This window comes from Capricornis sumatraensis, chromosome 3 (assembly GCF_032405125.1).
Source record: "Capricornis sumatraensis isolate serow.1 chromosome 3, serow.2, whole genome shotgun sequence".
Lineage (NCBI taxonomy): Eukaryota > Metazoa > Chordata > Mammalia > Artiodactyla > Bovidae > Capricornis > Capricornis sumatraensis.
The window spans coordinates 170568460-170629407 of record NC_091071.1 but is presented as its reverse complement, the minus strand read 5'-3'; the positions used below and the strand labels follow the sequence as shown (position 1 = coordinate 170629407).

The following is a 60948-nucleotide window of genomic DNA, read 5'->3' as shown; positions in this document are numbered from 1 at the left end:
GGGGTTGCAAGAGTCGGACCCGATTTAGCAACTGAACAACAACAATAAGGGGAAAAAAACTGTAAAATCCAAGTGGGGTTGTCCAGGAGCTCAGGATTGATATGGGCCAGAGGCATCATGAGATCACCTATAGAGAGAGTATAGAGAGAGAAGAAGAGAAGGTATGGACAGAGCCCCCAACATTTATGAATGTGGACACTTAGAAAGAGTGTTAGTAAGGTGGGAAGAAAAAGCAGATATGTGTGATATATGGAAGCCCTATTAGTTTTCTACATCTGCTATAATAAGCTATTACAGACTGAGTGACTTAAACAACAGAAATTTATTTTCTTATAATTCTGAAGGGTAGAAGTCCAAGATCAAGGTGTTGGCAGGTTTGTTTTCTCCAGAAGCTTCTCTCTTTGGCTTGCTGATAGCTGCCTTATACAGCCTTTCCTCGGCTTGCTTAGGAGTCTCTGTGGTGTCTTCCTCTTCCAGTAAGGACACTAGTCATATTGGATTAGGGCCCCATCCTTATGAATTCCCTTAACCTTAATTACCTCTTTAAATAGCCCTATCACTAAAAATAGTTACATTGGGAGTTAGAGTGTCAACAAAAATTTGGGGAGGGGGATGAAATTCCATCCATAAGAAAAGCCTATGGGAAAAAATTGCTTCCAGAAAGTGGAAGGGGTCAACGGTGTCAAATGCAGCTGAGAAGGTGAGTAAGATAATAGTGGTCTACTGGCTTTGGCAATAAATAGGTCATTGTAACCTTGGTCAGGGTATTAAGAAAAGACTAATTAGGGCTTCCCTGGTGGCTCAGTGGTAAAGAATCCTCTTGCCAATGCAGAAGACATGGGTTCTATCCTTGGTCCCAGAAGATCCCACATGCCATGGAGCAACTAAGTCTGGGTACCATGAATACTGAGCCTGGGTGCGAGAACCTGGCAACTGCAACTCGAGAGTGGGGAAACGCAACTACTGAGCCACAGGCTACAACTACTGAGCCCACACACCCTAGAGTCCGTGTTCTGCAAGGAGAGGCTCATGCACCGCCACTAGAGAGTGGCCCCCGCTCTCCACAGCTAGAGAAAAGCCCACTCAGCAAAGCAGATCTGGTCCAGCCAAAATTAAATAAAATAACATACAGAAAAGAAATCATCATTCATTCAGTCGCTCAGTCGTGTCTGATGGTTCGTGACCCCATGAATCGCAGCACGCCAGGCCTCCCTGTCCACCACCAACTCCCGGAGTTCACTCAGACTCACGTCCACCAAGTCAGTGATGCCATCCAGCCATCTCATCCTCGGTCGTCCCCTTCTCCTCCTGCCCCAATCCCTCCCAGCATCAGAGTCTTTTCCAATGAGTCAACTCTTCACTTGAGGTGGCCAAATTACTAGAGTTTCAGCTTTAGCATCATTCCTTCCAAAGAAATCCCAGGGTTGATCTCCTTCAGAATGGACTGGTTGGATCTCCTTGCAGTCCAAGGGACTCTCAAGAGTCTTCTCCAACACCACAGTTCAAAAGCATCAATTCTTCGGCGCTCAGCTTTCTTCACAGTCCAACTCTCATATGCATACATTACAACTGGAAAAACCATAGCCTTGACTAGACGGACCTTTGTTACCAAAGTAATGTCTCTGCTTTTCAACATGCTATCTACGTTGGTCATAACTTTTCTTCCAAGGCGTAAGCATCTTTTAATTTCATGGCTGCAGTCACCATCTGCAGTGATTCTGGAGCCCCCAAAAATAAAGTCTGACACTGTTTCCACTGTTTCCCCATCTATTTCCCATGAAGGAATGGGACCGGATGCCATGATCTTCATTTTCTGAATGTTGAGCTTTAAGCCAACTTTTTCACTCTCCACTTTCACCTTCATCAAGAGGCTTTTTAGTTCCTTTTCACTTTCTGCCATAAGGGTGGTGTCATTTGCATATCTGAGGTTATTGATATTTCTCCTGGCAATCTAGATTCCAGCTTGTGCTTCTTCCAGCCCAGCGTTTCTCATGATGTACTCTGCATATAACTTAAATAAGCAAGGGTGACAATATACAGCCTTGACAGATTCCTTTTCCTATTTGGAACAGTCTGCTGTTCCATGTCCAGTTCTAATTGTTGCCCCCTGACCTGCATACAGGTTTCTCAAGAGGCAGGTCAGGTGGTCTGGTATTCCCATCTCTTGAAGAATTTTCCACAGTTTATTGTGATCCACACAGTCAAAGGCTTTGGCATAGTCAATAAAACAGAAATAGATGTTTTTCTGGAACTCTCTTGCTTTTCCCATGATCCAGCGGATGTTGGCAATTTGATCTCTGGTTCCTCTGCCTTTTCGAAAACCAGCTTGAACATCTGGAAGTTCACGGTTCACATACTGCTGAAGCCTGGCTGGGAGAATTTTGAGCATTACTTTACTAGCGTGTGAGATGAGTGCAACTGTGCAGTAGTTTGAGCATTCTTTGGCATTGCCTTTCTTTGGGATTGGAATGAAAACTGACCTTTTCCAGTCCTGTGGCCACTGCTGAGTTTTCCAAATTTGCTGGCATATTGAGTGCAGCAGTTTCACAGCATCATCTTCCAGGATTTGAAATAGCTCAACTGGAATTCCATCACCTCCACTAGCTTTGTTCGTAGTGATGCTTTCTAAGGCCCACTTGGCTTCACATTCCAGGATGTCTGGCTCGAGGTGAGTGATCACACCATCATGATTATCTGGGTCATAAAGATCTTTTTTGTACAGCTCTTCTGTGTATTCTTGCCACCTCTTCTTAATATCTTCTGCTTCTGTTAGGCCCATATCACTTCTGTCCTTTATCGAGCCCATCTTTGCATGAAATGTACCCTTGGTATCTCTAATTTTCTTGAAGAGATCTCTAGTCTTTCCCATTCTGTTGTTTGCCTCTATTTCTTTGCATTGATCGCTGAGGAAGGCTTTCTTCTCTCTTCTTGCTATTCTTTGGAACTCTACATTCAGATGCTTATATCTTTCCTTTTCTCCTTTGCTTTTCACTTCGCTTCTTTTCACAGCTATTTGTAAGGCCTCCTCAGACAACCATTTTGCTTTTTTGCATTTCTTTTCTATGGGGATGATCTTGATCCCTGTCTCCTGTACAATGTCATGAACCTCCGTGCATAATTCATCAGGCACTCAATCTATCAGATCTAGGCCCTTAAATCTATTTCTCACTTCCACTGTATAATCATAAGGGATTTGATTTAGGTCATACCTGAATGGTCTAGTGGTTTTCCCTACTTTCTTCAATTTAAGTCTGAATTTGGCAATAAGGAGTTCATGATCTGAGCCACAGTCAGCTCCTGGTCTTGTTTTTGTTGACTGTATAGAGCTTCTCCATCTTCGGCTGCAAAGAATATAATCAATTTGATTTTGGTGTTGACCATCTGGTGATGTCCATGTGTAGAGTCTTTTCTTGTGTTGTTGGAAGAGGGTGTTTGCTATGACCAGTGCATTTTCTTGGCAAAACTCTATTAGTCTTTGCCCTACTTCATTCCGTATTCCAAGGCCAAATTTGCCTGTTACTCCAGGTGTTTCTTGACTTCCTACTTTTGCATTCTAGTCCCCTATAATGAAAAGGACATCTTTTTTGGGTGTTAGTTCTAAAAGGTCCTGTAAGTCTTCATAGACCCGTTCAACTTCAGCTTCTTCAGCGTTACTGGTTGGGGCATAGACTTGGATTACTGTGGTATTGAATGGTTTGCCTTGGAAACGAACAGAGATCATTCTGTCGTTTTTGAGATTGCATCCAAGTACTGCATTTTGGACTCTTTTGTTGACCATGATGGTTACTCCATTTCTTCTGAGGGATTCCTGCCCACAGTAGTAGATATAATGGTCATCTGAGTTAAATTCACCCATTCCAGTCCATTTTAGTTCGCTGATTTCTAGAATGTCGATGTTCACTCTTGCCATCTCCTGTTTGACCACTTCCAATTTGCCTTGATTCATGGATGTGACATTCCAGGTTCCTATGCAATATTGCTCTTTACAGCATCGGACCTTGCTTCTATCAACAGTCACATCCACAGCTGGGTATTGTTTTTGCTTTGGCTCCATCCCTTCATTCTTTCTGGAGTTATTTCTCCACTGATCTCCAGTAGCATATTGGGCACCTACTGACCTGGGGAGTACCTCTTTTAGTATCCTATCATTTTGCCTTTTCATACTGTTCATGGGGTTCTCAAGGCAAGAATACTGAAGTGGTTTGCCATTCCCTTCTCCAGTGGACCACATTCTGTCAGACCTCTCCACCATGACCTGCCCGTCTTGGGTGGCCCCATGGGCATGGCTTAGTTTCACTGAGTTAGATAAGGCTGTGGTCATAGTGTGATTAGATTGACGAGTTTTCTGTGATTATGGTTTCAGTGTGTTTGTCCTCTGATGCCCTCTTGCAACACCTACTGTCTTACTTGGGTTTCTCTTACCTTGGACGTGGGGTATCTCTTCATGGCTGCTCCAGCAAAGCGCAGCAGCTGCTGTTTACCTTGGACAAGGGGTATCTCCTCACCGCTGCCCCTCCTGACCTTGAAGGTGGAATAGCTCCTCTAGGCCCTCCTGTGCCAGAGCAGCCACCGCTCCTTGGACGTGGGGTTGCTCCTCCCGGCCACCGCCCCTGGCAAGTCATGGAAAGCGATCAAGTGGAGAAACACGTATAGCAATCTTTTCAAGTTTTGGTGTGAAAGAGAATTGAAAATTGGGGTAGCAGGAAGCGAAAGTGGGAGCATACAATAGAAGTGGAATTAAATGTAAGTTGAAGGGGATAATCCAGAAGAAAGAAAATTGTGATTCTGGAGATTTAGAAAAGAATAATAACAAGAGTAGAATCCCTGAAGAGACTAAGACGATGAAATTCAATGAAAAAGTAAAGTGGTTGGCCTTCGATGACTGGCACCTGTCCCACACATTAACAGAAGTGAGGTTGAATCATCATTCATTACATAATTTGCGGGGACCAGTGCAAAATGACAATGTGGGCTCTCTTGTTCAAAAATTTCAGACTGCAGCAGAAGAGGATTAATCCAATCACAGAGTCCTTCTAAGTCCGGGGCCCCTGCGACTGCACAATTTATACAGAGCATGTGATGATGACGGAGGTAGACCGCTCTCTGCGCGAGTCCATTCTCCTTTTTTGGGGTCTCGATTGACCCATGGGAGCGTTAGAGCAGATAACTAAGAACATTTCCCACTTCACCCTTCCACAAGCTGGGAAGTCACGGCCAAGGCGTAAGAACAAAGTCTGTGCCTTTTTTTCAGTTCCAACCTAGCCGGATTTGTGCCCAGACCTTTCTGGAAGGCTCCAAAAAGCGTCTGGTAACCATAGCAACTCACACCAAACTCTGGGGCCTTCCGTTCCGCCCACCGCTTCAGGAACGCGCTCTTTGATTGGCTCAGCAGGTCGACCAATGGCCGACAAAGCGGGCTATCTGCGCCGTGGTCAATGGCCGCAGGCTCGAAGCGGGGCGGGACGTGAGAGTGAGCGGGTGGGCCTGGGCGGCGCGGCGCCTGCGTGTTTCCGGCTCCGCTGCGGAAGGCGGAGGACTGGAGCCGTTGGACCGGACGCGATCCGAAGGGTCGGGGATCGCGGGACGCCAGTGCGGAGCTCGGGTTTCGGACCGTGGTTAGCAGCTAGCACGATGGGCGGGGAGCAGGAGGAAGATCGGTTCGACGGCATGTTGCTGGCCATGGCGCAGCAGCACGAGGGCGGCGTGCAGGAGGTAACGGCCCGCGCGGACTTGGCTGGGCCCGGCCTATCCGGGGGAAGGCCCCAGCCACGCTCTCTCCGTCCTTCTCTGCCTTCGAGAAGCCGAGATACACCCCTGGGCCTCGCGGGCTCTGGGATTCCCCTCCACATTCTTACTGCACTCGAGCTTCCGGTCTGGCCTAGTCGTACCAGGGCTTTCACTCGTACCAGGCCTGGTCCCCACTGGGACCTCTCAGTAGTTTCTGCCTTTGCAGCTCCGGCGTCGCTGCACCCGCCTCCGGAAAAGCCCCAGAGTTTGGGGATTTACCCCCCTATCCACCACCCCCCTCGCCCCCGCCACATGCTTTCGGCTCCGTTTCTTCGTTGGTGGCCGCCCCCGAAGAGCATCCCTTGGGATGCATCTTTCTAAACATTACGACTTGCCTGTACGGAGACTTGGAGCTAGCCAAAGAATGTGAGAGTGGGAGGCGATATTAACACGTGCTCTTTGAATGGGGGAACAGGAGGCCTATGTTCACGATTGTTCTACAACGCACCTACCAACTTGGGACCCTTCGACGTCTCCCAGCCTCAGTTTCTTTATTTGAGACACAGCTAGGAATCCTTATATTTCCTGAATTTGTAGGAGAGTAGTGTCTTGAAGGGAGGGACAGTGAGGAATTCTCAGTAACCAGGCTTGGGCAGTCAACACGTATTTGTTCGAATGATTGATGTGTGCAGGAACATAATTTCCTGCATAGTGACCAGACCCAGTAACACAGAGTGGATAAAGGATAAGGACCAACTTAGAAGAGGTCCTGGAATTGTTTTGAACCATGGAAAAGTTCAAAAGGTAGAAAAGCCTGTCAAGATCTGTCTTCTTATTAAAGACACTGAAGGAACTTGCCCGAGATCATCCAACAGGCTCCTGACCTGGAGGGGACCAGCATCCTTAGGCCAGTGTGTGCTTTCCACAGACCATTTCAGGTTCTGTGTCTCTCTGGGGACAAAAGTTTGGAGCTTTCCATTCTGGTTCTCATTCAGGTGGGTACCCGTGGTGACCAGGGACTCCTAAGCCCTTTGAGGTCGGAAGAGTACTATTAATTTAAGGATGTGAAAGGCTCCCTCTCCCCGCCCCTCCCCAAATTGTTGACACAACTGGATTTGGAGTGTATTCATTTTTGAGCAAACTGAAAAAAGTGTGTAGAAGCAGGAATTGAAACCATTGAGATAAAATCTAGCATCGGATTTAGAACCACTCTCTTGGGCAAATAAAAGGGCTTAGTTGTAGATGCTAACCTTAGGTCACCACTAGATCGTTTCGTTCATCAGAATGTTTACTGAGCATGTACTCGGAGTCAGGTCTGGTGCTGAGGATGTTCATGGTGCATGCAATGTGGACTTCACTCTCCCGCAGAGTGTCTGTTGCTCTGGACCAGACACTGCTAGGGACCTCACCCCCTTTACTTCCTTTGGTTCTCACCAAGGATCCTCACGTATATCCCTGGAAATAGGTCCTGCTGCTGTTTCTCTTTTGTGGAGTTAAGAAACTTTCCTAAGGTCGCAGAGCTCATGTCTATCAGTCTTGATACCCAGACTGATGTTCTTAAACCACTTGGCTACCCAGCCATAATTAGTTGGTCTGAACTTTCTTTCAAATGGCTTCATTTGTTCCCTTTCTTCCAGCTCTGCCCTAGTAACTCAGCCAGTGCCACTCTGGATGGGTTTTTTACCATGTGAAGAGGAAAGGTGGGCCCCAAGTGTTTCAAACCCTAGATGCCCACATCCTCAGGCTGCCTCTGGCACCACAAAAAAATGTGAAGTATATATACACATGCACACAGGACAGTGAGAAATCTGGGACTTCCTGGTGGTCCAGTGGTTAAGAATCGGCCTGCCAGTGCAGAGGACACGGGTTCGATCCCTTGTCTGGGAAGGCCCCACGTGTCATGGAGTGCCTAAGGTTAAGCCTGTGTGCCACAGCTGCTGAGTCCATGCCTGAGAGTCCATGCTCCCCAAGAGAAGCTGCTGCAGTGAGAAGCCTGTGCACCACAATGAAGAGCAGCCCTTGCTCACCACAGCTTGGAGAAAGCCTGTGTGTCACAACGAAGACCCTGTGCAGCCAAAAATAAAAAGAAATGAGAAATCTGCCTTTCAAGTGATCTGAGTAAAGTTAGTTTAGGCTTCCTGGCAGGAGTGACAAAGCCCGGGCCTGTAGGGGGATGTGTCCTCAGTTGAGAGGCCGGGGGTGAAACAGTCTAGTCTCAGGTTCCCTCCTAGCCTAAGAGAGTTTGCTTCTGTGCAGTTGAAGGGCCCCCAATATGGCATCTCTCCAGCCTCTGTCTTTGTCTCCTTTCAGCTGGTGAACACTTTCTTCAGCTTCCTTCGACGCAAAACAGACTTCTTTGTTGGAGGAGAAGAAGGCATGGCGGAAAAGGTGAGTGATGGGGGCCAGTGTCCTTTGGGCAGCTCTGTTTCTCCAGAAGAGCTGACCTGCCCTTCTTTGGCATACTAATAACTGTTAGCAGAAGTAAAATGCCAGGGGCAAAGAGTCGGGGAAGGGAAGCAAGCCATCCTTTATTAAAGCCCCTCACCTCGCCAACTGCATTACCTCCCCTATTCCCCATGGTCCTTTAACTGTTACTGTCCCCATTTACAAATGAGAAAATTGGTGTGAGTTAGTCTTGAGCTGAGTTATGGGAGAGCCAGGGTTGGAACCAGAGTCTCTTGTAAAACTGCTTTCTGCCCCTTACACAACGCTTCTTGGTTCCTTTTCTCCATTGAGGAAAGTGAAAGCGTTGGTCTCTCAGTTGTGTCCGACTCTTTGCGACCCCATGGACTGTAGCCCTCGGGGCTCCTCTGTCCATGAAATTCTCCAGGTGAGCATACTGGAGTGGGTAGCCATTCCCTTCTCCAGGGGATCTTCCCAACCCAGGGATTGAACCCCGGTCTCCTGCATTGCAGGCAGATTCTTTACTGTGTGAGCCACCAGGGAAGCCCAGGTTTTATCTAATTACCTCACTGAGAGATGGGAGTAGGCAAATGTTAGAAATTGAGCTTAAAAGACAGAGGTATAGGAAAACTCAAAGCCAGCCAATCCTAGTCTTCTTGGATTCTGTGACCCAAAGTTCAGGGTCATATTTGAGAATAGTGGTGGTGGTTTTTTTTTTAATTGTCTATCTCATATATATATATATATATATGTATGTATGTATCTTTTCTAGGTTCTTTTCCATTATAGGTTATTATAAGAAACTGAATATAGTCCCCTGTGCTATACAGTAGGTCCTTGTTTTTTTGTTTTTTGTATTTTGTATATAGTAGTGTGTATCTGTTAATCCCGAATTCCCAATTTACCCCCCCACCTTGGTAACCATAAGTTTATTTTCTATGTTTGTGAATCTAGTTCTGTTTTGTAAATGAATTCACTTGTATCATTTTTTTTTTAGATTCCACATATAAGTGATATCATACAATATTTGTCTTTCTCTGACTTAATTTACTTAGTATTATCATCTCCAGGTCCATCCATGTTGTTGCAAATGGTATTATTTTCATTTGTTTAAATAGCTGAGTAATATTCCTCTGTGTGTGTGTGTGTGTGTGTGTACACCACATCTTTGTGCGTTCATCTGTCGGACATTTAGATTGCTTTCATGTCTTAGCTATTGTAAGTAGTGCTGTTGTGAACATTGGAGTGCACATGTTTTTTCAAATTAGAGTTCTTGTCTTTTCTGGATACATGCCTAGGAGTGGGATGGCTGGATCATATGGTAGCTCTCCTGTTAGTTTTCTAAGGAACCCCCATACTGTTCTTCACGGTGGCTGCGCCAGTTTACGTTTGCATCAACAGTGTTGGAGGGTTCCCTTTTCTCCACATCCTCTCCAGCATTTATTATTTGTAGACTTTTTGATGGTAGCCATTCTGACTGCTGTTAGGTGATCCCTGAGGATTGTGCTTTATGGTACAGGTTCCGAGAGTCTGAATGTCTTCTGATTCCCTAGGTTGTAGTTATATTTTTGAAGATTCATAAATAATGAAGAAGATGTCATTTCACTGAACTGTGAAAACTGACAGTTGTTTTCAGTTAAACAGGAGACATAATAACCAAAAGGAGACATTTTACAAACTGCTTTCTATGGCCTCAGAGTTCTAACCAGCTGAAATGCTTGATAATATGCCTCATCTGAGGCTACTCTGTAGTAAGGACATGGTCCTGGAGTAGGAGTCCTGAGTTCTTGGTCTAGTTGTGGGGCCTGGCTGATTTCCCACCAATTCTCTGGTCCTTTTCATCTTCACACCCATCAAGCAGAAGCAGGTGGACTCACTGACCTTTAGGACCCTTTTTGGCTCAAATATGCTTTCTGTATTAGCGCTAGCACCTCCTGTTTTTCTGTGGGCCAGACTTCACCATAAAATATCAGCATTCACTCATTTAATTAATATGTATAAGACTGTGAGGAAGTGGTGGGTGTTTGGGTAGAAGTCCTAGGAGCATAAAATGGTGACTAACCTAGGTTGAGCACTCAGGGAAGACGCTGAGGAAGAGATGCCTGCAGTATGAGGGTTGAGTGAGGTAGCAGGCAGAAGGGAGAGAGATGAACAGTATTGAGCAGTGGTGTCTCGGGCGTATCACAAGGATGATGGCAGCTATTCTGTATTGGACGTCTGCTGGTCCCTCTGTTATGCTCCTTGCCTTTTTGTTCCCTTAGTCAGCTCTTTCCCAAGAGGTTGGTTGGACTCTCAGGCAGGCAGAAATCTATCCAGCCCTCCCAACTGGTCTCCAGTTGTAACACCAGTAACTCCTTTGTGTTGACCTGCTGTGCACCGGGCTACCAGAGGAATCCTTTCCAAGTGTGTTGGTTGAGAGCATGTTCTCTGGAGCTAGGCAGATGTGGCTGAATCCTGGTGTGCCCCTCTCCCTGCTTGACAGATGCTTTGGATGAATCACATTCTGAGCCTCATTCCCCTCTGCCGCCCCCGGAAGAGGGGATAATCTTTCTCTCACAAGGCTGTTGTGAGGATAAAAAGAGTTAGGGTTAAATATGCACTGTTTTGCCTCCGAAAATCCAAAAGAATTCTAATCCCAAAACACATCTGGCCCCAATAGGTTCAAAAAAGGGACTGTGAACTTGAATTCTTGGGCTTCCCTGGTGGCTCAGACGATAAATAATCTGCCTGTAATGCAGGACACCCTGGGTTGGATCCCTGGTCTGGAAGATCCCTCAGAAAAGGGAATCACTACCCACTACCTCCAGTATTCTTGCCTGGAGAATTCCATGGACAGAGGAACCTGGTGGGTTACAGTCCATGGGATTGCAAAGAGTCAGGCACCACTGAGTGACTAACACTTTCACATGCATATACTGTATATAATATACTCTACTCCAGTCCAGGGGTCAGGAGCAGCATAATGTAATGAAACATTGATATTTCTGCAGAGAAGTGTATATCCATGTTTATGCCAAGATAGGAAGACTGTAAATACCTTCATGCTTCAAATTTAGAGAAACACAAAAACACTAGTTTTTATAGCTTTTGAAGCTAGGCATTATGGATTTGCATAGAGGCCATAATGATCAAATCAATATGTTATTGACATAGGAAGAGACAAATAGACTAGTGAAACAGGGAACCCAGAAAAAGTCTAACTTTAAGATGTGTCCAGTATGGCAATTCAGTTCATAGGCAAAGGATGATCTAATAAGTTGTGCTATTACAACTGGCTCTTTGTAAAGCACCAAAAGTGTAAAACCATCTGTTTCTTTCATACGTGCATGCTTGCTAAGTCACTTCAGTTGTGTCCGACTCTTTGCGACCCTATGGACTGTAGTCTGCTAGGCTCCTCTGTCCATGGGATTCTCCAGGCACCAATCCTGGAGTGGGTTGCCATGCCCTCCTCCAAGGGATCTTCCTGGCTCAGAGATAGAACCTGTGTGTCTTACGTCTCCTGTTTTGCCAACTAGTGCCACCTGGGAAGCCTGTTGTACTCATATCTAAAAATAAATTGGCAGATCAAGAAGAGCTTAGTAAGGAAAGCTAGGAAACTATATAACCTTGTGTGGAAGAGACCTAGCAAGGATAGAAACCTGGAAGCTATAGAATAAAAGATAGCTGTCTGTCTCTTCAGATATAGAAAATGTGGCAGAAGAGACACAATGACATAGAGTCATTTGAAAAACAATAGATCTGGGGAAAATGCAATGCAGAGGACAGATAAAATTTAGGAGTCAGTTTAATATGCAGGAACTCTTGTAAGTTGACAGAAAAAGGATAAATGGAAAAATGGGCCATTCCACGAGGAGCATATGAAAAGATGCTTACATTCAGTAGTAATCAAGGAAATGTAGATGAACTAAACAGTAAGATGCCCTTTTTTTCTGGTCAAACTGACAAAAATATATTTTTTTAATTGCTTACAGGGATGTGGGAAAAAAAGGGTACTCTTCAGACATTGCTGGTAAAAGCAAATTATAGTTCTTTTTTGTTATAAAAGATGCTCAATATCACTTGTCATTAGAGAAAGACAAATCAAAACCACGGTGAAATGTTGTCACCTCACACTCACTAGGATGGATTCTGTTGGAAACCCCCAGAAACACCAAGTGTTGGATAAGGTTGTAGAGAAATTGGGACTTGTGTGCACTACCAGTGGGAATTTAAAATAGTGCAGCTGCTGTGGAAAACGGTATGGCAGTGCCTCAGAAAATTGAAAAACAGAGCTACCATGTGATCCAGCAATCCCATTACCCCCTGAAATCAGAGGCAAAATCTCTTTTTTTTTTTTAATTTTTGGCTGTGCTGGGTCTTAATTACTGCGTGGACTTTCTTCTCGTTCGGCGAGTGGGGGCTACTCTCTAGTTGTGGAGCATGGGCTTCTCGTGGTGGGGGCTTTTCTTTCTGCGGAGCGTGGTCTCTAGGACAAGTGGGCTTCAATAGTTGCAGCACGTGGGCTCAGTAATTGCGGTGCCCAGGCTCTGGCGCCCAGGCTCAGTGGTTGTGCATGGCCTGAGTTGCTACGTGGCATGTGGGATCTTCTTGGATCAGGGGTCAAACCTGTGTCTCCTGCCTTGGCAGGTGGGTTCTTTACCACTGAGCCAGCAGGGAAGCCCTGGAAGCAGGATCTTGAAGAGAGATTTGCACACCCATAGCAGCACTGTTCAAAAGAGCTGAAAACTGGAAGCAGTCCAAGCATTCATTGATAGATGAATCAACAAAATGTCATATATCCTTGTAGTATAATATTTGGGCTTCCCCGATGGCTCAGCAGGTAAAGAATCTGCAGGAGACACAGGAGATGCAGGTTCAATCCCTGGGTCAGGAAGATCCCCTGGAGGAGGAAGTGGCGACCCACTCCAGTGTTCTTGCCTGGAAAATTCCAAGGACAGAGGAGTCTGGCAGGCTACAGTCCATGGGGTTGCAGAGTTGGGCACGACTGAGCACACACATACATACATATTATTCAGCCTCCTAAAGGAAGACAGACAAGAGCACATACTGACTTAGTCCATTTATATGAAGTTCTAGAACAGGAATGGGTCTTCTCCCTCAGACGTGTTCCCCCCATGGTCAGGTCCATGGTCAGGTCCAGGACCTCGTGCCTTTGGGTTTAGCTTAAATATCTCTCAGGAGTCTTCCTTGGCCAGTCTGGTGGGACCCACTCTTTACTCTCCTGTCACCCAGGCTAGGTCAGGGAAAGCTGTGTTCAGGTGTGCCCACCGAACACTCTGGGGGCCTCCCAGCCCTCCTCACCCCTTCCTCACTCTGCTGGGCCCTGGTTCCCAAAGACATGTCCAGTGACAGAAGCTCGACTCTGACAGCCTGCCAGTTGGCACCCTGAGTAGGCTACAGTCTCGTGGGGGTCTCTGCCTGGGCCTGGGCCCGGGTAAAGCCGGTGGGAGGAGACTGGGAGGAGGGGTCAGAGGCTGCTGTGACTGGCCTTGACCCTGCCTGGTGGTTCAGCTCTGCCCTCATCTGCCCTCCAGGAGCTGGGAAGGAACAGGACGAATGGGATGTGGTCCACTGGAGCTGGGAGATGGGGCGGCCCGCTGCTGCCTCCCTTGGCCACTGGTTAGCAGGTGGCCTGAGTTCAAGGTCTCCCTGATTAGAGTGGAACAGCCTCTGCTGGCGCAATTGGGCCATGACCAACCCCTTCTGTAGACAGCACAGTGGCCTTCAGGTGGCTCATTTCTTTCTTATACACACCTCATTTTGCTAACCCATTTGGTTTCGGGGTGCTTTTGGTACCCTTTAGCCTCGAAGAGTATGGAGCTACTGTAATGTGGCATGAAGTTGGAGGTTTGAGGGTAACAGGAAGCATTGGCACCCAGTGAATGAGAGGCCGCAGGGCATTTGGCAGAACCCTAGGCCTAGGAGCCCATGGCTGACTTCGGTGACCCTGGCCCCACGTGGTTCCCCTCAACTCTTGCAGATCCATTTCCCTCGAGCTCTGGCTCAGAGATGCGTGAAAGATGGTTTGTTGACCACTGATCATGTGGCGGGTGTCCTGTGAGGGCTCCTCCAGGTGTGTGGGTTGACACAGAGTTGGGTTTCTTAAGTTGGGTAAATTCCTGAGTCTGCCAAAGGAGAAGAGGTGAAATTGAACAGACACTTGAGCTGGTCCTGGAGGATAAGAAGCTGTTTGTGAGGTGACCTGAGAGTAGAGGCAAGGATATTCTAGGCAAAGAACAGCTATGTAAGACTGCTTTTAGAAATAATACGAGAGAAGCACAGAGAGATGACCTCAGGGTCGCACAGGCAGAAGGAGTAGGCCAGGATCTCAGATGTAGGTGTGACTCAAGTATGCATGAGAATTGGCCAGGAGGGCCTGTCAAAAGTGCAAATTGCTGGGCCACACCCCTGGGATTTCTGATTCAGTAGGCCTGGAGTAGAGCCTGAGAGTCAGCATTTCTAACAAATTCTGGGTGATGCCAACATGTTCTAGGGATCAGGGAACCACACTTCAGGAATTTCTGATGTAAAACATGAGGTGTAACCATTCTTCCTGTCATTATCTTCATAGCAGAGAAGGTGCTTCTCCACCAGTTGACCCTGGGTTAGCCTCCGCCAGGCAGGGGGTGTTGGGAAGCCAGCAGTTCATATGCAGTTGGTTTGTGGCTAGGACTGTGCCAATCTCTTGACAAGTGTCATATGCAGTCTTCGTGACAGCTGATGAAACTGAGGCTTAGAAAGGTCAAAGTTGTTTCCTTGTCCAAGGCCACAGAGGGGTCACTTTTGGGCCGCAGAGGCGGGCAGCTAGCACAAAGCAGGTTAGAAGCATCCTAGGAAGGCGTCATGGGAGAGGATGGATTTGAAATTGATAGCTTACAGGCCGAGGGGAGGAAGATGCTGACCTTTTCCCTCCAGAATGTTCTTTCTGGCCTGAGAGCTGAGGAAAAGCTTCTCAGAGGGGTTGAGGCTGGAGTTCTCCTGACAGCTTCACTCTGCTATGAAGGACTTTCAAAGCACTTATCATTTGGTCTGCCCGACATTCCTGCGAGGTAGGGACTCACCCTTGCTGATAAGGACTCTGAAGCTTTCCGGGGATCTTCCCAACCCAGAGATCGAACCTGCATCCCCTACAGTGGCAGGTGGATTGTTTAACCACTGAGCCACCAGGGAAGCCCATTAACACCATTAATAGGTTAAGTAATTTGCCAAAAATAAAACAGCTAGTGTGTGACAAAGCCTGGATTAGAATGCAGGTTGTCCAACTTCAGTGTTGGGTCTTATTCCCTGGACTGCCTTTTTTTTTAAAGTGATTGCTATTTATTGAAGCAGATATTTTGCAGGTATTCTCATTACAACTCAATGAGATAGATGTGTATTAAATCCCATTTTAAAGATGTGGAAACTGAGGTTCTAAGTGCAGTGCCTTGCCCGGGCACTCAGAGATGGGACTGGCTTCATGTCTTGGAACGTGTCTTCTCCCCCGATGCCTCTTAGCCTTCTCTTCCTTCCTCAGCTTATCACACAGACCTTCAACCACCACAACCAGCTGGCACAGAAGGCCCGGCGGGAGAAGCGAGCTCGGCAGGAGACTGAGCGGCGGGAGAAGGCGGAGCGGGCAGCCAGGTTGGCCAAGGAGGCCAAGTCAGAGACCTCCGGGCCCCAGATCAAGGAACTGACTGATGAGGAGGCTGAGAAGCTACAGCTGGAAATTGACCAGGTAGGAATGGGCTTCCCTCCCCTGCCCCCTGACTCCCATGGACACTAGAATTGGGGCCCCTCTTGCCAGCTGTTTTCCCGTTTGCCACAGAAAAAGGATGCCGAGAATCAGGAGGCCCAGCTCAAGAATGGCAGTCTTGGCTCACCAGGGAAGCAGGTGAGATGGGCTGGAGGGGTTTGGGAACTTCCGGAGCTCTTCACCCACTCCTTTTCTCTGGAAGGCCCACCCCACCGTTCCCTTAGCTTTGGGAATCCTCCTCATACTCCAGGATCCCACACTGGACCAAAGGGGGTTAAAAAAAAGACTCCAAAGCTCACTGGCTTAATTTAAGCCTTGGCAGGAAAGCCAGAGAGACAGAGATGGGCAGCGCTGCACGGACACCATGAGGGTGGGCTCAGGTCTGCGGTGGGTTTCTCTGACACGCCCAGGGCATGTTCTTCTCAGGGCTCCTCCTGCTCCCACATAATCCTTGGGGGCATTCCTTCAGCTCTTCAGAAGTTCTAGTCTGAGGCTGGGTCCCCTCCTTCCGGACAGGGAAGAACGAAGCTGACCATTTGGCAGGCTGGTTTTCCTTTGGAGCAGCTCTGCTGGCGGCCGCCTGCTGACCTGCTCTGGGCTGGGCTTCCTTCCCAGGTCCCTTGGCTGGGTCCCCGGGGTCTGTCTCTGACTGCCGCCTCCCCTCAGCTGCCCCACACTCTCCCGATCTGAGCCCCTCTCAGCAGAGCCGGCAGAGAGCCCGACAGGTTTTACCTCTGCCTCGCAGTGGGCCGTGGGCTGGGCAGGGACCCGGTCTGCTGTGTTGTCTGTGGCTGTATGTGCTGTGCCAGCCAGTGGGGTTCTGTCAGGGAAGTAGCTGAGCTCCTCAATTGTGAGCAGGAGGCCGAGGAAGACGAGGAGGAGGAGGATGAGAAGGACAAAGGGAAACTGAAGCCCAACCTCGGCAACGGGGCGGACCTGCCCAGTTACCGCTGGACCCAGACCCTGTCGGAGCTGGATGTGAGTGCGGGGGCTGGGGCGGCAGGGAGGGTGCTGGCCTGGGGTGTCGCCTGACTGCTCCTGCCCCGTGCAGCTGGCCGTGCCCTTCCGCGTGAACTTCCGGCTGAAGGGGAAGGACGTGGTGGTGGACATCCAGCGGCGGCATCTCCGGGTGGGGCTCAAGGGACAGCCAGCGATCGTGGACGGGGAGCTCTACAACGAGGTGAAGGTGGAGGAGAGCTCGTGGCTCATCGAGGACGGCAAGGTGGTGACGGTGCATCTGGAGAAGGTGCGAAAGGCCCCACCCCCTGCCCTCTGTCCTGATTGGCTGTTTCTGAACTTGGGGGCCCTGCTGGGGGCCTGATGGGCATATCTTATTTCATCCCCACAATAAGACTTTGATAGTAGGTCTGTCACATTTTAGAATCAGAAAAAGGGCAGCCCAAGAGATCTGCCCAACTTTTGCTCTAGAAGAGGGTGGAGTTAAGGATCAGGGTTGTCTTTAGTACCAAAGCCTTTTCCTTTCCCTTAGGTTTTTGTTGTTGTTCTACCAGCTTATTTGTACCAGCCCATCTCCCTCCACCCTCATGCACGCATGCTCAGTCATGTAACCCCATGGACTGCAGCCCGCCAGGTTCCTCTGTCCATGGACTTTTCCAGGCAAGAATACGGGGGTGGGTTGCCATTTCCTTCTCCAGGTCCATTAGGTTTTTTTCTGGTTTTTATTTTGGGTCTGAATTTTTATCATGGGTCTTAGTTGCCATGTGCGGGATCTTCCTTGTGGCATGTGGGATCTTTAGTTGCAGCACATTGGACCTAGTTCCCTGACCAGGGATCGAACCTGGGCCCCCTGCCTTGGGAGTTCAGAGTCTTAACCACTGGACCCACCAGGGAAGTCCCTCCATTAGGTTTGTATCAATACAAGCATTCAGTTCAGCAAATACTTGAGCACCTACTCATGCCAGAGACTGTTCTAAGTGCTGGAGGGAAAACAGTGAACCAGATGTAGAAAACTATGCCCCTCTGGAAGCCTCCGCTCTCCCCTCTCAGAGAACTGGGATACAGACCCCAGTAAGTGAACGTGGGCTCTGTGAAGCGCCAGGGTCCAAGGAAAGAGTCCCATGGCGTGTACTGCCTGGCCCAGCCTACCTGACCCCCTTGGCTGCCTCTCACTCACCCCTCTGTGCCCTTGCCCTTGCATTTCCTCCCACCTGGAATGTCCTTCCCTGCTTTTTAACGTGGTTCACGCGTGTCGTTTAAGGCCCAGCCCATGTGTGTCATCCGAACCTCTCCCTCCACCTGGATGAGTATCTCCCTCTGCACTTTATTCTTTTCGTTATCATGCTGACTGTCTCCGTGTCTGTCTCCCCCAGCCACCGGGGAGGGCAGAGGTCTTGCCTATCTGCCCTAGGTCCCAGTTCAGGCCTCGTAAGTCCCTGATGCAGGATGTGGCTGGGAGAGAGTTTGGTTCTGGAAGAGCTGGGGGGTGGTCACCAGGGTCCAGAGTGAGCCACCACCCGTCCCCGGGTGGCCCTTCTCTTCTCAGATTAACAAGATGGAGTGGTGGAGCCGCTTGGTATCCAGTGACCCCGAGATCAATACTAAGAAGATCAACCCCGAGAACTCCAAGGTGAGCCCAGGCTGCTTGGAGGAGCTGCGGTTGGGAGGTTTGGGGCCTGGGTGGCCCCAGGCCTTCACCCATCCTGTCACTGTCTGCCCCCAGCTGTCAGACCTGGACAGTGAGACCCGTAGCATGGTGGAGAAGATGATGTACGACCAGAGACAGAAGTCCATGGGGCTGCCTACCTCTGATGAGCAGAAGAAACAGGAGATTCTGAAGAAGTGAGCGATGCAGAGATGGGGGTTTGGGGGAGGTGTCTACGGCTGGGACTTGGGTGACAGCAGCAGTTGTTTACTGAGCAGAACACAGGAGCTGCCCCGCCCCTTCCAGGATGAGCCAGCCAAGTTTATGGCTTTATAGCCTTGGCTTGCCTCCCCTAATCACTTACTGAGGTCATCTTGAGGGCAAGGCCACCACAGGATAGGAAAGGGTAACAGGCGGTCACAGTCACCAACAGAAAAAGCAGTGCCGGTGTTGGCACCTCAGCATCCAGCCTTGGGGAGACCTTGGGGGCCCCACTCCTGTCTGGCATGGCTCCGGGTTGCTGAGAGTTGTAAACAGATGAGACCTCATGTTGGAGGCTGAGAGAAAGGGACAGATTTAGGGAGACGGATGGCCTGTCTCACCTTCCTGCTTTGTCTCTGCAGGTTCATGGATCAGCATCCAGAGATGGACTTTTCCAAGGCCAGATTCAACTAGCCCCTGTGTTTGCTCCCCTGAACTCTCCAGGCTGAGCTCCCGGCTCCCCACTTTCCTCTCCCACCCTCCCTGGGACTGGTGGGCCGCAGGGCCAGGGCAGGCACGGGGCTGGCTGGCACACACAGGTCCCAGGCCATCATGGGAGAAGGGCTGGGGCCTTGGGGGGGTCTTGTCCTCCCCAGCTGGCCTGCTGTTACACATTAAAACCATTTACCCAATTCCACTCACGTCTTCTCTTCCCTCTGGCCTTTCTCTGGGGTTCAGGCCTCTTAGGACTGCTGCTGTGACCTGGGGGCTTGACTGCTCACCCAGGCTCTGCCATGTGATCTAGGGCAAGTCCTTGCCTCTCCCTGGGCTCAGTTTCTCATTACTTCAATAGAGGATTCCGACAAGGCTTTTAGTCTGTGTATGATTTTGAACAAAAGGGGTTGGTTATAGGCATCAAACAATGTCAGATTCTCCAAGGGGCCCATGACTCAGCAGCACTTCAGACCAGCCTGACTTGATTTCCGTTTTCATCTCTGAGGCAATTTGCCACTGCACTGGGTCTGTCCCCTAGTCCTGGAGCAAGTGCTTCCAAAACTGTACACTACTCCCCAGAGGCAGAGAGCCAGCAGCAAAGCCTGGGGCACCGCCTAGGCCTCAGATGGGCTTTGTGTGGCGGGGATCTGGCTGGGAAGGCAGGAGGAAGCCCAGCGGAGCCTGTTGGGTGTCTTTGACCTGGACCCTTGCAGATTTTAGGGCTTCTCAGAAGTGAGCCACTGAGGCTGGAGAGGTGTTCACTTTTGCCCCAGTCCAGCCACCAGAGCTGACCCTTGCCCCGCTTTGGCAGGAAGTACAGGTCACAGTGCAGAGTGCCATAGAGGTTATGGTAACAAGACGAATGGGTTCACTTGCCCAGGGTGCTATGCCCTATGAGCCACGGGTGACCCCTGAATTACTAGGACACCGCGTATGTGTCCTTTTGGCATCAGAATAGCTTGTTAAAGACTTCAGCTATGCAGTATTTGGCTTTGTCTGTTTATCAAACTTTACCCCTTTTTCTGGGAATGCCAGTAGTGGTTCCTAAGGCTGAGCTTGGATAATGGGGCTCAAAAAAACTTTGGCCCCAGAGGCCCATTTTCTAAGCTCTCAGATTGCTTCTTGGCAGGAAAGCTATGACAAACCTAGACAGTGTACTCAGGAGCAGAGGCATCACTTTGCTGACAAAGGTCCGTACAGTCAAGGCCACGTTCTTCCCAGTAGTCATGTATGGATGTGAGAGGGGCACCATAACAAAGGGAGAGAACCAAACTTAGGTGCTGGAAACAACCCTTGAGAGGTCCCTTGGAAAGCACGGAGATCAAAACAGTCAATCTTAAGGGAAATCAACCCTGAATATTCTCTGGAAGGACTGATGCTGAAGCTGCAATACTATGGCCACCTGATGTAAACAGCTGACTCACTGGAAAAGACCCTGATGCTGGGAAAGATTGAGGGCAGGAGGAGAAGGGGACAACATGGATGGTGTCACCGATGCAATGGACATGAACTTGGGCAAACTGGGAGATGGTGAGGGACAGTGAGGCCTGTCGTGCTGCAGTCCGGGGTGGCAAACAGTCGGACATACTGAGCGACAAGGGCCAAGGCTAAGGTGGAGGGGCTGTAGCATGACTCTGCTCTGTCCAGTGATATCCCTGGGCTCCAGTGCCCCATAGTCATTTTCCTCACCATTAAAAAAATTTGTTTTGGTGGCCACACTATGCAGCATGGCGTGTGGAATCTTAGCTCCCTGATAGGGGTTAACTCGTGCCCCTTGTAGTGAAAGTGCAAGTTGCTCCGTCATGTCTGACTCTGTGACCCCATGGACTGTAGCCCGTCAGGCTCCTCTGTCCATGGAATTCTCCAGGCAAGAATACTGGAGTGGGTTGCCTTTCCCTTCTCCAGGGGATCTTCCTGACTCAGGGATTGAACCCGGGTCTCCTGCTTTGCAGATAGGTTCAGCCACCAGGGAAGCAGTGGAAGTGCAGAGTTCTAACCACTGGGCTGCCAGGGAATTCCTGGGCTGTGGTTATTTTCAATCACAGAGGGCCACAACCTGGATGGAACAGCAGAGCCTAAGGAGGGGGCCAGCTGTGTCACTGGTACTGAGCCTGCAGTCATGGCCACAGGGACCATCCAGTGTGTCCAATAGGAAACTGAACAGACAAACAGTTTGTCTAGTCAGCTTCCAAGGGTGCCCCTGAGGACAGGAGAAAGGGCGGTGGGGGCGGCTGCAGGTGAAGTGGGGCAGAGAGGAGCCCCGGACACCTAGCTTTATCAGTCGGACTTGGCCGGCGGGCCTGCTCTGGTCTCACTGAGGACAGACACACCCCTGTGTGTGGAGTGGCAGGAGCCTAAAGAATCCGCCTGCAATGCAGGAGACCCTGGTTTGATCCCTGGGCTGGGAAGATTCCCCTGGAGAAGGGATAGGCTACCCACTCCAGTATTCTTGGGTTTCCCTTGTGGCTCAGCTGGTAAAGAATTCGCCTGCAGTGTGGGAGACCTGGGTTCGATCCCTGGGTTAGGAAGATCTCCTGGAGAAGGGAAAGGCTACCCACTCCAGTATTCTGGCTTGCCAAGGTCCCAAAGAGTCGGACACGACTGAGCAACTTTCACTTTCACTTTTCTGAACCCAGCTGAGCACTGATGTCCATACAGGGGATCTGGCTTCTACCCCAAGTGGGTCAGTTTGCCAGCTTGGGGGCAAAAGTGCCAAGAGGCCAGCTTCTGGGTACACAGCCACAGTTACTAGTATGTGACCCTCTCAACTCCTTAATGCACCTGAGCCTCAGCCCCTGTGAAAGAATGACCCCGCCCTAAGAAGACACCAGGGATCCGCGGTGCTGTTGGCTCCAGGGAGAGGTGGAGGGAGCCGCAGGCCTGAGGCGGGGTGGGTGGGGGCCGGGTTTGAGGAAGCTGCAAGGATGGCCAGAAGCGGCCACATGTGGGCAGTGAATTGGGGCAAAAGGCCTGCCTAGACGGACCTCTCAACCATGACAGAAGCCACTTGATAAATCCTTCTAAGGTACAGACCCTGCACTTGTCTCGATCTGGAACTCAACGTGAGGAGTCTGAGAGATGGGCCTTACCGCTCTCAGTTTAGCCTTCTGACCTCAACCCCACGGTACTAAGCCAGGCTGGATGCTCTGTGTGGCCTGCTCCAGGCAGCAGTCAGGCAAATGCGACAGAAAGGACAGCATGACGGCCAAGATGAGCAGACAGATCTCTATTAAGTTTGTACTATGGTCACGTTAGTATGTAGAACAACCAGCCAAGAACCTAACTGCTCAACAGAACAAAACGTGGAGTGGGCACTGCCCACAGAGTTCCAAACAGAGGCCCTGCCTGCCCTCAAACTCAATACATGTAAGACAAGCTTCTTTGAGCTGTTACCCACTCTGTCCTGGGGACGGGGAGGACTGCATGATAGATTATGGGTTGTATGTTACAGGGGGAGCATGTTATGGGGGTGGAGTCGGGATTCAATCCCAGAAGTCCCCTCCTCAGCTTTTGCTTTCCATGACCCAGGCCTCCTGAAGACTGGGCAGGAAGCAACAGGCCCAGGCAGGGGCCAGGCCAGCAGGGGACCCCGGGGGAACGTGGACACCTCAGCCCAGTGAAATGCATGTGGCTCGGGAACCATTCAGCCAAGGCGGGAGGAGCCAGAGTGGGCACTGCTTCTGGGCTCACGGCCTTGCCTCCCACAAAGCGGGGCTCTGGTCCCTCTCTTCATGCTGTAGACTATACTTCTCTCGGATGGGGTGGCAGCACTGGGCCTGGCGAGGGTTAGCAGTACACCTGGAGCAGGGGTGCCCCTGAAGAGTCTGTGTCGGTGCCCTGGAAGGATGAGTCGTGGCTGGCAGGGTATCCTGGGGGGGAGGAAGGAGGAAACAGGGGCTCAGAGATGGGGAGGAGCTCGTGCAAAGCACTCGGGCAGGGAACACCTGCTGAAAAGAAGCAGAGGGGGACTTGAGCCTGGGTCAGGCTCATCCTGGCTGGCTGAGCCACTCAGCTTCTTCACCTCTCTCAACCTGTCTTGCTCCCTGTAAAGGGGAATGACCCTGTTTCCAGGGGCTTGTGAAAGCCAAGAAGATAGCAGTAGGGACCACACAGGGTGCCTTTTCAGCACCGGTGGGTGCCCGCCTCCCCTGCCCTCCACTTTCCTCTCCAGTGACTGGGGTTTCAATTCAGGCTCTGGGCACCTGCCCGCCTCCTGGCTCAGGGGCATCCCCCTGAATCTCTCCCAGCGGAATCTTTGAGCCAGCCTGCAGGACGGGGATAGGGTAAGAGGCTGCTCGGGCCTCTCCTCCCTTTCTGATCCCATCCTCACCCACCCCAGGAGGAAGCTGGGAGAGGGGCAGGTTGGGGGCCGCAAGGGCTGTCCCCTCTCCTCTCTGCACTCCTCATCACGTCAGGACCAAACCTGGGGCTCCATAGGGTCTCAGCTTCCTGGCAATGGCATCTGCAGTCGTCTCCTGGGAGATCTGCACCGTGAGTTCTAGGGAGGGAACACGAGGGGCAGTGGTCATTATCACGTCCTTTCAATCTCACTCCCCACTTCTTAGCCCTGGGCTGGGCTAGAGAAACATCGCGCGTGTGTGTGTGTGTGTGTGTGTGTGTGTACATGCACTGGATCAGAGAAACATCGTGTGTGTGTGTGTATGTGTGCTGGGTTAGAGAAACATCATATGTGTGTGTGTAGAGAAATGTTTAAAAAGTGACATGGAGGGTGTGCGTATATCGTTTGTGTGTAGGTAGAGAAATGATGTTTAAAAAGCAACATGGAGTGTGTGTGTGTGCACACATGCTGGGTTAGAGAAACATTTTGTGTGCATGTGTGTGTGTGCGTGCGTGCACACACGTGCTGGGTTAGGGAAACGTGTGTGTCTGTGTCTGTGTGAGTGTGTAGAAAAACGTTTAAAAAAACAACACGGAGTATGTGTTTGTGTGTGCGTGTGCGCTGGGTCAGAGAAACATCGTGTGTGTGTGTGTGTGTGTGTGTGTGTGTGTGTGTATAGAGAAATGATGTTTAAAAAGTGACACAGAGGGTATGTGCGTCTGTCTGTACAATGGTGGATGGGGGGTTTGGTTAGGCCAGCACAGGTCAGAGGTCCAAATTCATATGGATACCTGGGTCCTGTTAACCAGACTAGCTGGCTAGGCCTGGAGGCCCCTCTGGCAGGTAGCAGCGGGGGACAGAAGGAACCTGTGAGGGAATGTAGAGAGCTGGAGAACCAGGTGGAGAAAGAGCTGGGACCAGCTGAGGGGTGGATCCACAGTGGCCAAAGAGCCCAGTGTAACCCTCCCTGGCGAAAGCCTCTTCCACTCCGCCCCTCGGGCCGTGCACCCCACCTACCATCCTGGCTGAGCCCTGAGGCCACCATGGTCTCGTGGCCGCTGTCTGGGGGAGCCGCAGCTGGGGCGGCCGCCCGGCTTGAGCGCCCCTCTGCCGTCTGCGGGCGGGCGCGGCTCTTGCGAGTACTGATGCGAATGATGCCGCGCACCAGGCGGCCCTCAGCGTCCTGCTCATCCAGGTGGTAGTCCTGGGTGATGCTGCTGATAAGGTCCGAGATCTTACTGGTCTTCTCCAGGAACACAGTGTCTGAGGTGCACTTGGCCAGCTCGTCGATCTGGTGTACGCTGAACAGCTCTGTCAGCTTCTTGAAGATGAGCACGTCGATCTCTCGGCTGGACATGGAGCCACTGCCTATCTCAGGCAGGTCCAGGTCCGACTCGTGGAAGGAGTAGTACTCCTCAGAGCCCCGGGGACTGCTGGCGAGGGTGCTGGGCAGGCTGTGCCGCATGGGCGGGGGGTCAGCCAGTGGCTCCTTGCAGCAGGAGTCCGCGTCGGGGGCGGGGGAGGTGGTGCTGCGGTAGGGGTACACCGGGATGCCTTTGAGCTTGACGTCAGGGTAGCTGAAGCTGCTCCCCATGGCCGACTTGAGCCGCTGGCCATCCCGCCGGCTGGGAGGTGCACGGTCAGGGCTGGGGGGCACGCCGTTGTGCTCCTTGACCCAGTTGGCTTCGGCAGCCCCTTCAGGGGAGTCCCCCGAGGACAAGCAGGGCCTGCAGCCCCGTGCACAGGCCCCGCAGCGCTGGAGGCAGTCCCGGCAGCGGCGGAAGCAGAAGGCCGCCCGGCACCAGTCCCACACCCACGGTCGCCAGAGCAGGCAGCAGGCAGGGGCCTCGGGAGCCTGCTCGGCAGAGCCAGAGATAAACGTAAGGCTCTCGGGCCCGTGGTGCCCGGGGTCCTTGGGGTCTGGTCTGCGGGTGCGGCGGCTCGGTGGGGCCCGGGGTGGCTCATCGTAGGTCTCCAGGCATAGTTCTGTGGGCCGCTCCCAAGGTCCCAAGCGTGGGGGCCCGGATGATGGGCGGGGGTGTCCGGGGCGGGGCATGGCTCACTGCATGGTCTGCTGAAGCCAGACGCCTGTGAGGGAGAGGCCAGGAGGGAGACAGGGTCAGAGGTTGTGACACGTGCCTGCGCTGAGACCTGAGGAGCTTCCCACTTCTGGCTTCTGAGGTCTGTGATGTGGATGGGCCCAAGTATGGTCACGAATCCTGTCCCCTTGCTTCCCCAAACAGGAAATTCTCTCTGGGCTCTAACCTATATATCAAAACCTCCTGGGATTTCACACCCATTGGGATGGCTACTATTAAAAACAGAAAATGACAAGCCCTGGAGAAGATATGGAGAGGGTGGAACATTTGTGCATTGCTGGTGGAAATGCAGAGTGGCACAGCTGCTCTGGAAAACAGCATGGTACTTCCTTGGAAAGTTAAATATAAAATTATCATATAATCCAGCTGGGTTACACCCAAAAGGGTGGAAAAATAGGCACTCAAGCAGATATTTGTATACCAGTGTTCTAGCAGCATTACTCACAATAGGCAGAGATGGAAACAACCCACTGCCGATTGATGGAGGAATGAATTAAAAAAAAAAAAAAAAGAAGAAGAAGCTGTATACACACAATAGAATATTATTCAGCCCTGAAAAGGAATGAAATTCTGATACATGCTATAACAAGGAACAACTGCTTCAAAATTGAGAAAAGAGTAAAACAAGACTGTATATTGTCACCCTGCTTATTTAACTTATATGCAGAGTGTGTGTGCTCAATCACTCAGTTGTGTCTGACTCTTTACCACCCCGTAGCCTGCCAGGCTCCTCTCTCCACAGAATTTTTCCAGCAAGAGTACTGGAGTGGGTTGCCATTGCCTCCTCCAGGGGATATTCTCGACCCAGGGATTGAATTGTCTCCTGCATCTCCTGCATCAGCAGGTGGATTCTTTACCATTGCACCAGCAGAGTACATCATGCACAATGCTGGGCTGGATGAATAACAAGCTGAAATCAAGACTGCTGGGAGAAATATCAACAAGCTCAGATATGCAGATGATACCATTTTAATGGCAGAAAGTGAAAAAGGACCGAAGAGCCTCTTGATGAAGGTGAAAGAGGAGAATGAAAAAGCTGGCTTAAAACTCAACACTCAAAACACTAAGATCATAGCATCCAGTCCCATCACTTCATGGCAAATAGAAGGGGAAAAAGTGGAAGCAGTGACAGATTTCGGAGAAGGCAATGGCACCCCACTCCAGTACTCTTGCCTGGAAAATCCCATGGACGGAGGAGCCTGGTGGACTACAGTCCATGGGGTCGCGAAGAGTTGGACACGACTGAGCGACTTTGCTTTCACTTTTCACTTTCCTGCATTGGAGAAGGAAATGGCAACCCACTCCAGTGTTCTTGCCTGGAGAATCCCAGGGGCGGGGGAGCCTGGTGGGCTGCCGTCTATGGGATCGCACAGAGTCGGACACGACTGAAGCGACTTAGCAGCAGCAGCAGCAGTAGCAGTGACAGATTTCATTTTCTTGAACTCCAAAAGGACTGTGGACAGTGACTGCAGCCATGAAATTAAAAGTTGCTTGCTCCTTGGAAGGAAAGCTATGACAAACCTAGACAGCATATTAAAAAGCAGAGACATCACTTTGCAGACAAAGGTCTGTACAGTCAAAGTTATGGTCTTTGCAGTAGTCATGTATGGATGTGAGAGTTGGACCATAAAGAAAGCTGAGGGCCAAAGAACTGATGCCTTCAAATTGTGGTGCTGGAGAAGACTCTTGAGAGTCTCTTGGATGGCAAGGAGATCAAACCAGTCAATGCTAAAGAATATCAGTCCTGAATATTCATTGGAAGGACTGATGCTGAAGCTCCAATATTTTGGCCACCTGATGTGAAGAACCAACTCATTGGAAAAGACCCTAATGCTGAGAAAGACTGAAGGCAAAAGGAGAAAGGGGCTTCAGAAAGTTAGATGGTTAGATAGCATCACCAACTCAGTGGACATGAATCTGAGCAAACTCTGGGAGATAGTGAAGGACAGGGGAGCCTGGAATACTGTAGTCCCTAGGGTCACAAAGAGTCAGACATGACTTAGCAACTAAACAGCAAATAATGTAGATGAGCCTTGAGACATTATGCTAGGTGAAATCAGCATGACACAAAAGGACAAACATTTTATGGTCCCACTTATAGGAAATATCCAGAATAGTAAAAAAGTATACTGGTGGTTGCTGGAGGCAGGGGGAGAGTGGGAAGTTAGTATATAATGGGGAGAGTTTCAGTTTGGGAAAATGAAAACGTTCTGGAGATGGACGGTGGTGATGATTACACAACAATGTAAATGTATTTAATGTCACATACAGGCCTGTAACATCAAAACCACTTAAAAATTAAAATGGCATATTTTATGTTAGATATATTTTACAAAGAAAAAGTTCCTGGGATCTCACTTTTGGGGTAACGGTCTCCCTGAGTTTCTTCCTACTGTTGGTAAGCCCACCAGCACAGAGCCTGAGGCTGCTCAACAAATGCCTTTCCATCTGACTTGCTACAGAACCTGATCCTCACCACTTTCCCTTTCTTCCCCTCCTCCTTCAGATCAGACTTGGGAATCAACAGGTCCCCTGTCCATGTTTCAGTATGACTCAGACTGGCTCTCCTATCAACATTTAACATCAAGCACTGTTTTGCTGCCTTTGATTAGACAAGAAACCAAGCCTCAAAATGCATCTTCTTTCCCGTTTTGACTTGGTTGCTAGCAAGCTCAGATTTCACTGAAACTGGCCCTGTGTTGGGCACAATAGAACCAAAAATGAGTGAACTATAGATGATATTCCTGTAATTCACACATGTTTTGTAGGGAAAACAGATGCTTAAAAGCTGGAACACATAGGATATACGCAGTATTATGGGAGAAAATAACTCTGTCTGTGGGAACATTATGTCATGATGTATTTGGGAAGGTCCCTGATCACATTTCTGGCTCTAGGTGAGTGATCACACCAAAATTATCACGACCAAGATAATCACAATGGTGTGATCACTCACCTAGAGCCAGACATCCTGGAATGTGAAGTCAAGTGGGCCTTAGAAAGCATCACTTCGAACAAAGCTAGTGGAGGTGATGGAATTCCAGTTGAGCTATTTCAAATCCTGGAAGATGATGTTGTGAAACTGCTGCACTCAATATGCCAGCAAATTTGGAAAACTCAGCAGTGGCCACAGGACTGGAAAAGGTTAGTTTTCATTCCAATCCCAAAGAAAGGCAATGCCAAAGAATGCTCAAACTACTGCACAATTGCACTCATCTCACACGCTAGTAAAGTAATGCTCAAAATTCTCTCAGCCAGGCTTCAGCAGTACGTGAACCATGAACTTCCTGATGTTGAAGCTGGTTTTCGAAAAGGCAGAGGAACCAGAGATCAAATTGCCAACATCTGCTGGATCATGGAAAAAGCAAGTGAGTTCCAGAAAAACATCTATTTCTGCTTTATTGACTATGCCAAAACCTTTGACTGTGTGGATCACAATAAACTGTGGAAAATTCTGAAAGAGATGGGAATACCAGACCACCTGACCTGCCTCTTGAGAAACCTGTATGCAGGTCAGGAAGCAACAGTTAGAACTGGACATGGAACAACAGACTGGTTCCAAATAGGAAAAGGAATCTGTCAAGGCTATATATTGTCACCCTGCTTATTTAACTTCTATGCAGAGTACATCATGAGAAATGCTGGGCTGGAATCAAGATTGCCGGGAGAAATATCAATAAACTCAGATATGCAGATGACACCACCCTTATGGCAGAAAGTGAAGTGGAACTAAAAAGCCTCTTGAAAGTGAAAGTGGAGAGTGAAAAAGTTGGCTTAAAGCTCAACATTCAGAAAACAAAGATCATGGCATCTGATCCCATCACTTCATGGGAATTAGATGGGGTAACAGTGGAAACAGTGTCAAGACTTTATTTTCTTGGGCTCCAAAATCACTGCAGATGGTGACTGCAGCCATGAAATTAAAAGACGCTTACTCCTTGGAAGGAAAGTTATGACCAACCTAGACAGCATATTCAAAAGCAGAGACATTACTTTGCCGACTAAGGTCCGTCTAGTCAAGGCTATGGTTTTTCCAGTAGTCATGTATGGATGTGAGAGTTGGACTGTGAAGAAAGATGAGCGCCGAAGAATTGATACTTTTGAACTGTGGTGTTGGAGAAGACTCTTGAGAGTCCCTTGAACTGCAAGGAGATCCAACCAGTCCATCCTAAAGGAGATCAGTCCTGGGTGCTCTTTGGAAGGACTGATGCTAAAGCTGAAACTCCAATATTTTGGCCACCTCACACGAAGAGTTGACCCATTGCAAAAGACTCTGATGCTGGGAGAGATTGGGGGCAGGAGGAGAAGGGGATGATAGAGGATGAGATGGTTGGATGGCATCACCGACTCGATGGATATGAGTCTGAGTGAACTCCGGGAGTTGGTGATAGACAGGGAGGCCTGGCGTGCTGCGATTCATGGGGTCGCAAAGAGTCGGACACGACTGAGCGACTGAACTGAACTAAACTGATCACATGGAGGACTTCCCTGGTGGCTTAGACAGTAAAGCGTCCACCTACAATGTGGGAGACCCAGGTTCAATCCCTGGAACAGGAAGATCTGGAGAAAGAAATGGCAACCTACTCCAGTACTCTTGCCTGGAAAATCCCATGGATGGAGGAGCCTGGTAGGCTACAGTCCATGGGATCGCAAAGAGTTGGACATGACTGAGTGACTTCACGTTCTTTCTTTCTCTCTGATCACATGGAAGGGCTGGCTGGGCAGTAACTATCCTTGGCCTAGATTTTCTGAGACATTAATCTTTTACTAATGTCCTAGAACTGGTGATGTGAAGGGAACCTGGGACTGAATCTCAGGCTATCTGTATTCAAGTCCCAATTCTGGCTTTAACAGGTGATGTTTTTTGGTCAGATCAATGCTACCTCCCTACACACAGCTGCTATCATCTCTTACCCAGACACTATCAAGGCCCCCATTCTGGCCACCTCTATTCCCTTCTACTCACTGCAGCCAGTGACAATTTAAAAAGCAGCAACAATGACAAACAATCATGAATCTGGAGAAACTAGGCAGACACCACTTTAATCAAGTGATCAAAGTTAACATTATTAATAATGGGACAAACTGACAGGATGTGTCTCCTGTCGGTTAAAGGATACAGCATCACTTATGGAGTATTCCTGCCAAAAATGTATAACCTGAATCTAGTCATGAAAAGACATCAGACAAGCCCAAATTAAGAGATATGATAAGTAAATGGAATGTGCAATCCTGGATTGAATCTTGGATTCAATCTAGATAGTCGGTAAAATTTAAAACTAGACTGCATATTATTTAATACCATTATGTCAATGTTAAATCACCAATGTTAAATTCACTGTGAAATAAGACAGTGTTCTGATTCTTAGGCAGTGTACACTGAAGCATTTAGGGATAAAGACGCATGGTGTCTGCAACCTAATCTCAAAGGGTTCCTCCCAAAAGGAAAGGTATGCGTAGACAGGGAAAGGGAGGGAATGTTAGGTGTGATGAATGCAGATGAGCAGGATACAGCAGTTCTTTATTCCTGCAACTCTTCCACCCATTCCCCCAGCTCCACTCAGCGCTCCTTCTCCAAGGACTCTCCAGAACCTCAAGTCAGATGGGAGCCCCTCCCCCCACAGCATTCTGCTTGGCTCTGAGTCAGCTGAGTTGGCCTTGAACCCATTGTTTGAAGATAAGCCTATATGACCCAAGGGGACAGGGACTGTGTCTGACTCCTTTCCGCATCAGTGTCCAGAACAGGGTTGGCACAGTAAGTACTTCAGGAGACTGATACATTCTGTTTGACCTTTTGGGTAGAACCAAGTCCATTAGGTAGAAAGAGAAAGGGCTTGGGCTCCAGGCTGACTGGAGTGGGGGAAACAGCAGTCTGGTGACAGTAAGGTGAAGTCCCCCTCCAAAGGTTCCCAAACTGAAACTGTAATAGGTGGCTTGAAAGTCCCTCAGAGTCCAGAGAGGCAAGTGGTTAAAAACCCTCTGCCTTGGTTTGAGCAATTCTGGGGTGGGTATGGATTTATTCATTCACTCAATTAATGAATATTTACTGAGAACCTACTGTACGGCAGACACTTCTAAATTCTGTGGATGAAGTGGTAAAACAGACAAAATTTCCAAACCTCAGGAGTTTGATTCTAGTGAAAGAGTTAATTATTGTAGCTTACCTTGTTCTCAATGCTTAAATGTACTCAACCAATTAATTCTCAGAACCCTATTTGTAGGTATTATTGTTGTCGTTATACTGAGGCTAAAGAGAGGTTAAATAAATTGTCAAAGCCACACATCTGTTTGAACGCAAGTGGCCCACTTCAATTCATATGCCACCCCATCTATTATTTGAGAGGAAAGGGGCAGTCAAAGTGGTCAGCTGCCAATTCTATGGATGAACCTGTGCCCAAGGAGTGCTTGCATGGGGAGAGCCTTGAGTCTTGGGCTTAGCCCTTGGATCAAGAAGGTAGGCATATCTACCCTGTTTGAACTACACTGAGCTCTGGGGTACCCAGGATTTGTAAGAACAAGAGGTTTCTATTCATGGTTTCAGTTACTGTCTTTTCCTCTACCTCCAAGGTTTTAGGAGTTGTCAGAGCTAGTGGAAGCGATGGAATTCCAGCTGAGCTATTTCAAATCCTAAAAGATGCTGCTGTGAAAGTGCTGCACTCGGTATGGCAACAAATTTGGAAAACTCAGCAGTGGCCATGGGACTGGAAAAGGTCAGTTTTCATTTGAATCCCAAAGAAGGACAATGCCAAAGAATGCTCAAACTACTGCACAATTGCACTCATTTCACATGCTAGCAAGGTAAAGCTCAAAATCCTTAGGCTAGGCTTCAACAATATATGAACTGAGAACTTCCAGATGTACAAGCTGGGCTTGGAAAAGGCAGAGGAACAAGAGATCAAATTGCCAACATCCATTGGATCATAAAAAAAGCAAGGGAATTCCAGAAAAGCATCTACTTATCCTTCATTGACTATGCTAAAACCTTTGACTGTGTGGATCACAACAAACTGTGGAAAATTCTTAAAGAGATGGGAATACCAGACCACTTTACCTGCCTCCTGAGAAATCTGTATGCAGGTCAAGAAACAACAGTTAGAACTGGACATGGAACAACAAACTGGTTCCAAATCGGGAAAGGAGATCGTCAAGGATGTATATTGTCACCCTGCTTATTTAATTTAGATGCAGAGTACATCATGTGAAATACTAGGCTGGATAAAGTTCAAGCTGGAATCAAGACTGCAGAGAGAAATGTCAATAATCTCAGATATGTAGATGACACCACTGGTATGGAAGAAAGCAGAGGAACAAAAGAGCCTCTTGATGAAGGTGAAAGAGGAGAGTAAAAAATTTGGCTTAAAAGTCAACATTCTCCAGACCCATGAATTCCTTGGCAGTCTAGTAGTTAAGACTTCACCTTCCAGTACAGGGGGTGTGGGTCGCATCCCTGGTCAGGGAGCTAAGATCCCTCATGCCTCAAAAAACCAAACCATAAAACATAAACAATATTGTAACAAATTCAATAAAGACCAAAAAAAAAAAAAACAAACCACTCAACATTCACAAAACTAAGATCATGGCATTTGGTCCTATCACTTCATAGCAAACAGATGGGGGGAAAAATGGAAACAGTGACAGACTCTATTTTCCTGGTCTCTAAAATCACTGTGGACAGTGACCGCAGCCATGAAATTAAAAGATGCTTGCTTCTTGGAAGGAAAGCTACGACAAACCTAGACTGCATATTAAAAAGCAGAGGCATCACTTTGCCAACAAAGGTCCGTATAGTCAACACTATGGTTTTTCCACTAGTCATGTATGGATGTGAGAGTTGGACCATAAAGAAAGATGATCGCTGAACAATCGATGCTTTTGAGTTATGGTGTTGGAGAAGACTCTTGAGAATCCCTTGGACAGCAAGATCAAACCAATCAATCTTATGGGAAATCAACCTTGAATATTCACTGGAAGGACTGATGGTGAAACTGAAGCTCCAATACTTTGGCCATCTGATTCGAAGAGCCAACTCAGTGGAAAACACTCTGATGCTGGGAAAGATTGAGGGGAGGAGAAGGGGACGACAGAGGGTGAGATGGTTGGATGGCATTGCCGACTCAATGGACATGGGTTTGAGCAAGCTCCAGGAGATCATGAAGGACAGGGGAGCCTGGTGTGATGCAGTCCATGGGGTTGCAAAGAGCTGGCCATGACTGAGCGACTGAACAGCACCACCACCATTCATCAAATTCATCCAACAAATATTTACTGAGCACCTACCATGTGCCCAATGCTGGGCTAAATGGGCCAGAAACAGGCTCCAGCTCAAGAGGATTTCTGCTTTCTTTAAGTGCTCATAATTGCCCTATAAGTATTATATCTCCACTTTATAGATCAGGACTCTGAAGCTTAGAGAGGTGAAGTGACTTTCCCAGAGACCAGGGAGGGGATGGAGCTGGATGTGCACTGTGGTCTCTCAGACTCTGGAGGCCCTGTAGTTTGTTCTACACCACACATCTAGAAGGGAGGGTGGGATGGAGGAAAGGGGACAAGACCTGGGGTAAGGACAGTGCCTGGCTTCAGTTTCCCACTTCTTTCTAGACCCTGAACCCTCCTGAAGTCAATCTCAGGCCGTTTCGTCCTGGCTCTATTTCCCCCTTGCTGCTTTCGCCCCCACCTCCAAAATCCTAGGAACATCAGTCTCTTGCTTCAGCAGGAGTTCCTGCTGTGCCTGGGGTAAGGCTTCTGGCCTCAGGTTTCTCATCTTTATCAAGGGGAGAGAAGAATACCTTCAGGGGCCACCTTCAGGTTTAAATGAGATATTGCGTTCAGGGGCCTTAGAGTTTGTGCCTGGCACCTGGGAGGGGCTGGGTCTCTGGGCACCTCCAGGCACTGCAGGGATCGTCCTCAGGGTCAGAAGCCCCCAGACCCTGGCACGCCCTCCCCAAACTTCTAACTGGGGCTCTCCCACTCCCCCTTAATCCTTGAGAACACACACATCGGAGATCTCTCTCTGTTCCATCCCCTTCCTCCGAAGGTGACCAGGAGAGGCCCGGCCGCAGCAGCCCAGCTTCGTCTGGCACACCCAACCGGCCGAGAGGGTCTCCCCAAGCCTGCTCACCAAAACAGCCGTCGACTCGCGTGCCCGGGCATCCGTGCACCCTTGATCTCCGGCCCCAAAGTCTCAGCCCCCGACTCCCGCACCTAGTCCTGGGAGCAAGGGAGAACCAGATCCCGGCTCTGCCGCTCAGGCTAGCACAGCCCCTACACCAGCGGTGCCCTCGGGGCAAGCACCGCACTCTCCGGCTGCAGGGGCCCTCCGCCCGCGGGAGGATCCAGCCTATAGACAGGGCCCCTCGGGGTGTGCATGGCCCCCGCTCCCCGCCCGCCCCCGCCTCCCCAGCAAGCACGGCTCCCACCTCAAGCCAGCGCCACTCTAAGGCCGAACCCGGCCCCCTCACCCCCTAGTCTGCCCGCCCAGCCTAGGCGCCCGCTCAGGCCGCTCCCTGGCCGGGCCCGGCCCGCGCACCCCGGAAGTGGGAGGGTGGCCCCGGAGGAACCGGCCCCGGGACCCTCGCCCGCCCGGCCGTAGCCTCGGGAGGGGGTCTTCCCACACTGGGGCCGCCCTGATTCGCGCCCCCTCGGGCCCGCGCGGGGCTTACCTGTCCCGCCAGGTGAGCCGCCTCCAGCTCAGCCCCTCCCCCCGCCCCCCCTCGCTGCTCACCTGGGGCGCAGGTGAGCGTCTCGCGGGAGCGCTGCACGGGCCGCCGCTGGGGACACACTTCTTGCCTCCGCGAAGCGTCTCCGCCGCGCACCTGGGCCGAGGCCCCGCCCCGGGAGCTGGGCGGGCAAGTTGGCCGGGCTCTGGCGCTCGACCTGCGGTCTCGGAGAGCAGCGCTCGGCCTACTCCGGTTAAATGAGGCCTGGAGGGCACCGTGGACAGACGCTGGGCTCAGTCTTCTTTTCTGTTAAATGGGCAGATGGGCCTAGCAGTCTCTAGCGCCTGCCAGGCCTTAAAGGCTCAGCCCAAAGGGCATGTCTCCAAAGACGCCTTCCTTTTGGCCTGCGTGCTAACTCGCTTCAGTGTCCAACTCTGCAACCCAGTGTACTGTAGCCCCGCCAGGCTCATCTGAAAATGGGATTCTCCAGGCAAGAATACTGGAGTGGGTTGCCATGCCCTTTTTCAGGGGATCTTCCCAACCCAGGAATCGAACCCACATCTTTTATGTCTCCTGAATTGGCATGCGTGTTCTTTACCACTCTGGCCACCTGGGAAGCCTCCTCTTTTACAACTATGCCCGTCTGGTTTTCTGTTATATAGAGCAGTTCTCTGCAGTCCTTATCAAAATATTCAGCACACTATTCTCTTCTGTCTCCTCCTTTAGCCTCTGACTATGGTATATAGTCCTGTTCCCCAATGTTCTGGGTGTTGAGAGCAGGACCGGATACATAGTAGATGCTGAGCAGATATTAGGGGCTTCCCTTGTGGCTCTACTGGTAAAGAATCTGCCCTCAGTGCTGGAGACCTGTGCTCGATCCCTGGGTTGGGAAGATCCCCTGGAGAAGGGAAAGGCTACCTACTCCGGTATTCTGGCCTGGAGAATTCCACGGACAGTCCATGGGGTTGCAAAGAGTTGGACATGACTGAGTGACTTACACTTTCAGCAGATATTCTCTGCTGAGTGACCTGCTGGGCTCTGATGTCTCCCTTTGTCCTGAGGGGGCCTGGTTCACCTGTTCTGATCAGTTCACTGTCTCTGTTCCAGGAAATCTGCAGAGGAAGACAAGGGCCTCTGCTCTGGGGCCTAGGAGCAGGGTGCAAGAGCAGGCTGGGCTGTGCAGTCATGAAATACATCCCAGATGAGCAGAAGTGGCCAAAATGGGCCATGATCACTGCATCCCACGGGGTCTCTGTAAGAGGCAATGTCACTGGGCAGCAGATGTCAGGGGTCGGATTATTCTAGGTTCCTACTCCTCTTAATACCAACTTCATAGCAACAATAGCAGCAGTGAACAAGTGACTTTTAGGCAGCATCTCCAGGATCCATGCTTAACCCTTTACTTGCATAGTATTATTTAATCCTTCCACCTGAGAATAACACCTCAGGTGTTATCATTTTCATTTTACAAGTGAGGAAACTGAGGCTTAGGAAGGGGAAATTATTTGCTCAGGCATTTGACCCAAATGGTGTAACTTTGGGCAAGACTTCCTTCTCCAAACCTCATCTGTGGAAATAATAGTAGCTCTCTCCAACTGGGAGAATTTCAAAAGGGTACAGATGCAAAGTGAGATAAAGGATATGGGAAGAGACCACTGAGGTAGGATGAGTAAGTGGAATTCAGTACCACTGAGCCCCTTCCTCTCCAGATACACCAAAGATACACAACCTCCTAATCCCAGATGGAGATACTGCCAATTAGGAGAGAACCCTTTGTCTGCCCGCTTCAGTTTGCCAAGTCCTCCTCTTCCCCAGCCAGGGGGGACACTCCTTGGAAGCATGGTGACTGGGAAGGGGTTTCCTTCCCTGTCTCGCCTCTCAGGGCACCGTGGTCTATTCTGTAGGTGCCCTGCCATGTGCAGAGAGTAGTTGCTCAATTTCCACCACAGACCCTCCATGACAGTCCTTCTCAGTACATCTTGTCCACATTCTCACCTGGGGCAAGTGGCCACTGTAACTTCATTTGGACCTCAGAAAGTGAGTCATATCGTGTACAGTTGAACATCTATGTACCGTAAGACCCAATAAGTGTATTTCTGGGATACAGCCACGAGAATTTCACATATATACCAAGAGACATGTACAAGAATGGCGGCAGAAACATTGTTCACAGCTACCTCAAACCAAAAACATCCAAATGCTGTTGATAGGAGATAAAGAAATGTGAAATAATTATATAACAGTAGAAAATGAATGGAAAATAGCAGTATGGCTAGATCACAATGATATAATACTGAGTGAAAAAACTGCAAGTCAGAAAAGAGTGCATGTGGAATGGTATCCTTTTCATAAAGTTCAAATACAACTGCAAGTACTATATTTAGGCATAATATTGAGTTGAACCATGTTGCATAGCTATTTTTTGACCAGTTTTTAAAAATTAGTTGATTGATTAATTTTTGGCTCTGCTGGAGCTTTATTGCTGCCCGGGCTTTCTCTAGCTGCAGAGAGCAGGGGCTGTTCTCTAGCTGTGGTGTTCAGCCTTCTCCTTGTGGTGGCTTCTACTGTTGCAGAACACAGGCTCCAGAACCCTGTTGTGGTGCATGGGCTTAGCTGCCCCCTGGCATATGGGATCTTCCTGGACCGAGGACTGAACTCATGTCCCCTGCATTGTAAGGCGAATTCTTAACCACTGGACCGCCGGGGAAGCCCCTTTTGATCTAAAATATATATATATATATACATACACACATACATATATATATATATAATTCATAAGGTTAAGCCCATGGACAGAGGAGCCTGGTAGGCTACAGTCCTTGGGGTGACAAAGAACTGAACACGACTGAGTAACTTTCACTTTCAGCCTAATTTATGTGTGGAAAAAAAAATTTTTTTTTTAAAGCAAGATAATGAGGAACACAAAATTCAGAATAATGATTATCTGGGGGTGGGGTAGTGGAGGGATCAGAAATGACAGGGACCCTGGAGAAGGAAATGGCAATCCCCTCTTGTGTTCTTGCCTGGGAAATCCCATGGACAGAGAAGCCTGGCGGGCCACAATCCATGGGGTCGCAAAACAGTTGGACGCCATCTAGCAACTAAACAATACTGCATGTTGCTCTTATTTTTATGCATGATGAAATAAATATTTACTTGACTAAAGTCTTGAGGAAAAAAAAAGAAATGATAGGGAAATCCATAAGCAGACTTCACTTTTAGTGGTGTTCTGATTCTTGGGTTGGACTCTAGGGCTTTCATTTTTATCATAAATGAATGAGTACATGAAAAAATAGCAATTTATGCTGTAACTAAATGATTAAGGACATTGTTACTTGTCAAGTTTTCTTTCTTTTTAAAAAAACAGTTTTTAGCCACACCCCAGGTAGCACATGGGACCTTACTTCCTCAATCAGGGATCAAACCCATGCCTCCTGAATTGGAAGGCAGTCTTAACCACTGGACTACCAGGGAAGTCCCTTGCCAAGATTTCAAGGTACCAAAAAATCTAAGAGTCTAGAATCTTATTCAGTTTTCCCCCATTCGTTTATTCATTCAAAGATTAAGGTATAATTTACATACAGTGAAATTTATCCATTTTAGTGTACAGCTCTGTGAATTTTGAAAAATACCTACATCGGCATAACCACCACCACAATCAAAATTTAGATCAGTTTTATCACCACCACCCCCCGCAAATTTCCCTAAACTTTTCTGCAAGCTGTTCCTTCCCCCATCTCAGCCCTTGGCAACCACTGATCTTTTTTCTGTCTCCATAGTTTTGCTTTTTCCAGAACATGTTTAGTAAATGTGCACACCAAAATTCTGATTCTGTCGTACCTAAAACACGGCAGATTAATAAGTAGCAACATGAAGACTGAAGCAGCTCAGAACTACCTTCTCTGCCTAGAAAGGGAAAAAGCAGGGAGGGAAGGAAGGAAAATATAATCTCTGAACCTCTAGCCACATTCTCTGATGTGTGAGGGGATCCTTTCTCTGGAGGTCCTTCCTCTCACCAGCTGTGTGGCCCTGGAGAAGCCACTTCCCTTCTCCTCATCTGTAAAATGGAGATGATAACATTTCTTCCTGTAGTGTGTTTTGTGGAGTACTTTGCAAAAAGCACAAGTTAGCTGGCATTCTAATCATGTGTGTGTATGTGTTCAGTTGTGTCCAATTCTTTGCAACCCCGTGGACTAAAGCCTGCCAGGCCCCTCTGTCCATGGAATTTTTCATTCCAGGAAAATTATTACCTGGGATTTTCCAGGCAAGCAAGAATACTAGAGTGGATTGCCATTTCCTCTTCCAGGGAATCTTCCTGACCCAGGGATCAAACCCGTGTCTCTTGCATCTCTGCACTGGCAGGCAGATTCTTTACTACTGCGCCACCTGGGAAGCATGGCCACACTGAAACCTCTCTCGTCCTCTGCCCTTCTCCCTCCCACACTCAAACACACTGGGCCCTGTTCCCAAGGGCCCATTCCCCTGCCGCAGTGCATACTGAAAAACTTTGTCAAAAACTGATGACATTATAGATATTAATATATACCCCCCAAATTGAAACCAGGGACTCAAATAGGTACTTATACACCAGTATTCATTGCAGCACTATTCACAAGAGCAGAAACGTGGAAAACTCAAGTGTCTATCAACAGATGAATGGATAAACAAAATATGGTATATATGCACAATGGAGTGTTATTTAGCCATGAAAAGAATGAAATTTTTGTGATACATGCTACAACATAGATGAACCTTGAAGACATCATGCTAAGTAAAACAAGCCAGACACAGAAGAACAAATATTGTGATTCCACTTATATTCAGAACAAACAAATTCACAGAGACAGGGATTAGAGGTTTCCAGGGGCTGGAGAGAGGGAGGAGTTGGGAGTTACTGCTTAATGGGTACAGAGTTTCTATTTGGAATGATGAAAAATTTTGGAACTAGATAATGGTGACGGTTGCACAATAGTGTGAATGTAAATAATGGTGCTGAACTGTAACTTACAAATAGATAAAATGGCAAATTTTCTGTGTGTGTGTGTATATATATATACCACAATTTAAAAATCATATATATTTTATATATATATATATAAACCACAATTTAAAAACCCTCAAGCTGATGACGTTCTTTGAAAACAAAACAAGTCACCGTACAGGTCCAGCATTCAACATAACAAAGGAGAGAGAAGTCTACTGGAATGAAATTTCCAGATAATAACCCACTTCTGCTGTGCAGTTTACAAAGCAAACACTTAAATTTGATCCTTACAGAAGTACTAGACATAACCGTGGTCATATTCATTTTGCAAATGGGGGAACCGAGGCACATCAAGGACCCAAGGCCATATTGTCACTAAATAGTGGAGCTAGGTAGGAATCCAGTCCTTTTGGCTCAAATGGCAACCCACTCCAGTACTCTTGCCTGAAAAACTCCACGGACAGAGGAGCCTGGTGGGCTAGAGTCCATAGACTTGTCGAGTCAGACACAACTGAGCGACTTCACTTTCTCTTCTTTTCTTGCACAGTTTCTTACTGTGCCATTCTTCTGGCCCTTAAAGCTGTGTTCGGGCTTCTTTCTGTGCCTTTCTAACCACCTGCTGCTGCTGCAAGTCATGTCAGTCGTGTCCGACCCTGTGCGACCCCATAGACGGCAGCCCACCAGGCTCCCCTGTCCCTGGGATTCTCCAGGCAAGAGTACTGGAGTGGATTGCCATTGCCTTCTCCAATGCATGAAAGTGAAAAGTGAAAGGGAAGTCGCTCAGTCGTGTCCGACTCTTCGCGACCGCATGGACTGCAGCCCACCAGGCTCCTCCATCCATGAGATTTTCCAGGCAAGAGTACTGGAGTGGGGTGCCGTTGCTTTCTCTCTAACCACCTGAGCTCAGTTTTTCCTCTTGGCCACAATAGGAGACCGTTGTTCTGATTCCGCTTCCACATTTTTGCTCTGTTCTGATTGATGTTTATTTTTCGGGTCTGCTTCCTCGGCCGCCATTTTGTCCCTGGGATGGAGACAGAATGAGGAGGAGAGGGAGGTGTTGAGGACGGCTGGGGTTCTGGCTTGTGCTGCTGGGATGGATGGAAATGACTGGGCAGGGCAGGTTTGGGGTATGAAAGTGTAAACTTGGTATTGTCTCTCTCCTTAGTCGCTAAGTCGTGTCCGACTCTTGCGACCCCTTGGACAGTAGCCTGCCAGGCTCCTCTGTCCACGGGATTCTCCAGGCAAGAATACTGGATCAGTTGAATTTAAGGATTTGTGAGACAACCAAGAAATGTCACGACTGTATATATGGATGACGTTCAGAATGATATTTAGAAGCTCTAGGACCTGCAGCTCTGGGGGTGGGGAGAGGCAGTGGTTCAGAGGCGTGTGGGCAATGGACTGTGGGTCCGTGGTATCTGCGGCTTGCCTCTGGTGTGCTTCTCCCATGGAGGGCACTAGAGGGCAGCACTCAGCAGCAGAAATTGCCAGAGCTTGAGTCACTGCTGCTGCTGCTGCTGTTAAGTCGCTTCAGTCGTGTCCCACTCTGTGCGACCCCATAGAGGGCAGCCCACCAGGCTTCCCCGTCACGGGGATTCTCCAGGCAAGAACACTGGAGTGGGTTGCCATTTCCTTCTCCAATGCATGAAAGTGAAAAGTCAAAGTGAAGTCGCTCAGTCGTGTCCGACTCTTCACGACCCCATGGAATGCAGCCTACCAGGCTCCTCCGCCCATGGGATTTTCCAGGCAAGAATACTGGAGGGGGTTGCCATTGCCTTCTTCGAGTCACAGGATCCATCTATTAATCAAATGAAGTCCCAAATGCACCCCTGTTGAGCAGCATCAAGAACTTATTTCTCTGAACCTCAGCCTTTCTCACCCTAAAATGGGATTAACATGCTGTAGGAGAGAGCAGTGGTTCAGAGTTTGAACTCTGGAGCGAGAGAGCCTGAATTTATGCCCCAACTCTGCCACTTACTAGCTGTGTGACTTTGGCCAAGTTACAGAACTTCTTTGTGCTTCCGGGCGCGCCTTGTTCATAAAGTTAAATTAGTAATAGTTTCATACGGTGATCACTACAGGGGCTGGCACATGGTAGTTAGATGGTGGCTATTTTATTTTAACCTCTTCTTCTTGCCCCTTCTCTACCTCCCCTGCCATTATGAGGACAGGACTCTTAGAGGCCAGATCACTGCCTCTGAGAATAAGCAGAACAAATTGCTATGACTACTATGATCACCTACTATGTCTTAGATATATTATGAGCCTTATTCCCATATAATCCTCACAGTAACTCAGTGAATAGATCCCAAATCCTTATTTCGTAGCTAAGAAAACAGAGGTTCAGAGACTTAAGACTCTTGCCCAAAGTCACGCAACTAGTAAGGGACAAAGCCTGGAACTGAGCCCAAGTTCTTCCTAATCAGAGCCTGAGCTCTTTGCAGTGGCTCCTCTGGGTACCACTGAAACCCGGCCCCAGAGGATGCCCCAGGCTGCAGCAGAATGGGGGAATCCTCCTGCTGTAATCAGCTCTAATCCTACTCACCATACTTCTCTTTCCCAGATATAATTTCCTGGAATTCTGAATGTAGTAAATGGGATGGAACCACCTGAAAGGGAACCCTGTGGGCACAGAATGGTAGAGGATGAGCAGAACTGGAACATGGAAGTTGAGGCTATCTTGGATCCAACAAGTCCATCTGAAAGGAAATCAATCCTGAATATTCATTGGAAGGACTGATGCTGAAGCTGAAACTCCAATACTTTGGCCACATGATGTGAAGAACTGACTCATTTGAAAAGACCTTTATGCTGGGAAAGATTGAAGGCAGGAGGAGAAAGGGACGACAGAAGATGAGAGGGTTGGATGGCATCACTGACACAATGGATATGAGTCTGAGTAAACTCGGGGTGTTGGCGATGGACAGGGAAGCTTGACATGCTGCAGTCCATGGGGTCGCAAACAGTCGGACACGACTGAGTGACTGAACTGAACTGGTTCTTCTGATTGGTCAGGTCTATCTATTGGTCAGACAATGGGCCGATGATCATTTAGAGCTGCCTATCCCCTTTCCTTCATGGGCTAAAGGATGGTGTTTCCTGGAGGCTGGAGAGAACCAGGGGAGTCCCAGAGTTACCCTGGAGAATGGTGAACGGATAAGCTGGGATCCAGGCTGGGCTAATAATGAAGTCGAGGTGTACTAGGAGCTCCGGAATTCTAAGGAGCTGGGCTGTATGGATTCTGGAACTGTAGACTGGGCTGTTGAAAGAGAGACCCCAGGGGGTCTGACACAGGGGCAATTACTGGGGCTCCCTGACTTTAGCTTGTATGACACCCAGTTTAGGCCTGGAGGGAGCTGCAGGCTGAGAAACCATCCTGTACTGGTTGAGGCAGGTTCTGAATTTGGTTCCAAGTTCTAGTAGTGATATTTTCTGCAGAATCTTCATGCTGAAGGCAACTTGATCCAACTTCTTCAGTTTACTGATGAGGAAATAAGGCCCCTGAGGAGAATGGCTTTAGCTGAGGTCACATAGTGAAGAAGCAGTGGGCCCTGGAGGAGGTGGTGTCAGGATAGGCTTGGTTCAAATTCTGCCTTTACGGTGGGCTGGGCAAGTGACTCAGCCTTTCTGGGCTTTAGATTCCACATCAGTAAATTCTATTCATTCAGCTTTCTCCTGCCTAAAGTCCACCTTACCCCTCGTACTCTGCCTTACTCTCTTATACACACACACACACACACACACACACACACACACACACACTCACAGCAGCTTGGACACACATGTCTGATGCTAAGTCTCCTGGTCGCTTGCAGGGTGACTCATGGGGCTGCACTCACCTGGGAGCAGTGGGGCTGGATTATCTCGATGGTGTCCCCTCTCCCTGGGCCCCTCTCCACCTGGCCTCTCCTCTCGTTCAGAAGTCTCGATGCAGAGCCTCGTGAGTACACGCCTCAGGATGGCCCATAGCATGGACCCACTGGCAAAGAACATCTTTAAAGAAGTTTTAGTGGGTGAACACGTGGCCATTTTCTGGAGCATATTTTTTGTTTAAAAAGATGAACACAAGTCAAGATTTCGAGCAAGAAATCCCCCTTCATCTTGGAAGTTTATTACAAATCCATTGAACACTGTGGAATATAATCAGAAAGCAAGATCAAAAAAGTGGCTAAACGGAGAAAGTTAGGAATTTGACTATCGGTCGAGGTTTGCTCTATTTCATAGTATTAGGTGAGATCAAAATTCCAGAGTTGACATGGATGAATTTTAGAATATTTAAGGTTAAATGTAAATTCTGATTAAGCCAGAGGTTTTGTTCTTTGGACTTAACTGAAGAAGTTGATGGAAATTTTGTTTACTATGTCATAAATAGAGTTTTGTTTACTATTCAATATAAAGTGGTTCTCCTTAAGGAAAAAAAAAATCTCCCCTATAATTCTGAATATATAAACCTTTCAAAATACATAAAATAGTAAAACATCTATTCTTAATATTCTTTGCATTTTTTCTTTTCCATTATAATTTACTTCAAAATATTGAATATAGTACCCTGTGCTATATATATGGTAGGACCTTGTTTATCTGATTTTTTCCCCCTCTGGTAATCATGGGTTTGCTTTTTATGTCCATGAGTCTGTTTCTGTTTCATAAATAAGTTCATTAATGTTTATTATAACTGACACATTTAAAATCCTATCATCTAAAAATATATTAACTAGAAATATTACTTTTACCCATTTTCACTTTACCTGAAACAATATTCAAACTCTACATCAATGTCTCCAGTACTACTAGAGCCACTTTGGAATAAAATTCTTTCATAAAATTAGAGGAAAAAAAAAAAGACTAAAAAAAAAGAGTCTAGCTGACCTTCACAGTGAAGCAGCAGACTTCCAAGAGGACAGGGGCCACTTTGCAAGTGCTTATTGAACCTTTGCTTGCTTCACACTTCTTGACATCCCACTGGAGAGAGCAAGTCATATAGCCAAGGCCAGAGTCAGCACGGAAGAGATGCACGGGGCATGGATGTCTGGAGGCCTGCTTCGTTGGAGGCTGCCAGCATAACAGTTCAGCACAAACCCCTGGGTCTGTGGTCTGAGGATATGGGTGAAATTCAAGGGTAGAAGGCAGAGAGCAGGGTCTGCTGGAAGTGGTGGGGTGGTGGTACAGTGTCCTGTCCTGGATTTTCCAAGTGAGCCACTGAGGAGGCTCAGGAGAACCGGCAGCAGTGAATACTCAAAGTCCCTGGCAAGTATGGTGAGGGCGGGTAGGAGGCAGTAATCAAGGCAGAGGTCCTGGGAAGTCTCCAGGCCATCCCCTCATTTGGCAGCCTCACTGAGCCCCTCTGTGCCTGGTCCTGGTCTGACTGCTGCAGAACACAGAGAGGAAGAAGACTCGGTATGTGACCTTGGGGACCCAAAGGGTTTGAGGAAGACAGACCGTACCCACAGGTTCCAACCCAGTGTGCGAGATGGCAGCTTAGTGCTGCAGTGGAAAGTTGTCCAGGGCCTTCGGGGGGCCCCAGGGGAGGAGTACTTGGGAGTAAATAGACAAGAGGGTGGAGCTGGAGCAGGTAGAGGTCAGCCAGGGCCCCAGCCTGGGCCTTGTGGCTGCCTTCCAGCCCTGACAGTGCAGAGATGAAAGCAGCTCCACCAGCAGGTGCTGGGAAGACCAGCTGCAGACATTATTCTTCCCATTGTATGGATGAGCAAACTGAAAGTCAGGGTGGGTAGGCTGTTCAAGCCAGATCCAGCTCATCACATCCTGGGCTTCTTTCCAGCCTCTTCAGTTCTTGCTAAAATCATAGGGACGGTGGGGGAGGGGAGGGCTCTCTCTCCCCCTTGCAGGGATGTGCCTTGGGGCTGGCCTGAGAGCTGCTGTGGATGGCACGCCCCTCCCTGGATCCTGGGTCTGTATCGCCTCCCCTAAGGAAGGCAGAGCCCTGTGAGGAGACACTAAGGGGAGTGGTGACGCGGATGGGGGTTGGCCAGATCCAGCCTTGAAGCCCCCAGTCTGAGCCGTCTGAGCCTCAGGCCCTTCCTGTGGAGTCCCACTCTCAGGGGCCCCCTGTCTAAGGGATGAAAGATGGAAGGTAATTGTGGGGACGACAGAGGATGAGATGGTTGGATGGCATCACTGACTCAACGGACATGAGTTTGAGCAAGCTCCGGGAGTTGGTGATGGACAGGGAAGCCTGGAGTGCTGTAGTCCATGGGGTCGCAAAGAGTCGAACACAACTGAGCTGAACTGACTGAGTTGTGTGGAGGTCAGAGGTCAGGGCCAGGGGAGAGAGCTTGGGGTACTTCTGACTAGGGCTGGGCTGTTGTTGTTTAATTGCTAAGTCATGTCTAACTCTTGGCGAGCCCATGGACTTGTAGCCCAACCAGGCTCCATGATCCATGGGATTTCCCGGGCGAGAATACTGGAGTGGGTTTCTATTTCCTTCTCTAGGGCGTCTTCCCGACCCAGGGATCGAACTCGGGTCTGCTGCATTGCAGGCAGACTCTTTGTGGTCTGAGCCACCAGGGCAATCCTAGGGCCGGGCTGGGTTCCCTATAAAGTGAGTAAGGGTGGAGTTGCCAGGTTTAGCCCTGGGGGCTCAGGTGAGGGGATAGGAAGGAGGCTGGGAGCTTAGGGCTTCGCCTGGCTCAGCCTGAATGACCTTGAGTTTGTCCTACTCTTCTAGACTGGTGGCGAGTGTCCCAGCACTCTGCCAAGTGGAGCCGCCAGCACAGGAGCTCAATAATTCATGAGCCATCTGAGCTCTGGCCTCCCCTCCAAAAGGAAAGGCAGCCCCACGTCCAAGCCGATCTAGTCCAACCGGAGCTCTATTCTTCCTCCCGTCCGGCTTGTCTGGGGGTGGCGGTGGGGGTGAGGGTGGCTGCTGAGTTCAGGTCTCAGATACAGCAGGAAGGGGGCATGGAAATGATGGAGGGAGTGGCAAGGGGAGGTCCTCGCATCTGATGCACTCACAGCAAAAGCTTCTTTTCTTGGAACCAGAGCTGTCTGTAGTAGGTGGGAGGCTGGGGAAGGGGAAGGCAGAATCAGAGAAAGACCTGGAAATGGAGATAGAGACAGACCCAGGGAGAGTCAGAAAGAGACAGAAGTGAGAAAAAAAGGCAGAAGCAGGTGTGCGTATGAATATGGGTGCGCACAGACAGGTAGGGAGGATACAGGCTGTTTTTTAAAAACCCACTCAGAGCTCTCCTGCTATCTAGCTGGTGGGAAATCCAGTTTCCATTATTGCTGGACTCTCAACACAGAACAGCACTTAGGGTTGGGCCAAGGCCCAGGGGTATTATAGAATCAGACGTGAAAAAGGTCCTTCAGTCTGGTCACCAGGCCTCCCTGGTCACCTGACCAGCATGACCCTATCAGGTTAGGGACTGTGCCATTCAGTGCCAGCCATGCTGGGCATGCAGAATCTTTGGTCCTCTAGGGCACATTCAGTGTGGGGTCCAGTCTTCTGAGTGCCACTCGTCCCCTTGAACCCAGGGCCTAGATCTATCCTTTTCCTGGGTTCAGGAAGCCTGAACTGACACCTTCACCCCTTATCTAAGAGGTTGGGAAAGAGCCTCTGACTGTGGTCCCTAGAAGATCTGGCTGGTTTTCTGTCCCAGAGCCAGACCCTTGTATCCCTCTGGATCTGGGAATCCATCCCTTAGCAGAGTCCTTTTTCCTTAGCATCCTACAGCTGAGCAGCTGGGGCCAACCCTGCATCCTTCTGCAGCCTGGAGGAGGATCCCCAGAACCTCCACCAGCCATGCCTGTGATGTGGGGGGCAGGCAGGCAGAGCTGGAGCTTCAGTGTGAGCACGAGGGTCTTGATCCAGAACCAGATGGTCGTTAAATGATTCAGAGCGAATTTCTGTGTGCTGTGGTGGGCGAGGCCCCACCCTGATCTTTAAGACGGACTCCCCCTCCCTCCCCGCATGACCTGGTCCATACATTGTTTTAAAATTATTTATTTATTTATTTGGGTGTGCTGGGTCTTACCTGTGACACTTGGGATCTTTAGTTGTGGCATGTGGGATATGTATTGTTTACAGAGTAAAAATGAAGATACTCACTACTAGTTTAATGGGACATTTTAGTACTTTCGAAGCCCTCTGTATCCCTCTGTATGACCCTCCTCCGTGGCCTCCCTTTTCCTCGTCCTTCCAGAGAAAAATATTCTGAAAATGGTGTTAACCGTTCCTTTCAGTTCAGTCACTCAGTTGTGTCTGACTCTTTGTGACCCCATGGACTGCAGCATGCCAGGCTTCCCTGTCCTTCACTGTCTCCTGAAGCTTGCTCAAACTCACGTCCATGGAGTCGGTGATGCCATCCAACCATCTCATCCTCTGTTGTCTCCTTCTCCTGCCTTCATCCTTGCCTAACATCAGAGTATTTTCCAATGAGTCAGTTCTTTGCATCAGACGGCCAAAGTATTGGAGTTTCAGCTTCAGCATCAGTCCTTCCAATGAATATTCAGGACTGATTTCCTTTAGGACTGACTGCTCTGAGCTCCTTGCAGTCCAAGGGACTCTCAAGAGTCTTCTCCAACACTACAGTTCAAAAGCATCAATTCTTCTGTTCTCAGCTTTCTTTATAATCCAGCTCTCATATGCATACATGACTACTGGAAAAATCATAGTTTTGACTAGTCAGCAAAGTAATGTCTCTGTTTTTTAATATGCTGTCTAGGTTGGTCATAGCTTTTTTTGCAAGGAGTAAGTGTCTTTTAATTTCATGGCTGCAATCACCATCTGCAGTGATTTTGGAGCCCAGAAAAATAAAGTCTTTCACTGTTTCCATTTTGTTTCCCCATCTATTTGCCATGAAGTGATAGGACTGGATGCCATGATTTTAGTATTCTGAGTGTTGAGTTTTAAGCCAGCTTTTTCACTCTCCTCTTTCACTTACATCAAGAGGCTCTTCAGTTCCTCTTTACTTTCTGCCGTAAGGGTGATGTCATCTGCATATCTGAGGTTATTGATATTTCTCCCAGCAATCTTGATTCCAGCTTGTGCTTCATCCAGCCTGGCATTTCGCATGATGTACCCTGCATAGAAGTTAAATAAGCAGGGTGACAATATACAGCCTTAAAGTACTCCTTTCCCAATTTGGAACCAGTCTGTTGTTCCATGTCTGCTTCTAACTGTTGCTTCTTGACCTGCATACAGATTTCTCAGGAGGCAGGTAAGGTGGTCTGGTATTCCCATCTCTTGAAGAATTTTCCACAGTCATTCCTTTAATGGTGTTAATCATTTCGGCTGATTTATCCACTGGGCACAAAAAGCACAGTACCTAGGTGTCTCAATACTTTTAGGGGTCCACAAAAATGTTTTAATTTATTTTATACAGAGAGTTGATTTATTCTGTACTCTTTAAACTTAGATATGTATGTTAGTTATATCTCAATGAAGGAAAAAAAATATCAGAGATGACTGAATTGATAGGGAGAGCAGACGTTTTCCTTACAAAATTCCAAATATATGTTGATACTCTCTCCTCCAGGAGGGGGCACTTTATCAGGTTAATGGTGCTTTATACCTAGCTCCGGTGGCTCAGATGGTAACGAATTTGCCTGCAATGTGGGAGACCCGGGTTCAGTCCCTGTGTCTGGAAGACCCCTTGGAGAAGGAACTGGCAACCCGCTCCAGCATTTCTGCCTGGAGAATCCCCATGGACAGAGGAACCTGGCAGGCTACAGTCCATGGTGCTGCGAAGAGTCAGACACGACTGAGCGACTATCCACAGCACAGCACTTCCAAGCCTGGCTCCTTTGCTCTTTTGCTTTCTCCATCAGTCAGGACTTGTTCAATTATAAGTTCAAAATAGCCCAGAATAGCTTAAGAAACACAGCAGAATTGCTGGCTCACTTAACAGAAAAGTCCAAGGGTACCTTTAGGTGCAACTGGAATCAGCTGACTCAAGTGACTTCCACACTCACTAGGTCCCTGTTTCTGGGCTCTCCTGCCAGGCAGTAGGCACGCACTTCCTTTGTAGTGGCAAGATGACTGCCTGCAGCTCCAGGTTTATAATCTGCTTAGTCAACAATTCCTGGACAAAGAAAGTTTCTCTTTCTCGGTAGTTCCGGGAAACTTCCTAGGGTTGAGTTTCTTTAGCCAGCCCAGGATCATAAACCCATTCCTGGAGATAGGCTGGGCTCAGCCCCACAAGAAACATGCACTGAGCTTGTAGCAGCAGTGGTTTCCCCTGAAATATAAAGACATTGTTACTAAAAGTAGGACAAATGAATGGTGGGAAGGCAAAACCCACAGCTACCCACCCGTTATCCTAGAGTTATCTATCTAAGGTATAGGCCCGGGTTACTCTCTATCACATCACCCTGTTTTCTTTCTTCAAAACATGTAACACAATCTGAAATGATCTTAATTGTTTTGATTCTTTATGGCCTTCCTCTCTTCCTTTGGATTGAAAGTGCTCAGAGGACAGGGATCTTGCTTATCTTGATCACCGCTATATTTCTAGCACATGAAAGTGTCTGGTACACAGTAAGTATTTAATAAAGGCTTGTGGTAGGAATGAACTTGCTGGAGAGCTCATCTTCTCTTGCTTTTTCAAAAATCTCCTACAAAAAAAAAAAAAGAATTCCTACACGGGAACCTCCCTGGTGGTCCAGTGGTTAAGACCCCACAGTTTCACTGCAGAGGACTTCGGTTCGATCCTGGTCAGGGGACAAAGATACAAGCTGCACAGGGTGGCCAAAAAAAAAAAAAAGAATCTCCCACATGAAGTTGATAATGCCAGGCAGCCTTATTTTCCCTTCTACTAGATCAACACCATCAGCATACAAAGGTGCTCCTAGCAGCTCCCATCTTACAGAATCCCTATTCCACCCCACCTGGAGGAGGAAATGGCAACCCACTTCAGTATTCTTGCCTGGAGAATCCCAAGGACAGGGGAGCCTGGCAGGCTGCAGTCCATGGGGTCACAAAGAATCAGACGTGACTTAGCAACTACACACATTCGACCCCACTTTCTTCCCAGCTACCACTCCATATTTCTCTGCTTTTCAAAACAAAGCTTACACAGAAGAATGGTCTGCATTTGCCATAACTGCTTCCTTAATTTCAACTTACTGCTCAGCTCTCTTTTCTGTTTCCCTCCTCTACTGACAACCGTCCCTGCTCAGGCTCCTTGGCTGGTCCCTCTCCATCATCACCACTTCTAAGCATGGTGTCTCTGACTTATGTCCACTTCTCCATCAACACCTTCTCCCAAGGCTATTCATCCTGTCCCATGGCTTTAAGTACCATCTATGGATGACTCCGCAGATTTAAGTCTCCAGCTGTGACTCTCCAGTGCTGACTTCCAGAAGCCTCTGTACACTTGCCTACTTATCATGGATATCCAGCATGGGTGTTGTGAGATAATGGGTTATATAGATGCCCCCAGTTCCTGACACAGAGTTCCTAAAACCCTTGGAAATTTCTGGGTCATAGGAGCATCTTTTGTTCTAATGAGGTGACTCTTGGTGGGCACCTGAATAGCTTCAGAATGAGAGCTGGTCACCAGAAAGACCAAACCATGATTAGAAGTTTGGAACTTTCAGCCCCTGCCCCTACCCCATCCTTGGGGAAGGCGGTTGGAGATTGAGTTGATCATGTTCAAGTGATGAAGACTTCATAAAAATTCCCTAAAGTACAGAGTTTGGAGAGCTTCTAGGTTGGTGAACATACCCAACGCTGGCAGGGTGGTGCACCCCAACTGAGTGGGACAGAAACTCCTGTGCCCAGGACCTGCCCAGATCACACTCCTTGCATCTTTTTAGGTGGTTGTTCAACTGTATCATTTATTATATAATAAACTGGTAAGTGTGTTGCCCTGAATTTTCTAGCTGTTCTAGCAAATTATTGAATCCTAGGGCTCAGAGGTTAAAGCATCTGCCTGCAATGCGGGAGAGCTGGGTTCGATCCCTGCGTTGGGAAGATCCCCTGGAGAAGGAAATGGCAACCCACTCCAGTATTCTTGCCTGGAAAATCCCATGGACAGAGGAGCCTGGTGGGCTATACTCCGCGGGGTAGCAAAGAGTCAGACATGATTGAGTGACTTCACTTTCTTTCTTTCTTTCAGGGGGGATTGTGGGAACCTCTGATTTCTAGGTGAGTTGAGAAACCTTTATGCAGGTCAGGAAGCAACAGTTAGAACTGGGCATGGAAAAACAGACTGGTTCCAAATAGGGAAAGGAGTACATCAAGGCTGTATATTGTCACCCTGCGATTTCACTTATATGCAGAGTACATCATGAGAAACGCTGGGCTGGAAGAAGCACAAGCTGGAATCAAGATTGCCGGGAGAAATATCAATAACCTCAGATATGCAGATGACACCACCCTTATGGCAGAAAGTGAAGAACTAAAGAGCCTCTTGATGAAAGTGAAAGAGGAAAGTGAAAAGCTGGCTTAAATCTCAACATTCAGAAAACTAAAATCATGGCATCCGGTCCCATCACTTCATGGGAATTAGATGGGGAAACAGTGCAAACAGTGGCTGACTTTGTTTTTCTGGGCTCCAAAATCACTTCAGATGGTGACTGCAGCCATGAAATTAAAAGATGCTCACTCCTTGGAAGAAAAGTTATGACCAACCTAGATAGCATATTCAAAAGCAGAGACATTGCTTTGCCAACAAAGGTCCATCTAGTCAAGGCTATAGTTTTTCCAGTGGGCATGTACGGATGTAAGAGGTGGACTATAAAGAAAGCTGAGCACAGAAGAATTGATGCTTTTGAACTGTGGTATTGGAGAAGACTCTTGAGAGTCCCTTGGACTGCAAGGAGATTCAACCAGTCCATCCTAAAGGAGATCAGTCCTGGGTGTTCATTGGAAGGACTGATGTTGAAGCTGAAACTCCAAAACTTTCACCACCTGATGAGAAGGGCTGACTCATTTGAAAAGACCCTGATTCTGGGAAAGATTGAGGGCAGGAGGAGAAGGGGACGACAGAGGATGAGATGGTTGGTGGCATCACCCAGTCGATGGACATGGGTTTGGGTGGACTCTGGGAATTGGTGATGGACAGGGAGGCCTGGCGTGCTGCGGTTCATGGGGTTGCAAAGAGTCGGACTGAGCAACTGAACTGAACTGAACTGAACTGGACTGGACAAAGTTGTGGTAACTTGGGGATCTACCACTTGTGATTGGTGTCTGAAGTGAAGGGCAGTCTTGTGGGAATAGGCCCTTTACCTGCGGGGTCTGCGTTAGTGTCAGAATCAAATTACACTGAATCACAGGACACCCAGCTAGTGTAGAATTGCTTGGCATGGGAAAACGCACGCACACATTTGGTGACCAAAAGCATGAGAAGTATTCTGTGAGTATTGAGAGGAAAGAAGAAAAACAGAAGACAGTTTCCAAAATAGGTATCCACAGCAAGATTGTTTCCAAAGGTTTCTGTATTCCGTATGTGTGTAGAGCTTTACTATCTAGTAAAATATGCTTTTCCGTTCTGTGTTACTTCTTTTTTAAACTGAGTTTTGCCTTTCTGTGTTAGATGGATGCAGAGAGCATGATTTTACAAGTCAAACTTTCATTTTCTAACACACAGTAACTCAATCATAACATCTGAATGCTGCTGTGCTAATGTCAGTTATTTTAAAAAATCATTTCACCTTTGAACTGAACGTATACCCCTTGCAAGGCATACTGTTCCTTGTCCATGGGTGCCCAGTCACTCAGTCCTGTCCAACCCTACGGACTCTAGCCAGTTGGGCTCCTCTGTCCATGGAATTTTCCAGCCAAGAGTACTGGAGTGGGTTGCCATTTTCTTCTCTAGAAGATCTTCCCGACCCAGGGATCGAACCTTCGTCTCTGTGTTTCCTGCACTGGCAGGGGGATTCTTTACCACTGACCCCCCCGGGAAACCTTAGTTAAACTTAAAAAAAAGAGAAGATACATGGACCATTACTATAGACATTTCGATCCTTATTTTTGTAGTGAAGCAATTATCATGTAGGGGGTAAAAAAAATCCAAATACCAAAAAAACCTCTTAACCTTGATTTCTTTATTAAACCTGTTCTGCCCTTGGTCTTTCCCATCTCAGTCAAGGGCACCACAATTCATTCTGCAGCTTTATCCACAAAACCAGAGAGCATTCCCTCACCCCCACACTAATCCATCCACAAGTCCTCTCAGTTCATCTCCAAATAAAATCCAAATCCATCCCTCCTCCCACCTTCTGCCATCACTCGGGGCCTGGCCTCCATCCTCTCTCAGCTGGATTATGGCAGTAATCTCCTAACCCGTTTCCCCCATCCTCCTCTTGCTGCCTTTCAGTTTATCCCCTACACAGCTAACAGCAAAATCAGATCCCCACTTAAACCTTTCAAAAGCTTCCCCTGGCCTTAAGGTAAAACCCCAAATCCTCACCCTGACTCCCAGACCCAGCTCCTCTGACTTTACTTCTCCCCATTTTCCTGCTGGCTTAGTAGGCACTGAACACCCTGATCTTTCTGTCTCAGGACCTTTGCACATCCTATTTTTTCTACTGGGAAATGTCTCTCTCCAGTTCCACATAACTGACTCCTGCTCCTCTTTCAGGTCTCAGCTCAAATGTCACCTCTTAAAAGAGAAGCCGTCCCTGACTCCCCTTTCTATCATGTGACTCCCCTTTCTATCATGTCACCAGATTAGTCCTTGCTCATGATTTCTCGGGAAGCACTGTGACCTCATGGTTGAAAACAGGCTCTGGAGGCAGATTGCCTGGGAGTTGAACCCTAGCTTTGCTGCTCCTGTACCATGTCACCTTGACCACAGCTACTTAACCAGTCTGTCCTTTGGATTCCTTATCTGTAAAATGGGAGTATGTTAATAATAGTACCTCCAAAGATAGGCACTCTGTGCCATGTACAGAGTAAGCATTCAGTAAATATCGACAGGTATTTTATTGTTCCTTCATGGCACATTTCTTGGGATTTAATTATTTTGGTTTCTGAAATGTAAGCTTTTGTGGGAACAGGAATTGTGCTTTTCTTATTCATTGCTGTACTCCCAGCACTTTGCACAGTGGCTGGTACACGGCATATGCTTAATTACATTGCTGAATGTAGGAAGGCAGATTCCGACTCATCCCTTTTGGAACTTACAATCTAGAAAGCACAGACTCTAACCTTGTCCTTCTTACCCTTTGACACTTTGCCATATTTTTTTTTAAGATTTTTTGAAGTGGACCATTTTTAAAGTCTTTACTGAATTGGCTACAGTATTGCTTCTGTTTTATGTTGTGGGTTTTTGGCTGCCAGGCATGTGGAATCTTAGCTCCCCTACGAGAGACTGAAGCCACACCCTGCACTGAAAGGCGAAGTCTAAACCGCTGGACCGCTAGGGAAGTCCCACCTGGCCACTTTAGAGCTGTGAAAACAGAGACCCATAAAGGCAGGGTGATTTGAGCAAAGCTTCCAGGGGCAAGGGGCATTGCTCTTTCCAACATCCCACAGGGAAGTAAAATTGTTACTTTTCAGAAACGTGTTGGAGCCCTAAAAGCACATGAAACCTGCTACATCCACTGTGAACACAAGTCACAGCTGTTTATTCTAGGAATAAGATCCAGGGCAAAATTTTCATCACAAGAGGGAAAAAAAAAAAGAAAGAAAGAAAACCTGTGAGGTCTCTGGATGGAGCGTGACTGAGATGGTTGACACGGCGCCTGTGCCTTCCTGGGGAAGGTATCCAGTCCCCATCCAAGTCACTGCCCTCCCTCTACCCAGGCATGTTGTTCATGCCACCTTTAGGAATCCAGGGGTCTCGTTTAACAAATATGGGAACAGAGGCTTAGTGAGGAGAAGGGACTTGCTCAACACAGGTCCACATAATGAATTAAACCCCAATCTTCTGACTTCTAGCACAAGATTCCTTTAAGCCCTAATTAATACAAAAGCTCTTACTATGAGGTGAGAGGGAGGAGGAAGTTAGAAAAAGGAAGAGATTGTTGAACGAGGTGCCCACTGGCAGACAGGGGCACTGACAGGTGTGCGGGGAGACCAGAGACCCTGTGGGGAGGACAGGGGAGTCTGTTGAGGAAAGAGGAGATGCAGGCTGAGGCCGAGCTGGGTTATTTTCAGAGCTGCTATCTTTATCTGCATCTGCTAAATTATTAAACTGATATCACATCCTAGAGGGTGCCAGGTCAGGTTGCCAGGAAGAGACTGAAATGGAGGTGTTGGATCTCTTAGCCGAGGCCTTGAATCTTCTAGCTGGGATGGAAGTCGACTTTTCAAGCCTTGACTTCCTACCCCAGCTCCCTCTCAGCTGACAGAGGGGATCCTGCTTTGGGCCACATCTGCACTCGCCATTCCCTCTGGAAGGTCCTGTGTCCGCAGCTGCTGTCCTGAAAGGGGTGTGTATATAATGGATAAGACTCTGAAACCAGGTTCCCCCCCACCCCTCACCTCGCCGCCAGCCTGCCTCTTCTCTTTCAAGGTCTCTGACTCAGACCACAGACAGACATGACTAGCTGTGAAACCTTGGAGGAATCCTTGATCTTTGTATGTCTTTGTGCCATAGGTATTAATGGTTCCATTCCTCAGACCCCGAAGTTCACAGAAAAAGCACCTCTCTCAGGGTTATGCAGCTTGGAAAGAACTAAGCTTCAATTCAAATTCAGGTCTTGCCAATTCCAGCTGCCTTTCCTCTCTATCCTTTAAAAAAATATATATTTTAGTATTTTCTCTTTCCTGCAAAGAGAATGTACAACTTTGATAAGATCAGAAAGAAAAGAATAATCATTAGTTTAAAAACGTCTTTTCTAATTCCAAATGTTGCGTTAGCTGGGCTGGCTGTACCCTAAGAGATGGTTGGCTGTGCCCCTTGACCACTCCTGGGAGCATGGAGCTCAGGGCAGTTAAGGAAGCTGGCAGATGCCAAAGGTCTCTCACTTCTGGTCCTGTACACGTGGTGTCCCCATTCTGAATCCTTCTCCCTTCTTGTCCCCCATCCCCTTCTGTGCATCTTGCACTTTGATTCATCCTTCAGATCTCTGTGTAAACGTCTTCTTCTTTGGGGAACTCTCCCTGATCCCCTCTCCATCTAGCTGGACTCAGCGTTGGCTCTGTGTTGCCACTGCCACTCTCTTTCTCCTATCCCGGGAGATAACTGCAGTCACCTGTGTCCCCCCTGGACTGTGTGCTCTCTGAGGGCAGGGCCCCATCTGATCACCGCTTTACCGCCAGCAGCCAGCTCAACAGAGAAGGTAATGATCAGATTTGTCAAGTGAGTGAAATAAAGGGTGAATGAACAAATGAATGAAGAAGAGGACCTCTCCACTCTTGATTAGCTCTGAATACCCTTGTATTATTTTTCAATTCAAACGAACACTATGTGAGTGACCTTATGGAGACAGGCACTGTACCTAACTTGAAGGACTCTCATGAAAAGCAAAAGCAGTCTGGGAAGAGACTATTAAGTAACGAAACAATAAACACATACATATATATATATAACTAGTGGGAAATGACATAGAGGGTAGGAACAGGGGATGTATCAGAAAACAGCAGGGAGCAGAGCTATGCCTTCGGGGTGGGTCAGATCTGTGTTTGAATCTTTGTCTTGTCACTGATCTGTGGTGTGACCTTGAGCAATTATCTTCACTTCTCTGGGCTTCGGTTTCCCAGGAACAAAGGATCCTGATGCCCCTCCCTTAGGGATGCTGTGGAAAGATGAGAAGATAAATGTAGGCTGAATTCAGAGAAACAACTTGCCCAGAGTCACCCAGATGGGCAGTGTGTGTGGAATTCGAACTCAGATCTGACTGGTTCGCTGGATCTGGCCGATGGTGGAAGGTGGAGGTAAGTCCTAATCTTTCCCCCCTTGATTCATCCCCCAGAAGTGGGGAGCTGTGATCTGCGTGATGATCACCTGTAGATCTCCCCACAGTGATGGGGGAGGGGTCTTCTGCACAGAGAAGGACACAGGTTTGATGACACAAAGGAGACCATTCAAAGGGATGACACCAAGCAGCAGGGCATTCTGTCATCCCTTGAGCTCCTCTGACTCCCCAGGCCCCATCCTCCCCACTGAACTTCCCTTCTCCTTCCTCTGTGAACCTCTAGCACCAATGCGCCCCCTAGACCCCTCTTGCCTCACTGAGTCCACCACATTGACTGAGTCCCTCCCCTCGCCCTCCTCCGTGCCTCCACCACTCCTGGTCACTGAACATCCCCTCACGCCCTCCTCCTGAGTCTTCCTCCCTTTCCGTTCACTGAGCTTGGCAGCCCCCTCATGGACCTCTCCTTCCTCTCCCAGCCCCTGCGGAGCTGCTTCTTGGGAGCCAAGCTGTCTCGCCCACGCCCACGAGTTCCCATCACTCAGTCAAAGGCACTTAAAAGCACTTAGAGAACATGACGGTGCGGGGGTGGGGCGGGGTGCAGTGTGTGGAGGCGGTGTGCCCCCAACCTCCTCCTCCTTCTCCACATCAAGGCAGCGCAGCGTCCCCTTCAGCCTCCTCTTCAGGCTGAGGCGGTAGTCACACCGGCCACACTTTGGCACGTCCCCTCCATCTACCTCCACCCCCAGCCCCCGCCCGACCACTCCTGTGAGCCCAGTGTCTGCTGCAGTTCTTTTCATTCGCTCTCAGCTGGTTTCCAGGCCTCCAGCCCCTGCCACCACTTAACACAGAGCCTTTTTATTTCTGATGGCACTTTCCAGTGGATGGCAGTGCCATGGTGTCTGGTCAATGCTTGGAGGGGGTATGGCAGGATCCACTGCGGCTGTGGAAAAAATAACTAGAGCTCAGTTCTATCATTTTGCCAATATGACTAAAGTCCCCAGTTAAGCAAAGTCCCCTCAGTGACAGTGAGCCCAGGTTATCTGAGCTTCCCAAGGGTATGAGTGGCTGAGCTGGTCCTATTCAGTGGTCCAGAATGAACCATGGACCACGGGCAAGGCTCCACTACAACTTCTGGGCCTGTTTCCTCCTCTCTGTGAAAGGTGTGGGGACACCTACCGGGAGGAGCAGACAGGAGCAGAGGGGCTTGAAAAGAATTTTGCCCACTGAAGGGTGGGCTCCTCTGCGGGGAAAGGGGTGGGCGGGCACTAAGGTTTGCGAAAGCTGCGCCAAGTTCCGCAGCAAGTGCTGAGGTTTGCTCTGCAAGTGCAGGGCCTGGCTGGTGATTAGTCAGTCCTGCCAGATCTCCACCAGGAGGGGCCAGTTGCCCCTCTGCGTTAATCTCTCCATGGCCTCCGGGAGATTGGAGAAGGGTGTCCTGGTGAAGTTTCCGGCTGGGGAGGCCAGGTAGAGTCGATTAAGCGGCGCGGCAGCGTTCGGTACTGTGCCAGGAAACAAGCCTCCTGAGTTCTATTTGAAGCTTTCAACTGTCACATAGTGTGGCTTCAGGCAAAACTCTCCCGCAGGTGGGGCCCGGGGTCCGTGATTTCTAAGCCCCAGCTACCAAAGCTTATGACTCAGGGGTCAGACCGGAAACGATGCGGCCCCCTTTTCACCCAAAATGTGGAGGAGGTGGATGGGCACTGGATGCCGGTGGGTCGAAGGACGAGGGGACCAGAAGGGTTCGGGCGGTGTCCTGACGGGGCGGGGCATGGGAAGAGGGTTCAGGGCATGCACGTCTCTGATTGGCTGTGCTGCCCTTCGCTCCGCCCCCTGCTCTATAAGACGTGCGCGCGCGGCTCGCCTAGCACTTGTGGGGGCTGCGGCTGCATCCTCACCCGTGTTTGCTGCGTCCATCCTCCCCCGCGTGGGGGGAACAGCCCGCCAGCCCAGCGGACCTACAGCGGGGGCCGCCAGGGGTTGGGGGCGGGGGATGCCGGGCTGCCGCATCAGCGCCTGCGGCCCGGGGGCCCAGGAAGGGTCGGCGGAACCGGGGTCCCCGCCGCCGCCGCTGCCCCGGGAGCCCCTGTCGTGTCCTCAGCCCCCATCCCCAAGTCCGACCTTGGCCCCTACCCGGGCTCAAGCCTCATCGCAGCCCGAAGCGGCCCAGGAGTCGGGGGGCTCCGCTGAGGGGCTGGAGCTGCAGCGCTGGCGCCAGGGCGCTAGCGGGGGCGCGGGGGGCCCCGGGCCGGCAGGGGGCGCGGGCGGCGGCCCGGGTGCCGCGGGGGCGGCGGCGGCGGCGGGCGTCCGCGCGCTGGAGCTGGCCGAAGCGCGGCGGCGACTGCTGGAGGTGGAGGGCCGCCGGCGCCTGGTGTCGGAGCTGGAGAGCCGCGTGCTGCAGTTGCACCGCGTCTTCCTGGCGGCCGAGCTGCGCCTGGCGCACCGCGCCGAGAGCCTGGGCCGCCTGGGTGGCGGCGTGGCGCAGGCCGAGCTCTACCTGGCGGCGCACGGGCCGCGCCTCAAGAAGGGCTCGCGCCGCGGCCGCCGCGCCCGCCCGCCCGCGCTGCTCGCCTCGGCGCTGGGTCTGGGCGGCTGCGTGCCCTGGGGCGCCGGGCGCCTGCGGCGGGGCCACGGCCCCGAGCCGGAGTCGCCCTTCCGCCGGAGCCCGCCCCGCGGCCCCGCCTCACCCCAGCGCTGACCTCCGGCGCCGGGACCCCTGGCCACTCCGAGAGACCACCGCCCGGGTGCCGACCGATGGACTGCGGACGCCGGCTGGGTGGAACGACGTCACCGACGCGGATGGACAGATTGGCCGACCACAGGAAGAGAGTCGAGGGGCCGGGGGCCCAGTAAAGAAGGCGAAACCGAGGTGCGGTGTTAGAGGCTGGCGCATCCGAGGGGCGGGGCGGGAAGACCTCCCTTCCCTAGAGCTTCTAGAGTT

General features: G+C 49.3%; 3 protein-coding genes across 3 annotated transcripts; 2 read left to right on the top strand and 1 right to left on the bottom strand.

Moving 5' to 3' along the window:
• Positions 1-5538: 5538 nt before the first annotated feature.
• Positions 5539-19351, top strand: NUDC (nuclear distribution C, dynein complex regulator). The gene is made up of 9 exons (XM_068968037.1): positions 5539-5712; positions 8038-8115; positions 15644-15847; positions 15938-16003; positions 16724-16843; positions 16917-17111; positions 18369-18452; positions 18546-18664; positions 19091-19351. The coding sequence occupies exons 1-9, from the start codon at positions 5632-5634 to the stop codon at positions 19140-19142; spliced, it is 999 nt and encodes a 332-aa protein (XP_068824138.1). The 5' UTR covers positions 5539-5631; the 3' UTR covers positions 19143-19351.
• A 3572-nt stretch (positions 19352-22923) lies between these two features.
• KDF1 (keratinocyte differentiation factor 1) lies at positions 22924-25558 on the bottom strand. The gene is made up of 3 exons (XM_068969541.1): positions 24520-25558; positions 23587-23661; positions 22924-23032 (listed from the first exon to the last, which is right to left on the bottom strand). Exons 1-3 carry the CDS (start codon positions 25556-25558, stop codon positions 22950-22952), a joined length of 1197 nt encoding a protein of 398 aa, XP_068825642.1. The 3' UTR covers positions 22924-22949.
• A 34442-nt stretch (positions 25559-60000) lies between these two features.
• Positions 60001-60705, top strand: TRNP1 (TMF1 regulated nuclear protein 1). Its single transcript, XM_068967105.1, has one exon. It carries the CDS (start codon positions 60001-60003, stop codon positions 60703-60705), a length of 705 nt encoding a protein of 234 aa, XP_068823206.1.
• Positions 60706-60948: the final 243 nt, after the last annotated feature.

Excerpts from the sequence above, each read along its gene's own strand:
- KDF1 (XM_068969541.1), bottom strand. The coding sequence starts at position 25,558 with ATGCCCCGCCCCGGACACCCCCGCCCATCATCCGGGCCCCCACGCTTG. Across the intron at positions 23,662-24,519 it reads CTCAGGGCTCAGCCAGGATG|AACTCACGGTGCAGATCTCC; the intron begins GTAGGTGGGGTG and ends TTCCCTCCCTAG. Across the intron at positions 23,033-23,586 it reads GAGACCCTATGGAGCCCCAG|GATACCCTGCCAGCCACGAC; the intron begins GTTTGGTCCTGA and ends CCTCCCCCCCAG.
- TRNP1 (XM_068967105.1), top strand. The coding sequence starts at position 60,001 with ATGCCGGGCTGCCGCATCAGCGCCTGCGGCCCGGGGGCCCAGGAAGGG.
- NUDC (XM_068968037.1), top strand. The coding sequence starts at position 5,632 with ATGGGCGGGGAGCAGGAGGAAGATCGGTTCGACGGCATGTTGCTGGCC. Across the intron at positions 15,848-15,937 it reads TACAGCTGGAAATTGACCAG|AAAAAGGATGCCGAGAATCA; the intron begins GTAGGAATGGGC and ends CGTTTGCCACAG. Across the intron at positions 16,844-16,916 it reads AGACCCTGTCGGAGCTGGAT|CTGGCCGTGCCCTTCCGCGT; the intron begins GTGAGTGCGGGG and ends TGCCCCGTGCAG.